Raw genomic sequence first — 70,456 nt, forward strand, 5'->3', positions numbered from 1 at the left:
ACACCCAGGAAAGCCTGGACGTGAGCTCTGCCTCCCTTTCTGGGCTGGACCACAGGGAGCAGACAGAATCCAGTATTCCCAAATGTCACGAGTCCCGATGTCTCCGATGTTTCCGAGGCCCCGCAGGCCTGCTGAAGGCCAGCACTGCCTGCCATCGCCACCGCACGGTGGTTGGCTTTCACGGGTTGTTTTTCTCTCATCTCTCATTCTGCTGGAAAAACAGCCCAAGCCTTGGGTCAGACCACCCAGCCCTAGCAGCACCTGCAGCCAGAAAGCCGGAAGTCAGCCAGATCAGAGGAGGAACCAGCCTGTGCTTAGACCAGGGTCCCCAGGGGCCCAGCTGGATTCCCCCAGTGGGCCGTGGGGCATGTGCTCACCATGGGGCCTCAGCTGTATTCTGGGGACAGGGAGGCCGGGAGCTGGGCTCCTGCAAAAATGACCGGGGTCGGGGGCACCCTCTGGACGGTTTGTGGAGGCCTGTCCAGCCCTGTTAACAAGAGGTGGGGCCTGCAGGGCTCTGGACTTTGTGATGAACAGGAACTACAGACCTCTCCAATGCACAGAGCTTTGGAGACAGCCAGGGTGGTCCCAGGATTCCCTGCCCCTTAGTCCTCTACCTGTCTTTCAAGGGAGACGATAGACAGTGGGGGAAATGCCGAAGTTGGAGTCAGAGGTCTGTGTGTGACTCCTGGACAGTTCTGGTAATTTCTCTGGGTTTGATTTTTTTGTTTGTAAGGTAGGGATAAGGCTACCCCAAGCCAGAGTTATGCTGGGGCTTAAGCAAGGCAATGTAAATGAGTATAGGGTCCTCAGTAAAATTTTATGGGGATTTAAGAGGTGTTCAGTATGCATTTGTTGGGCTGGGCATGGTGGTGCACTCTTGTAATCCCAGCATTTGGGAAGCTGAGACCGGAGGATCACAGTTCACAGACAGCCTCAGCTACTTAGTGAGGCCCTTCACAACTCAGTGAGACCCTGTTTCAAAAAATATTAAAGACTAATAAATAGGGCTGGGGGATGTAGCTTGGAGGTACAATGCCCCTGGGTTCCATCCCCAGTACCACACACACACACACACACACACACACACACACACACACACATGCATTTGTCATAAGCTACAAATGCATTTGTAGCTTAGCGGTAGAGCGCCAGCCTCACATGTGTGATGCTCTAGGTTCAATCCCCATTATTACAAAAAAGGCTAATATGTATTTGTTGGGTTCAATAACAGATATATATATATATATATATATATATATATATATATATATATATTGCGGTACTGGGGATGGAACCCAGGGGCATTCTACCTCCGAGCTACACCCCCAGCCCTATTTTTTTTAATCTTTATTTTGAAACAGGGTCTCACTGAGTTGCAGAGAGCCTCACTAAGTAGCTGAGGCTGTCTGTGAACCGCGATCCTCCTGTCTCAGCCTCCCGAATGCGTATGACAATCATACGCCAACATGCCTGGCTTGGTTCATATTTTGTATCCTGGTTGTGAAGGTAGTTATACAAATCTATACATGTTCTAGAATTCATACTTCAAAAAAACAAACATGATTTTATTAAATAATATTTATTTATTTATCTATTTATTATATTTGTGGCACTGGGCATGGAACCCGGGGGCCCTCTACCTCTGGGCTACACCCTCTAGCTCTATTTTATCTTTCATTTTGAAACAGGGTCCCAGCAAGTTGCTGAGGGTCTTGCTAAGTTGCTGAGGCTGGTCATGAACCTCTGCTCTTCCTGTCTCAGCCTCCCAAGTACTAGGATTGCAGGCATGTGCCACCATGCCCAGATTTATATGATAATTTAAAAACAAGAAAGAAAAAACATGCTGGGCATGATGATTCACCCCTGTAATCCCAGTTCCTGGGAGGCTGAGACAGGAGAATCGCAGGTTCCAGGCCAGCCTCATCAACCTTGTGAGGCCCTCTTCAATTTAGTGAGACTGTTTCAAAAAAAAAAAAAAAAAAAAAAAAGGGCTGGTGGTACAGTTGGAGGTAGAATGCCTCTGGTTCAATCCATAGGATTAAAAATGAAAATCAAAACAAAACCCAAAACAAAACACGAACATCTGGTTTAATTCCTTGTGGTCTGGTAGTTTTGTTTGTTTTGTGGTACTGGGGATTGGACCCATGGGCAATCTCTCTGAGCTACAACTCCAGCCTTATTTGATTTTTCAGTTTGAAACAATCTCACTAAGTTGCTGGCTAGCCTCAAACTTGAGATCTCCTGTCTCAGCCTCCCAAGAACTGGGATTGCAGGCGTGGGCCACCATGCCTGGTTTTGTTTTGTTTTTGAGACAGTGTCGCACTATGTTCTCCAGGCTGGTCTTGAACTCATGGACTCAGGCAATTCTCCTTCCTCAACCTCCCAAGCAGCTGGGATCATAGGTGAGCACCACCATGCCTGGCAAATGTGAACTTTTTTTTTTTTTTTTTTGCGGTACTGGGAATGGAACCCAGGGACATTTTACCTCCAAACTACACCCCTAGCCCTATTTTTTATTCTTTATTTCTTAACAGAGTCTCACTGAATAGCTGAGGCTGTCCTTGAACTGTGATCCTCCTATCTCAGCCTGCCAAATACTAGAATTACAAGCGTGTGCCACCATGAACTCTTAAAACAGAAAAGCAGTCAGAGTCTGTGTCTTTAACCCATGAAGACTAGAGCCGTTTGGGAGGGTGGGGGGTCAACAAGCACTTCAAAGCCTCAGGGAAACACAACGCTTCAAAGATGTGATATAAACCAGGTGTGGAGGCACACACCCTCACTGGGAGGCTGAGACAGAAGGATCACATGTTTGCAACCAGCTACTTAGGCCCTCCATAATTTAGTGAGACCTGTTTCCAAATAAACTATAAAATAGGGATAGGGGTGCAGCTCAGAGGTAGACTGACTCTGGGGTACAATCCCCAGCATTAAAAAAAAAAAAAGTGTGGTACAATCTTTCCGCACAGGCAAGGCCTCCTCCCACCCAGGGCAGCCCCAAGGCAGGGGTGGGGGAGACCCTGCTTGGGGAGAAGTGAAGACTCCTCAGCCCTGATGGCTGCCCAGGTCCCTGGTGGTGGAGGTAGGGGACAAAATTAGTGCCACTATGCAAAACAACAGGAAAGCAAGGGCTCCAGCTCAGTAGAGGCAGATGCCAAAACAAGCCAGCTCCCTGTGGCAGCCCCAGACTTCGGACTGCTGAGGGACGCGCTCACCTGAGGCCCCAGGTGTGCACACTTTACCCCCACCTCTCCCCACCTGGAGCGCTAGGGGAGACTTGCTAAAATTAGTGTTTCTCGAGCAGGGCATGGTGGCGCACGAGCAGGGCATGGTGGCGCACGTCTGTAATCCCAGTTCTTGGGAGGCTGAGACAGGATGGTCACAAGTTTGAGGCCAACCTCAGCAACTTAGCAACATGTTTCAAAACAAAAAATAAAAAGGGCTGGGGGTGTGGCTCAGAGATAGAATGCCACTGGGTTCAGTCCCTGGTATCACAAAGGAAAAAAAGTTATGGGTCTCTCTCTTCTTTCACACACCCGCTGTGGTTCTCCAGGTAAATCCCTAGCTCCCTTGGGTAGGGATTTGCTACCTGAATCCAGATCACCCAGGGTAGAGAAGTGGTTCTGGAATCCCCCAAGGTCGACAGGAAGTGGACCCGCAGCCTGGCTTGGGAAGGTTCTGCACACACAGCAGGTGAACTGCACTCCACCGCCCAGCGGGGCTGCTCCCGGGCTATTTGCACAGTTGTAGGTTTGACTCTAGTTTGTAGGGCCCTAGGGGCCGTTGTGTGGGGACCCTGAGCTTCAGATGTGGTGGTGGGAGGGTCTGAAGGGGTACCTAAGGCCTCAGATTTCACCCCGCTAAGCTTCCCTCTTTTGGAATCTCTTGGTGGCTCTGGGTCAGTATATTTAGTTCGTTAGTTTGTTATTGTGGTATTGGGGATCAAGCCAAGGGGCATTCTACCTCTGAGATACAGCTCCACCTCGTCTATTTTTTGTTTGGAAAAGAGTCTTATTAGATTGCCAAAAGTCTCACTACATTACTGAGACTGTCCCTGAAGCTGTGATCCTCCTGTCTTAGCCTCCTAAGTACTGGGATTACAGGAGTGTGGCACAACGCCTGGCCGTGTGTGTGTGTGTGTGTGTGTGTGTGTGTGTGTGTGTGTGTGTGTGATTGGGAATTGAACCCAGGGCATTCTCTCTCTGAACTACTCCCCCTCCCCCAGCACTATTTTTTTATTTTGAATCTGGGTCTCACTAAGTTGCTGAGGGCCTTGCTAAATTGCTGAGGCTGGCTTCAAACCTTCAGTTCTGCAGTCTCAGCCTCCCAAGTACAGGGTCTACAGGAGTGTGCCACCATGCCCAGTGACTTTTTCTTTTAAACTTAACCCAGAGTTGTGTGTGGTGGTTACACACCTATAATCCCAGTACTTGGGAGACTGAGATAGGCCAGCCTCAGCAACAGAGGTTCTCAACTACCTAGCAAGACTCTTGTTTCCAAATAAAAAATAACATAGAGCTAGGGGTATAACTCAGAGGCAGAACGTTCCTGGGTTCAATTCCCAGTGCTGCAAAGAGAGAAAGATAGAGAGATAGAGATAGAGATAGAGATAGAGATAGAGATAGAGAGAGAGAGAGAGAGAGAGAGAGAGAGAGAGAGTCTCAGTCTGGCATGGTGGTGCCAGCCTGTAATCTCAGTACTTGAGAGGCGGAGACAGGAGGATCCTAGGTTCCAGGCCAGCATGCTGTAATTTAGTGAGGCTCTGTTTCAAAATAAAAAAATAAAATAGGACTAGAGGTGTAAATCAGAGGTAGAACACTCCTGGGTTCACTCCCTAGTACCTTGAGGGGGAGGGGGAAGAAGGAGGAGGAAGAAGAGGAAGGGCCCCAGGCTTAGTGGGGGTGCCTAGGGGGTATTGAGGCAGGAAACCCCTACCCTCAGGGAACTTCCAGTCTGACGGGACCTGGGGCCACGTGAGCATCCCAGGTAGTAGCTGGACCACAGCGGCACAGGCTCGGGCAGCACCTGGGGCACTTTGGGAGGGCTTCCTGTAAGTGGACGGCCTTGAAGGACTGAAGGGCTGGGATAGGTGGGGGAAGACAATCCTTCAGGGCTGACATCCTGGCCCTGTAGAGCGGCCAGGATGTGGCTGCTGCGGTGGGCTCCGTGAAGCGCAAGCTGAAGGTTTCCCTGCTGTGGAAGGGCCTGCTGGACCCCCTTGCCCCCGCTAGGGACACAGAGTGATGTGACCTCAGGCCCCACCTTCATGGGAAGGGGACCATGGCAACCACCCCCTCCACAGCCTCATCAGCCCACAGGTGCCACGTACAGATGCCACAGATGCCCACGGAGCTGTGCTCAGCCACCCCCATGAGAGGTCACATGCCTGTGTGGGTTGTCACACACACACTCTTTATTCCATGGGAGGGCGGGCTCCAGGCGAGGTGGCCTGGGACGGGAGAGGCTGGGTGAGAGGAGCAACGTTCTCACTGGCCCTTCTGGGGTCCCTGGGGCCACGCTCTTTCCAGCCAAGGCAGGAGGCTGGTCTGTTCTGAGTCCATTGGTAGGTTCTGATAAATCTGTGCACCTCCAAACATGGGGATGGATCCTGCATAGCACCCCCAGAAGGCTGGGTCCAGTCTTTCCCCGAGAACCCCACTCCAAGTCACCGCCTGGCTGTCCTTCAACTCCAGACCCTTTGGCGGGAGCTGGGGACCAGGGCCTGGAGGCAGCAGCTGCTCCCGTGGGCCGGCTCCGGAGGCCAGCTGGGGACCCAGGGAGGAGGGACGGCCACAGGCAGGGCCGTGACCGGGCGGCTCTGGAGCAGTCTAGGCGGAGGCCCGGGAGCCATGCGGGGCGCAGGGCCGGCTCTCACTCCTGGCCTGGGTGCTCCCCCACAGACCACTTCACCTCCCCTGTCCGCAGAGTCACTATGTCCTCGTACGTGGCTGTCTGGTCAACGTTCAGGCCCTGGAGATATAAATGGAGCTCAGGCCTGGGCACATCCTGACCGCACCAGCCCACGGCAGCCATCGACCTTTGGGCTCAGAGCTGATAGGTCACCCGTTCCTTACCTCGTAGGTGTGATCTTCCTCCATTCCAGCCTTGCTGTCATCCTGGGGTGAGGGAGAAGGGTAGGGATCAGAGTGTTAGCGCCCCCCCCCGCCCCGCCCCGGGGGCCATGGCCTGGGGAGGGGAGGGAGGGGAGCGGGGCACTCTCCTCGGAAACTGAGTGAGTGGACGGCTGGGAGCCGGTGGGTGGGCAGGCCCCAGGGCTGGGCTGGGCCCAGAGGACGGCCACAGGGGCTGGGGAGATGGACAGTGTGCCCATGCCCAGCCTGCCCGGTAGTCACCTTCCCTGCTCCCCGAGATTCTCCCAACCCCTGGGGTCACCTTGTCCAGTAGCAGGAAGATGGGCACGACGATGAAAAGAATGATGAGGAGGGTCTGGATCATGATGATGCCGTCTTTCAGGGTGTTCCGCCGCTTAAACTGTGCCATGGTGCTGAACCCTGGGGGAGGCGGCGGGTCTGTGAGGCCGGGGCAGGCTCTTTCTCTCTTTCTCTCTCTTTCTCTCTTTTGGTGGTACTGGAGATGGAACCCCAAGGGTATTCTATCTCTGAACTACACCCCCACCATCACTTTTTACTTAGCTATTTTGAATCAAGGTCTCCTTCAGTTGCTGAGGCTGGGCTCTAGCCTGCAATCTTCCTGTCCTAAGCTTCTGGGATGACGGGTGTTCTCTCCTACACTTGGCTAAAATTAATGTGTGTGTATGTGTGTGTTACTGAGGATTGAACTCGGGCATTTTATCTCTAAGCTACATTCCCAGCTCTATTTTATATTTATTTTTCAATATTTATTTATTTATTTTGCAGTACTGGGGATGGAACCCAGGGGCATTCTACTTCTTAGCTACACCCCCAGCCCTATTTTTTATTCTTTATTTGGAAACAGGGTCTCACTGAGTTGCAAAGGGCCTCACTAAGTAGTAGCTGAGGCTGTCCAGGAACCGCCATCCTCCTGTCTCAGCCTTCCAAATGCTGCGATTACAAGCGTGCGCCACCATGCCCGGCTCGATTTATTTTTTATTTTGAAACAGGGTCTCACTAAGTTACAGAGGGCCTTGCTAAATGGCTAAGGCTGGCCGTGAAGTTGCTATCCTCCTGTCTCAGTTTTCCTAATACTGGGATTACAGGGGTATGTCACTGCACCTGGCTTAAATTATTTTTATTTGTTTGGTGATGCTGGATATTGCATTTCTAAGTTACACCCTCAGCCCTATTTTATTTTATTTTTTTAATTTGGAAACAGGGTCTTCCTAAATTGTTGACAGTCTTGCAAAATTGTGGAGGCTATTTTGAATCTGCAATCCTCCTGTCTCAGGCTCCCAAGTACTGAAATTACAGGTGTTCAAAAATTAATATATATATATATATATATATATATATATATATATATATATATATATATATATAGGTGGTACTGGGGTTCCTGGAAACCCTTCTACCTCCAGGCTACACTCCTAGACCTATTTTATATGTTTTATTTGGAAACAGGGTCTCTTAAACCCCCACGATCCTCCTGTCTCCGCCTCCCAAGCGCAGGGATTACAAGCGTGCGCCACCACACCCGGGCAAAAATTAATTTTTAATTTTTTTTTCAGTACTGGGGTTTGAACTCAGGGCCTTGTGCAGGCTAGGCCAGCATTCTACCACTGAGCTATATGTCCTTAGCCCTTTTAATTTTGAAATGGGGGCTTGGTGAGTTACTCTGTACTGCCCTTAAACCTGGGATCCTTCTCTCTCAGCCTCAAACGTTGGGATTCCAGGTGTGCACCACTGTAACCGGCTCTGGGGTGGAGGGCCGTCCTATGAGCTTTCCATGGTGCTGTCCTGCATGCTACAGGGCCATGGCCACCCTCACAGATAGCAGCTCTCCCCTGGTGGTAGGCTGGGCTAGGGATTACTGTGTGGACACCCCAGCTACCTGACACACACCCATGACTCGCAGCTCCGTGCCACAGCTCCTGGAGACATTTGGGGAGCCTTGGATGGTGCAATTCTGCTGGCAAAAGTAGATGCCGTTGTCCTCAAACTGGATCCCTCGGATGGTAAGGGTGTGGATGGAGCCGTTCTGGCTCTGCAGGACGTGGTGGTCCTGATTTAGGAGCAGCTTCAGGAGCCCCTGCTCTGTCTCTTGCTCCCGGAACCAGATCACGTTGCTAGAGTTGTTCGAGCTTTCCACGTAGCAATGCACTTTCACCACGGAGCCCCGTTTCCTGGCCATGAAACGTGGGTACTGCCAGATCTCGGAGCAAATGCTTCCTGTGGGTACCAAGGCCAAGTTCAAAATCTTCCCGGGCATGTTTCTAACTGCCAGCCTCGCCAGTAGGTCCCCATGCTGGGGACCCTGGCTCAGCTGTCTCGCCTGTCCTTGCGTCTCAGGCTGTGGGGCAGTCAGGAAGCAGAGGTGTAGGGGTGTCCAGCCTTGTGAGGGGCCCCACGCCAAGCCAGCGGACCCCGCCTCTTCCTGACCCACTTGAGTTTCCATTAAAAGGGCTTCGGGACCTTCCAGTTTCTTTCTGTGACTCTTACAACAGCCAGACCCAAGGCCTGGAGGCCCACAGGATCATCTGCTGCCCTGTGCTTCCAGCCCTCTTCCCTACCCCCAGGGGATAAAGGTCAAACCCTCAGCCTGTCAACTAGGGTCCTCCTCCATCACCCATACTCCTAACCCTGCCTGGACCTGCTTCACTTGGATTCCTGAACCCTCAGCTCTGATGCTCTCCCTCCAGCTCCAAGGAGCCCCCTGGGAACCCGAGCCCTCACGCAGCGAACCCTACCCTGGTGGGCTTATCCTGAAGCTGAGCTGGATTCCCCAGCTAGACGGACCCTGGCCTGACGCCTGGATGGACTCTTCCCTGGCTCCACAACCTGGAGTTGCCTGGCTGCTCTGGCCAGCACTGGAACAAGCCACATCGTGATGAGGGTGACGGCTAGATGGGGGTGCGGCCTTAAAGGGAGACCCTAAGAGGGCTGGGATGGGTAGTTCTGGAAGGGGACACCCAGGCAAGGAAGTACAGGGGCATCCCCCCAAGGTAGTGACCAGCATTAAACACCCACATACTTGCCCACAGAAGGGTGTGTGAGGTGACCGACCTTGAGGATTCTGGTGCAGGTCCTTTGTTTTGATGAGTGGTACCAGCTCACCTGTGGGGTGGGAGAATGTGGGTGGGGCCAGGTCAGGCCTCAGTTGGCCGCCCCACCCCTACGCCCTCCGCATTCCCAGAACCACTTCCTCTCTCTGGACAGAGCTTCAAGACCCCTCCCTTCTCCCAGCTCCCATGCTGAGAGCTGCAGCTGGGGAAGGGGTACCACAGCGGAGAGCTGTGTCCCCATGTCCCATCTCCCTTGACCCTTGGGGTGGCCTTGAGCAGGCAACAGGACGAGACAGTAGGAAACTAACAGCAGAAAAGCTTTTCTCATCTTTGGGAGGGAAAATGCATCTCCAAGGTCTGGTTGGGGCCTCTTCCCTACCTTCCACCCTCTGGTGCCCTCAAGGGCTTAGGGGCGACACACCCTGCCCCCTTTCTCCTCCCACGCCCAGCTCCTGCATGGTCATAGCTGCCAGGTTCGCCCCTTCCGCCCAGCCGGACGCCCTCCAGGCAGGAGAGGCCCTGGGGCAGCAGACCCGAGGCCTATCGCGGTGGGTGGCCGAGACCACAGAGCTGAGTCCTGCCCGAGCAGACAGAGGGCGACAGGAGGCAGGAAGTGGAGGTGCAGGAGCTGAGCGGAGCCGGTCCCTTTGGGGCCCACCTGAGAGGAGCAGCAGTAGCAGCAGCAGCCAGGAACCAGGCACGGGGGTCAGCTCCAGCCGGGTCATGGTCGACGCTCCGTGCCCAGGACGACCTCGTCCAACGCTCTTGGGGGGAGAACATGTAACTGTAGCCTGTCCTCTCCCCGCCTCTTCCCCTGCAGGCCCCTTCCTGCCATGCAAATGGGGCCCGGGGGAGGCCTCAGCTCTCCAGGGACCCTGGGGGAGGGTGGGCTCTCTAGTCAGCTGGGTCAGCTGGGCGGCCACCGAGGCTGGGAGGTCCTGACTTGGGCAGCAGCCCTGGGGGCTTCTGAGTCGTCTGGGGACAGCCTGTGCTCCCTGTGTGCCCACCCCACTGGTGGCGCTTTCTCCTGCCCACTTCCCCCTGCAGCCTGGAAGGGCATCCTGTGAGTCCTCGTGCCTGGGGAATTAGCTAAACACACATGAATGAAGGAAGCTCCAGGGTCCTATGATCGGTGCGGCCCCTCTGCCCTAGACCACCTTCACGTTGGTAGAAGAGGAGCGAGAACTGTGTAGGAGCCGGGGGTCGGCATGGAGCCAGGCCAGGCACCCAGTGGGGCAGAGCCTCTGGTCTGCTGTGCAGGTGGCCACGTTGGAAGTTGATGCTGTGGAGGAAGGGAGCCATGGAGGTTCTTGAGCAAGAGCAGCCCAATGTGGCAGCCCCTTGGGGAGGACACTGCCCAGGCCCAGGGGAGGGGCCTCTCTTCCTCATGCTTGCTGTGGTCTGCCAAACGGGGAGGGCTTAGGTAGAGATGGCTTCGAGAAAGCCCACTGCTTAACACTCAGGGGCTTTTCCTGGGGGTTTGGTGGGTCTGTGGGGGCCCTGGAGTGTTGTTGGTGGCTCCAGGAGGATTTGGGCAGATGACAGGGGCCAGTGTAGGGGTGCCCTCAGGCTCTGAAAGCAAAAGGCCAGGACGTGGATGAAGCCACAGTATTCAGGGGTTCCTGTGAGCTCAGCCGGTGTGTCCCTGCCCCAGGGTTCCACCCAGCCCTGCACAGCTGCACATGCAAGCTTGCAAACCGCAGCTGAGGCCGAGCCCTGAGTCCTTCTCCTGGCAGCTCCTCTCTCTCTCTCTCTCTCTCTCTCTCTCTCTCTCTCTCTCTCTCTCTCTCCTCTCTCTCTCTCTCTCTCTCTCTCACTGTCTCATCTCAGATCCTCCATTTCTCAAACAGCCTTTTTGGGAGGGCTTGTCTGCAGGGTTTAGGGAGCTGTGGATCCCCTTCCCCGGGCAGGGTTGGAATGCGGAGGGTCTGGGCACCCCCACCTCTGTCCTGGGCCTGGGCTCCCCTAGCAGGGTGGGGGCCACAGCTAAGGGGCGCAGGCCAGGTCCTGAGCGCTGGAAGCCGGGGCAGGAGGGTTACGTTTGGATGTGAGGGACAGCTCGTTCCAGGCAGTCCCAGATACTCTTGCGTATTTCCAGATGTTCCAAATGAAAAAAAAAAACATTTCTCTGAAAAGGTGTCAGATGTTCAGCTCACAGAACAAACAGCCCAGGAATCAGAACATCCCATGAGGTCAGCGATGGGGACCACATCCCCCCCCCTTCCCCCTCTGTCAGTGAGGAGGAGTGGCAGTAGAAAGGGACCAGCCCAGAGGGTGGTACAAAATCCAGGGGTATTTCTTCAGCCGACTGTCCCCTCCAAGCCTCTGGTAACAGAGGCCTTGCCTGGCTTTGGGGCTAGTGTTCCTCAAAGTTGGGGAACCCAGGGATACACATGAGTATGTGGGTGTGTACTCTCACAAAGGGTGCCCTGGCTATGTGATGTGGGGCACCGGTCTTGGGACCCCATGGCTGGGGAGGTCATGGAGGCTGGTGGGGTGAGCAGCTAGCCAGCATCCTCCAGACGCACAAACACTGACAGCCGTGTGGTGGGGGCAGCTGTGTCCTCTGGACTTCATCCCCATTCATGCCGGGCTGGGATTCACTTTCGGGAGGGGTGGGCCCCCGCCACCTGCATGGTTATTTGTCACAGTTGGGCCCTGCTGTTCTCTCGCTGGCGATAACAGCACTGGCCCTGTCCTCGGCTTGTGCGTGATGCCCTGTCCTTCCCAGGACAGGAGGCCTCGTCAGCTCACCCCGCCTCTGCCCCCGACTGTCCTGGGCTGTACATCTGGCATCAGTCTCCCCCTCTGCCACCTTTCCAGGGAGACAGCATCAAAACAAGAGACGGGGACAGGGGAGGGGCAAGGAGCTCCGGGGCTGGAGGAACAGGAGGGCAGGGACCCCCCCGCCACCCCAGGAAGGGTGGGAGGGAAGAGACGCAGGGAAGGGAGAGCGCAGATGGCGCCTGCCCCACCTCGCCCGGCAGCCTGGGCCTGTGGGTCCCTGGTACCAGGAAGAGGCACGGGTTCAAATCCTGACCCTGAAAGAGCCAGCCAGGGCTCTGATGGTTCTCAACCGTGCTTTACCTGGGAGCACTCAGGGGTACATTGTGATCGCAGGGGGCAGCCCTGGGCCAGGACCATGAAGGCCCCAGATGGGAGGGACCGTGACTCACAAAGCAAAGAGTTTCTCTGGCGACAGCACCCCAGACGGAAACCATCCCTTCTGAACTCTGAGACAAGGGTCCTCACCTGTGTAAAATAGAAATAAGGCTGAGAGTGTATCCTTTGTGGAGGGCTGTGCACACCAAAGACCATCCTGTGCTGGAGCACTTGGCAAAGTAGGAGCACCGTCCCTCAGGAAGGCAGAGCAGCCCCGACAGCGGGGGAGGGGCCCTGAGCAGCAGCCGAGTTGTCCCTCCCCCACCCCTGTGTTTTGAGTCTTCCAGTCAAGGCTCAGGGGTCCGGGAGGCCAGAGCCCTGCAATCTTCCTGTCTTCTGACCCAGGGAGGTGTGGAGAGACTCAAAAGTGAGAAGGAGCCCCCTTCCTAGGGGGCTCAGCCCCTTGTGGGGCTCAGAGAACCTGCAGGGATGCTCAACCCCCACCCAATAGGCGAAGAGAACTGCAAGGCTGGAAGGACACAGGGACAACTGTGGGACGCCTGGGGCAGCAGGAGGGCCCGAGGCCCTGAGTGCCCTCACCCCTATGCAGTGTGAGCTCGGGACCCAGGGAAAAGGGTGCAGAAACAAGTGTTTACTAGCTTGGAGGAACTCAGCTCTGGGAGTCAGAAGTCATTACAGAAAACAAAAGTACATGTAAAATTACGTGTCACCCACCGGGCTTGTGGGCTAAATTGGCAAGGTAAGAATACTCTGGCCGGAGTGGGCGTGGGGCACATGTCTGAAGTCTCAGCGCTGGGGAGGCTGAGACAGGAGGCCTGGCTTCAAGAACAGCTTTAGCAACTTAGTGAGACCCTGTTTCAAAATAAAAAGGGGTTGAGGATGTAACTCAGAGGTAGAATGGCCCTGGGTTCAATCCCTAGGACCAAAAGCAAAACAAAAAACTTCTGCTGAGCTGGGTGTGGTGGTGCACGCTTGTAATCCCAGGATTTGGGAGATGGAGACAGGAGGATCGCGGTGCACGGCCAGCCTCAGCTACTTAGTGAGTCCATTTGCAACTCGGTGAGACCCTGCTTCAAAGTGAAGAATAAGAAATCAGGCTGGGGGTGTAGCTCAGAGCTAGAATGCCCCTGAGTTCCACTCCCAGTACCGCAAAAAACAAAAACAAAACAAAAACAAACCGGGCGTGGTGGCTGCGCTTTTAATCCCTGCGCATTGCGCAGGTTCAAAGCCAGCTGCGCTGGCTTGAGACCCTGTTTCCAAATAAAAATATAAAACTAGGTCTGGGAGTGTAGCCCGGAGGTAGAAGGGTTTCCAGGAACCCCAGTACCATAAAAAAAAAAAAAACTAAAACAAAAACAAAACTGCTGCCCATGTGACTCTGAGCTTTCTGGACCTGGGGTCAGAAACAGTCCTGAGGAGACGGAGGGGCTCCCTGCAAGTCCCACAGGATCCTCGAGGTCTCTGAGAGGGCAGAGAATTGAAGGAGGCTTCTGTAGGGCAGGGGCTGGGCACCTAGAGTCCCCACATGAATCTCCTGGGTGCTGCTGGGGGAGGAGGGGCCTGAGGGTGGGGCCGGGTCCCCAGAGGCTCCTGTGTGTTGTCCCCACTTGGCACCAATGCCCACCAGCCCTCCTTCCGTCTTGCTGCCCTCACCCCTCGTCCACATCAACACACAGAGGCACAGAAGGAAGGAACCCGCACACCAGAGGCGCTGAGGGAGGGTTTATTATAAGAACTGTACAAAGAAGCCTGGCCAGGGGCCAGTTCCCACCTGGACAAAGTGGGAACGATGTCAGTCTGCAGGGGCACCGGCCACAGGCAAGGAGAAGCCAGGCCCCACTCTCTCTTGGCAAATGGTGCACCGTCCACTCATAGCATCCAGTTCATCAGATTCCTGAGGCGCGTGGGGCTGTGCCAGTCTGGGGCCAAGGGAGGGAAGTGCTTGCTGGGCAAGGGAGGCTTGCCCAGGATCACACGGGCAGCAGTTTTCCCTTTGGAGAAACCTCTTTTTTGTGTGTGGTACTGGGGATTGAGCCCAGGGGTATTCTACCTCTGAGTTACAGATCCAGCCCTATTTAATTTTTATTTCAAAATAAGATTTTTCCAGGTTGATGAGAATTTCACTACTGGCTGAGGCTGTCCTCAAACCTGTGATCATCCTGTCTCAGACTCCCAAGTACTGGAATTACAAGTGTGCACCATCACGCCTGGCTTGGAGGAGATGGAGCCACTGCGGGGAGAGATGGAAGGAACTGAGGCCTCCTTCCAGAAGAGACACAGGGCTGAGGACAGGGAGAAACAGAGGCACGGGAACAGCAGAGCTCACAGGCAGGATGGGGAGGGGGAGAGAGCAGGGCAGACATCAAGGAAGACTCTGGCCCACAGGCATGTGCAAATGTGAACACACACATGTGCACACACATACATCTTGTTTTGAAGACTTTGCTGCTTCCTGAGTTTTATGAGAAACAAGAAAAAGAAGAGGAACTTAGACCAGCAAGGGACACACCAACCCTTATCACACGTGTTCATACTCATCCACACCCTCACAGCACAGGCACATTCTCCCACATACAGGCACACTCACATAAACAGGGTCACACAAAAGACACACACACACACACACACACACACACACACACACACCAGCTGTACTCACACTGACCAGACACGTCAGAACACAATGTCACACGCAGATACAAAGATACCCAGACATGCGTGCATCTGGAGGCAGCTCCACACGCCCTGGAAAAGGCGCACAGCTCTCCACTCAGGCCTACGCAGGTACACACTCAAGGGACTGAATCAAGAAGCCCGCTCAGGACTCTCACACCCCTATCCCAGCCCTGCTTCTGTCCTCCGGGGCCAGCAGAGGCTGGTGCAGTAGGTCCAGATCAGCAGTGCCAGAGGGGGTGGCTTTCCAGGCAGCAGGAAGTTGAGAGGTTGAGCCCGGGCCAGCAGAACCCTCTCTGCCACATGCCCCAGGGTTGACGTGAGCTCAGCCCAACATTCTTGGGGTCACATTGAGGGAAGAATGAGGGGAAATGATGGGAAAGATGGGAAGGGAGGGATCTCTGAGGCTGATGGGGTCCAGGGAGCCCTGGTGGTCTAGTGAAGGCATGAGGAACAGAGCCTTGTGACTGAGCTCCAGGGTCCCTGGCCCCACCGGGTTGGGTGCTCAGGCCAGGTGCAGGGATGGAGCCGGCAGGACCCAGCCTGTGCTGCCTTCGTCCCTAGCGGGAGCTTCCTTCTGCTCTCCCCCAGGGGCCAGCCAGGGGAGCTGTAGGCAGGCCTGCACATGGCCTAGGGAGAGGTTTCAGGAGTCACAATCCCAGCCTGAAGCATCAGGATCCAGTGGCCAACTGGGTTTGTGGAGCAATTTTTCTGGACCAGTAACATTTTCCTCTTCCAGGGAATTCCTGAGCTGGCAGGGGCAGTCAGACGGGGAGGGCTGGCTGAGCCGGGGTTTGGGTGTTCACACTCTCTGGGGGGAGCTGGGGGGCCTGAGCCACTCCCTGGGAGCAGGCCAGTAGCCCTTAAGACTCTGGTGACAGGTTAACCAATCCTCCATCATAAGCTGGATCCTCCCCAAGTGGGGGCAGAGATTCTGATATTCTGACCTCCCTCAGGCCAAGAAGAGGGGCGCCAGGGCCCAGGAGGACCTAAGGGCAACTTGAAGATCAAATCACAGGGGTAGGGGCTTCAGCCCAGCCCGGGGGGCCCTGAATACAATTCCCATTTCCCATGGCCTGGGCATCAGTCCCAGTGTGGCCAGATCCTGCCCCCTACAGGGAGCTGGACATAGTCCCGGCTCCATCACTCAACATGAAGCCACCTTGGGCAAACTTGGGGTCTGTGCCAAGGCTCAGCTGGCCACCTCCAAGCTGCCTGCTAGACAAGAGACTCTTTGACCCCTGGGCGCACCGTCTGCCCGGGGGGTGGGGAGGGAAGCGGGGCAGCGTCCGAGGGGCTGGCAGGCGTCAGCTCCGTGGCTGGTCCAGCATCCCCATCCCCGGCAGAGCCCTCTGCCTCTCCCTGGCTCTGCACACAGCTGTCCCCGTTGCCAGGGCCGTACATCTTGCTCATGGTGGTAGCGATCAGGCCCTCCTTCTCAGGGGCCCCATCCCCAATGCCATCCTGGCTGTGGCGGTACATGTAAGATGCCTGCTTCATAGAGCGCTGCAGTAGGTGCCGGCGGTACGCCCTCTGGATCTTGATGGCGCACACCTCCTCCTGCTTCCTCTTGAGGGTGGTGGTGATGGGCTCGTAAGAGACCTTGGAAGGGTTGGCCGCCATGAACTTCTCCTCCATGGTCTGCTTGAGGGCGTCCATCTCCCCAGAGTCGCCCAGAACCTCTTTGGTGAGGGCGAAGAGGATGTCCAGGCAGTGGATCTTGTCCCCCGGCACCATGGGCAGGTCCAGCGTGATGAGTTTGATCTTGTTGGGCTTGGCGATCCTCAGTGGCTCCTGCAGGGTGTCCACGAAGTCGGAGAGGCGGCTGTAGTCGATGAACTGGGTGGCGTCGGGGTCGAACTTCTCCCAGGTCTCGTAGAACATCTCGAAGTCGTCCTCGCAGAGGGGCTCGCTGCTCTCCTCGGTGGCCACGTTGAAGTTCTCCAGGATGATGGCGATGTACATGTTGACCACGATGAGGAAGGAGATGATGATATAGCTGCAGAAGAAGCAGATGCCGATGGACGGGTTGCCGCAGTTGCCCTTGATGCTGGTGCCCGGGTTGTCCAGCGTGGGGTCGCAGTCGGGGGGCCCACTGTTGAGGATGGGGTTCAGGAGCCCGTCCCAGCCCGCCGACGTGGTGATCTCAAAGAGGCAGATGATGCTGTTACCAAAGGTCTCGAAGTTGAACATGTCATCGATGCCCGACTCCTTCTTGACGTAGGCAAAGTTGGACATGCCGAAGATGGAGTAGATGAACATGACCAGGAAGAGGAGGAGGCCGATGTTGAAGAGGGCGGGCAGCGACATCATGAGGGCGAAGAGCAGCGTCCGGATGCCCTTGGCCCCACGGATCAGCCGCAGCACTCGCCCGATCCGCGCCAGGCGGATCACGCGGAACAGCGTGGGTGACACGAAGTACTTCTGGATCAGGTCAGAGAGTGCGAGGCCTGTGGGGAGGAGCAGGGGCTGGGTCAGAGAGTGGGGCATGTAGGGGCCGGGGGAGGGGGCCCAGCCTGTGTGTTCCGCCCCAAAGAGGAGCAGGTGCAGCTCTGAGCAAAGCCCACATGACCCGGCCAATCATCTGGGCTTTCCCAGGGCTCTTGGGGGTCTGGAGGTGGGGCCATGCTGAGGTTAAGGGGGTGAGGGTGAGGCCCATTCTTGAGGCTGTTTGGAGATGTCATAGGTGAGAGAGGGGTGGGGAGAAAACACTGCGTGACTGGGCATGCTGCTTAACTTGTTTGCGACTCAGTTTCCCCATGTGACACAGAGATGATAACAGTCCCTGCCTCGTGGCATTGCTGTGAACAAGTGAGACGATGCCTGTAAAGTGCACGGCACAGGGCCAGGCTCGAACACAGTGCTCAGCCGATGGCGGCTCTCCGCATCGTGGTTAGACACAGGTCCATGTATTTCTCAGTGTGTGCATGTGCTGGAACCGTTCTACATTTTCCATTTAGTGCGCGGGCCCCTGGGTGCACCTCTACTCCTCAGGTCAATGGTTTTCTTGAGGCGTAATTATGTATGAACACGTATCCCTTTGTTCATTAAGAATAAACGGACCATGGGGTGTTGTGGTGCACGCTTGCTATCCCAGTACTTGGGAGACTGAGACAGGAGGATCACAGGTTTGAGCATAGCCTCAGCAAGTAGTGAGACTCTCATCAACCTAGTGAGACCCTATTTCATAATAAAGGTAAAATAGGGCTAGGGGTATAGCTCAGAGGTAGAATGACCCTGGGTTCAATCCTACAGTGCCAAAAAAAAAAAAAAAAAAAAGAATGGTGGAGCCAGGCATGGTGTAAGGTGTAGGTCTGTAATCCTAGTACTTAGGAGGCTGAGACAGGAGAACTTATGTTTGAGGCCAGCCTCAACAACTTAGCATGACCTTGTTTCAAAATAAAAAATAAGCTAGGTGTGGTGGCGCATGCTTGTAATCCCAGTACTTGGGAGGCTGACACAGGAGGATCACAGGCTTAGGCACAACCTCATCAAGTAGTGAGACTTTCATCAATTTAGTGAGACCCTGTTTCAAAACAAAAATAAAATAGGGCTGGAGATGTAGCTCAGAGGTAGATTAAACCCCCCTGGGTTTAATCCCTAGTGTCATAATAAAATAAAATAAAATAAAATAAAATAAAATAGTGCTGCAGATATATCCCAGAGGTAGAATACTCCCTGGGTTTAGCCTCCAGTCCAAAAAAAAAAAAAAAAAAAAAAAGACAAAACTGGGTGTGGTAGCCCAGGTCTGCAGTCTAGGTATCTCAGTACTTGGAAGGTTGAGATAAGAGGATCAGGACCTTAGGTTTGAGCCCAGCCTTAGCTACTTAGTGGAAGCTCTCTGCAACATAGCGAGACTGTTTCAAAATATGAAAATAAAATAGGGCTGGAGATATAGCTCAGAGGCAGAAAGAGGTAGAATGCCCCGGGTTCAATCCCCAGTGCCACAAAACAAATAAAATAAATAAAATAAAATAAAAACAGGACCGAGGTGTAGGTCAGAGGTAGAATGCCCTGGGTTCAATCCTTAGTAGCACCCGCGCACGCGCACACACACACACACACACACACACACACACACACACACTGAATGTCAAGCTAAATTGGTTCACATGCCTGTAATCTCAGTTTTGGGGAAGCTGAGACAGGAGGAGTTCAAATTTGAGGCCAGCCTCAGCAGTTTAGCAAAACCCTGTTTTGAAATAAAATAAATAAAAAGAGCCGGGCATGGTGGCGCAGGCTTGTAATCCCAGCATTTGGGAGGCTGAGACAGGAGGATCGCGGTTCACGGACAGCCTCAGCTACTTAGGGAGGCCCTTCCAACTTAGTGAGACCCTGTTTCAAAATAAAGACTAAAAAATAGGGCTGGGGGTATCGCTCAGAGGTAGACTGCCCCAGGGTTCCATCCCCAGTACCGCAAAAAAAGAATAAATAAATAAATAAATAAAAGGGCTGTGGTGTAGCTCAATGATGGGGCACCCCTGAGATATATCCTCAGTCTCTCCCCCAAAAAGTGAATGGCAGGCACACACGTGTGGTGGGGGTGTCATGAACCTGGTGGGGGTGTCATGAACCAGGGGCACTCTACTGCCGACATACATCCGTAGACTGCCTGCGGGCCTCGGACTTTCGCTCCTCCGAGGATTCCAGGCCAAGTGCGTCCGCGTGGGGGGGTGGGAGGGCGCACGGCGCACCGCAGGCGCATGCGCACGAGGCAGGCCCTCCTGCACGGCTCCGCTCAGCTCACCCGCAATGGACAGGATGACCACCACGAAGTCGAAGATGTTCCAGCCGACGGTGAAGTAGTAGTGGCGCAGGGCGAACATCTTGAGCACGCACTCCCCGGTGAAGATGATGATGAAGACCATGTTGATGTTGTACAGGATGTCCACCTTCAGCTGGCTCTGGTCGTCCGTCTCCACCATCATGGTGACCATGTTGAGGCAGATGAGGATCATGATGGTGATGTCGAACACCTGCTTCGTCACGAAGTCGTACACCATGCCCTGGATCTTGTTCTGGGCGCGGGCGGGAGTGCGGGCGCGCAGGACGCGGAGGACAGAGAGAGGAGGGGTCAGGCCTGGTGCGGGAGTCGTCCACGGAGGGATGGGTCTGGGACCACGTCATCCTGTGGGGGCCGGGGACCCTTCCTCCCCCAAGGCCCCCCAGTCCCCCCTCACCCTTCTCTCAAAGTCCCTGCTCACTGGGCAGGGCGTCTGGACATCCCTTCCCTCCCCCTCGGCGGGGTCCCTGTCCCAGAGGCCACTGAGGGTCCCGGGTGAGGAGGACGATGGACATCGGGGGTCTGGACAGGGCCAGATGCGGGGTCATCCAGAGATGGAACTCCAGGGGCAGCTGCCGCGGGGGCCCACAGCGCCTCTGTGTGGCTCCTACTCTTCACCCTGGACAGAGCTCAGGCTGCTGTGGCCCCCGGGGGCCCCCTGGGTAGAACCTGCACAGGCCTCAGGGGGAGGGGCCCAGAGGGCTGGTACCTGGGGCCGAGGAATTGGCTTCTGGGGCTTCTTGGAACCAAGCTTCTTCATGGCATTATAGTATTTCTTCTGTTCCTCTGTCATGAAGATGTCTTTCCCTCCAAAGTAGAGTGGGATGGGGTCCGTAAGGTTGGGCTGGGACTCCTTCCCCGCCTTCAGGACCCCCCTACCTCAGGACCACCCTTAAGGAAGCTCCCACCCCTGCAGAGGCACCAGATGCCCCGGGGAAGGGGCTTCAGGGGGGCCAGGGGTGGGGGATGGGGAAGGAGGGGAATGAGACCCCAGAGGAATGAAGGGCCCAGAGAAGGAAAGGATGGGGTGACTGACAGAGGGACTGGAGCCATGCTGCTTGGACCAGATGTTCCCCCCCCCCCCAGTACTGGGGATGGAACCCAGGGACATCCTACCCCCAAGGGACACCCCCAGCCCTATTTTTTATTCTTTATTTTTTGAAACAGGGTCTCACTGAGTTGCAGAGGGCCTCACTAAATAGCTGAGGCTGTCTTTGAACCACAATCCTCCTGTCTCAGCCTCCCAAATGCTGGGATTACAGGGGTGTGCCACCACGCCCAGCTGCTTGGACCAGTTTTCATCAGTGTTTTGCAAGGCTCTTAGAATAACCCAGAAAGATAGGTTGTGTCCACCACCTTGGGGTTTTTGTTTTATTTCGTTTTGGGGGTGGAACCCAGGGGCATTCTGTCTCTGAGCTATACTCTAGTCCTTTTTACTTTAATTTTTTATTTATATTTTGATCCTGGGGATTGAATGCAGAGACATTCTACCTTTGAGCTACACCCCTGGATTTATTTTATTTTAAACTTGGAAACAGGGTCTCACTAAGTTGCTGAGGGCTTCACTGAGTTGCTGAGACTGGCCTCCAACCTGTGATCCTCCTGTCTCAGCCTCCTGAATGTTGGGATTACAAGCGTGCGCCACCATGCCCAGATTCCATCTTGTTTTATTTTATTTTATTTTTTTGGGTCTGGAGATGGAATCCAGGGACATTTGACTTCTGAGCTACACCCTCAGCCCTATTTTTTATTCTTTATTTTGAAACAGGGTCTCAGTTGCAGAGGGCCTCACTAAGTAGCTGAGGCTGTCCGTGAACAGTGATTCTCCTGTCTCCGCCTCCCACCACGCCCGGCCCACCACCTTGTTTTATTTATTTATTTATTTACTTACTTATTTTTTTGGTGATACTGGGGTTACTGGAAGCCCTTCTACCTCCGGGATATACTCCCACGGGCTACACTCCCAGACCTATTTTTTAACTTTTTTATGTGGAAACAGGGTCTCTTAAGCCAGCACGGCTGGCTCCGAACCAGCGCGATCCTCCTGTCTCCGCTTCCCAAGCGCGGGGATTACAAGCGTGCGCCACCATGCCCGGCCACTACCTTGTTTTAAAGATCAGGAAACCAAGGTTCAGGGGGCCAGGCCACTGTTCAAGGTCCCTCGGTGGGATCTGAACCGGGGGTTGCTGCCCAGGGATCGCTGTGGGAGCTGGTGACCACAGGAAAGAAGGAGTGGCCGGGCAGGGGAGGCGGGTGGATACTCATCTTCTTCTTCTGCTGGTTGAAGTTGTCGATGATGACGCCGATGAAGAGGTTGAGCGTGAAGAAGGACCCGAAGATGATGAAGATAACAAAGTAGAGGTACATGTAGATGTTCACCTCGTATGCCGGCTGCTCCTCCTTCTGCAGGGGCCACAGGACGGGGATGGGTGGGTGTGTGCCCGGGTCTGCCCCTGCTCCCAGCTGGAGCCACCCGACGCCAGGCGGCCGGGCTCCCGAGGAGACGTCCGGGCGGGGTAGGGATGGCAGAACGCCCCGGCCTCGTGTCAGCGGCCCCACTCACCTCCCGGGAGTCCACGGCAGCATACATGATGTCCATCCAGCCCTTGAAGGTGGCCTGGGAAAGCACCATGGGCGTGAGGGAGGGGGCCGCCCTCTGCTCCCGGCACCCACGAGTTTCCCTCCCCTGTGCCAGCCTGCCCACCTGCTATTGGGCAGGTATTACTCAGAGCCCGGAGACGACTGGACGCCACCTCGGAGTCCAGCGGCATTTGAGGCCCCCTAGCGAGTGATGACTGGGGTTCGGGTGGGGCGGGAGGCAGGGCAGGGGTGGCACTCACCACCTGCAGGAGGGAGAGGTAGCCCAGACCCACGTTGTCGTAGTTGACCTTGACGTTGAGCCAGCGGACCTCGCCCGTGTACATGAGGCTCTCGCACTCGGACTTGTTGTTGACCTCGGAGATTTCGAACCTCTCCGAGGTGGTGGTGTTGATGCAGTAGTAGAACTTTCCAGCAAACAGGTTGACACCCATGATGCTGAAGATGAGCCAGAAGATGAGGCAGACAAGCAGTACGTTCATGATGGAGGGGATGGCTCCCAGGAGGGCGTTCACCACCACCTGGGGGGGGCAGAGGTCACTACTAGAGCCCCTCCCTCCCAGGTCTCCCCAGCACACACAAGGGGGGCTGGCTGCTGGCCTCCTGGGGGATGGCTGATGTGAGCCAGGCCCTGCAGGGTGTGTGGGGGCAGGGCCAGGCACAGGGAGCCAGGGAGCGCTCTGCTTGGCTGGAGCCATCAATCAGAGTGGGGCTGCCTGGCTTCTCTGGAAGCAGCCTGGTCACGGGTCACCAGGCAGGAGACAAACACCCTTTCCTTGGCCCCCAAGGAGACTCAGCCCATGTGACCCGGTCCCAGCTCATGGCTCAGAGTATTACTGATAGAGACATGGGAAAGAGGCCATGGGTGTGGCGGTGCACGCTTGTAATCCCAGCAATTTTTTTTTTTTCCGGTAGTGGAAATGGAATCCAGGGGCATTCTACCTCGGAGCTATACCTCCTGCCTGCCCTATTTTCTTTCTTTCCTTCTTTCTTTCTTTCTCTCTTTCTTTCTTTCTTTCTTTCTTTTTTTCTTTCTTTCTTTCTTTCTTTCTTTCTTTCTTTCTTTCTTTCTTTCTTTCTTTCTTTCTTTCTTTCTTTTTTGGTGGTGGTGGGGTTCCTGGAAGCCCTTCTATTCTACCTCCGGGCTACACTCACGGACCTATTTTTTAAATGTTTTTTTATTTGGAAACAGGGTCTCTTAAGCTAGCAAGGGTGGCTTCGAACCAGTGAGATCCTCCTGTCTCTGCCTCCCAAAAGCAGACAGGCTGCCACCATGTCCGGGCCCTATGCCCTATTTTTTTATTCTTTATTTTGAAACAGTGTCTCACTGAGTTGCAAAGGGCCTCACTAAGTAGTAGCTGAGGCTGTCCAAGCATTTAGGAGGCAGAGACAGGAGGATCTGAGGCTGTTTGCAGACAGCCTCAGCTACTACTTAGTGAGGCCCTTTGCAACTCAGTGAGACCCCGTTTCAAAGTAAAGAATAAAAAATAGAAAAATCCCAGCATTTGGGAGGTGGAGACTGGAGGATTGTGGTTTGCAGATAGCCTCAGCTACTTAGTGAGGCCCTTTGTAACTCAGTGAGACGGTGTTTCAAAATAAAAAGACTAGCCGGGCGTGGTGGCGCACATTCATAATCCCTGGGCTTGGGAGGCGGAGACAGGAGGATCATGCAGGTTCAAAGCCAGCCGTGCTGGTTTAAGAGACTCTGTTTCCAAATAAAAATATAAAATAGGTCTCGGAATGTAGCCCAGAGGTAGAAGAGTTCCATCCCTTGTACCACCAAAAAATAAATAAATAAATAAATAAAATAATAATAAAAAATAAAAAGATCAGAACCGGGCATGATAGCACACCCTTGTAATCCAGCATTAGGGAGGCTGAGACAGGAGGATCATGGCTGGTGGCCAGCCTCAGCTACTTAGTGAGGCCCTCTGCAACTCAGTGAGACCCTGTTTCAAAATAAAGAATAAAAAATAGGGCCTGGGGTTTAGCTTGGAGGTAGAATGCCCCTGGGTTCCATCCCCAGTACCACAAAAAGAAAAAAAAAAAAAAAAAAAAGAAAAAAAAAAAAGAGGCCATTGAACCCTGAGATAGGAGGATCACAGTTTACAGGCCAGTGGCAGGAGTGTCAAGTAGTGAGATTCTCAGCAACCTAGTGAAATCCTGTTTCAAAAAATAAAAATAAAAGGAGGGAGGCTGGGGGTATAGTTCAGAGTACCCCTGGGTTCAGGGACCATTTAGGGGGGGAAAAAAGAGGGCTTGGGGGTCTCCAAGACAGCAGAACCTCAGAGCTGGAGCTCCGTCCCTACCAGCCCTCATCACATGTGCCTGATGACCCTGTTCATCTAGGCTGAATCTGAAAATCATCCCTTTTTAGGGAAGAGCCATGTCGTGACTCCCAGACAGAGCAGATGGCAGAAGCCGGTGGCACCCAGGGGAGCTCTATTTTTGGCTAGGGTAGCACCCAGCTGCATGGCTGTGGGCAGGCCTAGCATCGGGCTGGCTTCTTGTATGAGCCCAGGACAGGCTGATTCCCAGGGGCCCCGTAGAGCAGGTCTGTTTGCAGCCGACCTCTCTCTGCTGGGGAAGTCACACTTGTGTTTCTCTGTCAAGGGCCTGAGGGGACAGACAGACTTCCTTCCCTCCCTCTTTCCTTCCTTTCTTCTCTTCTTCTCTTTTCTTTTCTTTTCTTTTCTTTTTTTTTTTTTTGGAAGTACTGGGGATTGAACCCATGGGCCTTCTATCTCTGAGCTACACCCACAGCCTTAATTCATTATTTATTTTGAAAATAGGGTCTCACAAAGTTGCGAAGGACCTCACTAACTTGCTGAGACTGACCTTGAACCTGTGATCTTTCTGTCTCAGCCTCCCAAGGGACTCCAAGTATGCCCCACCATGCCTGACTCTCAGCCCCTTTTATATATATATATATATAGTATGTGTGTGTGTGTGTGTGTGTGTGTGTGTGTGTGTGTGTGTGTGGTACTGGGGGCTTTTCTACCTCCGGACTATAATCCCAGACCTATTTTTATACTTTATTTGGAAACAGGGTCTCACTAAGTTGCTGAGAGCCTCACTAAGTAGCTGAGGCTGGTTTTGAACCTGCACAATCCTCCTGTCTCAGCCTCCCAAGCGTGGGGATTACAAGCATGTGCCACCACGCCAAGCTTTCAGCCCCCCCCCTTTTAAAATATTTTTAATTTTGGAACAAGGTCTCACTAAGTTGCTGAGGGTCTTGCTAAGTTGCTGAGGGTGGCCTCAAACCTGTAATCCTCTTGTTTCAGCCTCCCATGTACTGGGATTACAGGTGTGCCACCCCACCTGGCTCCATGGTTATTGGCTTGAGACTTACCCTATACTCAAGGGCAGGACTTGGGGCATGACGGGAGCCCTGGAGCACAAGCACCTTCACATTTGCTATGTTTCAGGGCCCTGGTCTGAGGTTGCAAAGGACACCCAAAAACCCACAGGCCAGCTTTCCTCCTCTTCTCCCCACTTTGAGCCCTCTAGTGAGCTGCAGCAGCCTCTGCTGCCCCCCAGTGGTGGCAGACACCCACGGAAAGGGCTGCCAGCCAGAATGGGGCAGGCTGTGGAATGACCACTAAGTCTCCAGGGCCCCAAACCCAGCAGTTGGCGCCTCTGCCTGACCCTGGTCACATCTTCCCACCCTGCTCTGTGGGCGGCGGCTCCCCCGTCCAGAGCCCTCCTTGGGACGGGGTCTCAGTACCCACCCTCATGCCCTCGAATCGGGACAGTGCCCTCAGGGGACGCAGGGCCCGCAGCGTGCGCAGGGATTTGATGGGGCCCAGCTCCGAGTAGCCCAGCCAGTTGGCCACCAGGCTGATGATGGACACCTGCAAAAGGAGGGAGGGTGGTCAGCGAGTGCAGGGCCCTTGGACACCCCGCAGCCTAGGGACACAGCCTGGAGGTACAGATCCTCCATCGTGGGGAGCCTCCCTGAGCACACAGCTCCTGGTTGTCTCCCTTGGCCTCCTTTCCTACGGGGGGGTCCCATCTGGTGGGAAGAGCAGTCTTGGGACCTGTCCTGGCACCTCTAGAGCTCTACCTCCTCCTCAGACATAGAACCAATGAACAAGGGATGACCTCAAATGGGAGGGCGGGCCCTGCCTCCTTCATGGGACTGTGTGGCCATTATAGAGGAATTAAGAATCCTCCTCTACACAACCAGGCATGGTAGTGCACACCTGTAATCCCAGTGCTTGGGAGACTGAGACATGAGGATTTGCGGCCAGCCTCCTCAACTTAGTGAGGCCAGCCTCAGAAATTTAATGAGACCCTGTTTCAAGATAAAAAATAAAATAAAATAAAATAAATAAAATAAATAAAATAAAAAGGAGCCCGGCATGGTGCACACACTTATAATCCCAGCATTTGGGAGGCGGAGACCAGAGGATTGCGGTGCGGGGCCAGCCTCAGCTACTTAGTGAGGCCCTTTGTAACTCAGTGAGACCCTGTTTCAAAATAAAAAATAGGGCAGGGGGTGTAGCTCAGAAGTAGAATGCCCCTGGGTTCCATCCCCAGACCTGCAAAAAAAAAAAAAAAAAAAAAAAAAAAAAAAAAAAAAAGGACTAATAGGGCTGGTGTGTAGCTTGGAGGTAGAATGCCCCTGAGTTCCATCCCCAGTAACGCAACAAAAATAAAAAATAAATAAAATAAAATAAAATACAAAGGACTGGGGAACCACAAACTAACATAAAATCCTCCACCTATGATGGCAGGAACCATATATCCCCCAGTCTATCTCCCTCAGGAAGAAGGTGGTCTCTAATTCCTCTCCCTGGGCAGCTGTGCCTGAGAAGCCAGAGGCCAGTCTTTGTGTGTGTGTGCGTGTGGTGGGGGGCAGTGCCGTCTGGGGTTGGACCATCTGTGAGTCCTCAGCCACCATGGCTCCAGTTCGACTCACGTCCACGATGAGGAAGTCCAGCCAGCACCAGGCATTGGTGAAGTACACCTTGAAGCCGTAGGCCACCCACTTGAGCAGCATCTCCAGGATGAAGATGTAGGTGAAGACCTTGTCGGCGTATTCCAGGATGGTGCGGATCACTTTGCGCTGCTCGATGTAGATGTCCTCGAAGGCCTGGGGGCCCCAGCACGCCCTGTGGGTGGCCAGGGCCCGGAGGCTGGCACAGCGGCCACGTCCCCTGCCCTGCCTCATGCCACTGCTTCCCGGGGGGCCTAGCGTGGGAGCCAGACTGGGGGCAGCTGTGGGCATCTCCCAGCCTTTCCCCATCATGGGGCGGTTCAGGCTTCCCGGTGGGTGGGGAGGAGTCTTGGTTCTCAATCATCTGCCAGGGGGTTTCACAGTGGCACATTTTCCATTTTGCCCCCCCCACCTTAATCCCAAATACCTGGGGCCCACCTGCCTTCCCAATGGCTGGAGGTACACTCAACTCAGAACCCACAGAACAAGGGGGGGGGGATCCTGTCTGTCACTTGAAAGAGCAGGTGCATTCTAGAACATATGCTAGAGGTGCAGGTGAGTTTTGAGTCCCTGGCAGGGAGGAGAGGGAGCCCCAGGAGCCCCTGCTTGGGCCCAGCACCCGCCCCCGCCCCCGCCCTGCCCCTTGGGGTGGCGCCTACCAGGGCCCCGCTGCTGAGCAGAATCATGAAGACAATGAAGGTTTCAAACCAGTTGTGCTCGACTATCTTGAAGCAGGCCCTGCGGAGGGTCCACCACTGCTTCCCGCGGCCCTGGGAGACGTCCACGTAGAGGCAGGGGCAGCGCTGGACACAAGCTAGGGGGCATGGCCGGGCACCATGTCAGTTGCCTCTTGCCGGCCTCCACCTCACAGTGCCTCAGGCCCAGCATCCACATCCTCCCCACACTGGGGATGTCCTCCCCCCACAGCGCACTCCGCTGTGGATCCACTGCTGCCACCGAGAGGCTGGCTGAGGAAAGATGCTCCACAGGCGAGGGATAGCCGGCCACCAGGCGGCCTCACTCTGTCCTGCCAGGCCCTAGAGGGCTGGCTCACCCAGGGGCCACAGGCTCCCCAGTGAGCTCCTCCGCCCTGGCCCAGCCTGCCCCCCCATAGCTGTGCCCTACCCTCCGTGAAGCACTCCTCGGGCTGCTCCCCCTCGGGGTTCTCCTCGGCCTGCTCCTCGGGGTCCTCCTCGGGGGGCTTGTAGTCGGCCGTGCTGCAGACGGAGGAGTTCCCGTCGTAGAGGGGCTGCGGCAGCTTCTGCAGGGGCCACAGACGCAGGTGACCCCCAGGTCCTGGGAGACCCCCTCACCCTCCCGCCAGGGGTGGCAGGATGGGAGGGAAAGGAGAAGGGGTGAAGCTGACTCACTCCTTCATTCTTTCACTCAGACCTGGCTACTGAACTGTCACTGTGCCCTGGGTGGAGGGACAAAGGGACAAAGATGGCCTCGGTCCTTCTCTCTGGGCGTATGAGGCTTGGGAAGAGGTGCTGAGGTGCAAGGAGGTCGGTGAGGGCCTTGGGTAAAGGAGGCACAGGGACTGGGCCTGGGGTGGCTCCATGGGGCTCGGCCTCTGGGGGGCTTGGGGAGTCATAAGAGACCAGCAGAGGGAAAAGAGGCCCAGAGGGGGGCAGGGGTAAGAAGAGGGGCCAGGATGGAACGGGGCTGCCACAGGCCGCAGAGGTCAGGCCTGCGGTGCCCCAGTGTCGGAGCCTCCCCTTCCAGGGTCGGTTTGGCTGAGGGATCGAGAAAGGATGGAAAATTTTTCCCAGCCAAGGCCCAGTTGGTGCCAAGGGAACCTGATCAGAGGGGGGGGGGGGCTGGTGTTCGGCCTGGCCAGGCCTCCTCCGGGTGCGTCCCAGGCCAGCTTCCCAGGCCGGACCTCCACTGCGCAAGGGGACCCGGCATGGGGGTGGTGGCAGAGGGGATTGGGCAGCTTGGTGGGGGACAGCTCTGCACCCAGAGCAGTGACCAGAAAGCTGAGGGATTGGTGGGGGTTCTTGTTTCCAGTTGACAGAAAGGGAAACCGGCACAGAGGATTAGGTCAGACAGGGCATCCACCAAGGTGCTTGCCCCACCTGTGCACCCCGAAGCCCACAATCCTCCAGGAGCCCTGCTTGCCCCCCTATAAAGAGCCCCCAGTCCCCTCCTGCCGGCCTTGGACCCAGCGCTCTCTGGCCCCTCCCCTGCCGAGTTCTTCATACCGAGGTGGAGGTCAGGGCCACATGGCCCGGGGTATTTATAGCTCAGCAGGCACTCAGCCCCCTGGTAAGTCAGCGTCCGCATGTTTGGGGAGAAATAAGCAGTCAAGAACTTTCAGGGCAAAGTTCATTAGGTTCCACTGCCCGGCCAGGCCCAGGCTCTGCTGTGGGGTGGGCAGGGCCTTTGGCTTCATTTATGTGCTAGTGGGTGGGTAGGGGGGCTCAGAGTTGGCTTCCCAGAGACCCCAGCCTCTGGGGTGGCAGCCACCTGAGTTCCAGTCCCCTCTGTACCCTTGAAAGGGAGGGTCAGGAGGAAGGGGACATCTTGGTCCAGCAGCAAGGCCCCTGTGTGGGTTGGAGGAGATTAAGGCTCCCGTCCTGAGGTTATGCTACAGTGCTCTGCTGTCCTTGTCCCCAACTCCGATGGGCCCTCTGGCTCCTCTCCTCAGAGTCTGGCAAGCACTTGGCAGGGGCTTTAACCCCAGAGGACGATTTAAGAGAGGCCTCTTGGCCAGGTGTGGTGGCACATGCCTGTAATCCCAGTACTTGGGAGGCTAAGACAGGAGGATCACAGGTTCAAGCCTGCAATGCCTCAGCAACTTAGTGAGGTTCTCAGCAACTTAGGGACACCCTTAAGAGCTGGCAGTGTAGCTTGGAAGTAGAATGTCAGAGACAGAGAGAGAGAGAGAGAGAGAGAGAGAGAGAGAGAGAATATCTTGCCCTCTTCTATCCTGCAACCAAGGTGCTACAGGTAAATGCAGCCTAAGAGCGCCCCCTGCTGGTATGAGGCCCAGGTGGAGTTTGTCCCGGCCTAAAATGGATATATTACACTCACCCTTCAGAAGGGCTTACCGGACCCTGTGCGCACAGCACGTCATGTAATGTTCTCAACAGTGCCACGAGGTAGGTACCACCCGAGGATCAGACAGGACCTGTGTCTTGCCCAGAGTCACGCACACGCTCAGAGGGACTCACCTTGACGTCCTCAGGCTCGGAGAACGTGTCGGTCTCCTCCTCGGTGGGCATCTCCAGGTCGGACTCCTCGGAGGCGATAGGCACCTGAATGGTCAGGTAGGGGTTGTTGATGAAGTTGAGGTGGTCCAGCTCGATGCCCGAGGGGGTGCCGTCAGCCAGGCCCACGTGGTTCAGGATGTGACTGTCCTTCTTCAGGTCCTGGTCCCCCTCATCGGGCGGCGGCTCCTTCTTCTCGTCCTCGGGGGCACTCTCCCCGGCCTCCTCGGCACCCCTGGGCTCCCCGAGGCTGAGCATGATGTCCTTGGGGCTCAGGATTTTGCCGTGCAGCAGCCCCAGCAGGAAGGCCTTGGCGAAGCCGATGCCCCACTTGATGCGCCCAATGGCGATCTGCAGGTTGTTCATCTCGCCATCCTCGTCCGAGGCCGCCAGGCTGTCGGCGCTGAAGGAGCTCAGCAGGAGCGCCAGGAACAGGTTCAGCACCTAGGAGCCAAGGGCCAGGGAGCCTCAGCCGGCGCGGGGCCTCAGGTCCACAGGCCGGACCTATCACGGTCGGCACGGAGCAGGATGCAGCTCAGGGAAGCTCACGACTGCTCATGGAGGGGCAGTGAGCACCGTCCTCACACTGCAGGTAGGGAAACTGAGGCTGGCTCCGGTGGTAGGACTCTGTTGCCCAAGGCAGTAGCAGGGTTGGAGGTGGTATGCTGGGTGACAGGGACTCTATGGCTCTGTCCTCTACCTCTGCTGTCAGAGGTTGCAGAACCAGGAACAGGACTCGAGTTGCCAAGCTTCTGGACTCACTGGAAATCTTAGTCTTTGATCCTTCTCATCTATAAGTGGGACTGTGTGTGTGTGTGTGTTTGTGTATTATTGGGGACTGAACTCAGGGGCATTCCACCTCTAAGCTACACCCCCAGTCTTGTTTTATTTTGCAAAAGGGCCTTACTGGCCGAGTTGCTGAGGATGGCCTCAAACCTGTGATCCTCCTGTCTCAGCCTCCTGAGTACTAGGACTACAGGCGTGTGCCACCACGCCTGGCTCTAAATGGGACTTTTAACAGACTCTGGGCTCAGCTGCTTGTCCCTGGTGCCCTGGAAAGGACATTTGACCTGGAGTTATTCACTCCTGTCTCTCCTTGGGGTTCCTTACCCCATCTATCCTCCCCCATCTTAGTGACAGGGACTTAGAAGACTTCTCAAGACTACTGCTGTCCTAGCCCCAGACTTTATTTTCCTGTAGATGGACAGTTACTGAGCCCCTGACACTGTTGGTGAGCAAGTGCCCTCAGGGAGCCCACAGCCTGGTAGATCACACAAGCACAATTCCGTGGGCCTAGGTGGCAGTGTAGACTGGAGTCCCTGGGCTTTGAAACCATGTTGTCTGCTCTGAACTGCAGTTTACTAGCTGTGTGTTCTGAGGCAAGTCACTTTGCTGCTCCGTGCCTCTGTGTGCTCATCTGTGAAATGGGGGATGGTTTCTAGTATTCCCCACACTGTCCTGATGATTAAAATATCAATACGAGTAGAGTACACTGTGGGTATTCAAGACACTGTAATGAGAGCAGTCATAGGAAGCTGAGTCCCAGAGAGGTAGAGAGATTTGCCCTAGGACAAACAGCACAGACAGCACAGGAACCCAGGCTTCCAGCCATTGTACAAGCCTAGAGAGCATCATTCATGTCTACTACAATGGCGATGATATCCCCGAGGTCCACAAGGTGATGGCCCTGCCTTCCAGCAGCCTCCCCCTCCTCCCTCCCTGGGCTGTGGAGAAAGGCGACAGGGGGTCCTGGCTTGGGGGGGGGGGGCTGGGCAGCCCGGACATATGAAGCAGAAGGGCCTGTGTGTGAATCTATTACCCCTGACCATCTTCTCAGTGGGTCTTCTTGTTTGGCTTGGCCAGTATCCTCCAAGGTTTTAAAATTAATGTCTTAACTATCATATTAACATAGTATTTTTTAAATCTATATATTAAAGCCAGGCACAAGTGGTGCATGCCTATAATCCCAGTACTTGGGGGATAGGAGGATCACAGGTTCAAGACCAGTCTCAGCAACTTAGTGAGACCCTCAGCAGCGTAGTGAGACCCTATTTAAGATTTAAACTAAAAGGGCTGGGTGCTAGGTGTGTTGGTGCATGCCTGTAATCCTAGTACTTGGGAGGCAGACACTGGAGGATCAAAGATTTGAAGCCAGCTTCAGCAACTTATTGAGGCCCTCTGCAACTTAGCAAGACTCTGTTTCAAAAGAAAAAAATAGGAGCCAGGTGTGGTGGCGCACGCTTGCAATCCCAGTACTTGGGAGGCTGAGATAGGAGAATCACGTAGGTTCAAAGCCAGCCTTAGCTACTTAGCAAGGCCTTTTGCAACTCAGTGAGACCCTGTTTCAAAATAGAGAATAAAAAATAGGGCTGGGGGTATAGCTTGGAGGTAGAAAGCCTCTGGGTTCCATCCCCAGTACCACAAAAATAAACAAACAAACAAACAAATAAAAATAAAAAATAGGACTAGGAATATAGTTCAAAGGTAGAATGTCCCTGGGTTCTATTACCAGTACTACAAAACAAACAAGAAACCTCTTGCAGAGAACGTGCTGGGGGACCCCACCCCAAGCCTCACCCTCCCTCTTCCTGCCAGGCTTTGCCCCCACCCACATTTATTGGTCTTTTCTCTCCCTCTCTCAGGGGGAGGCATCCAGTTGCCAGAAATGCATCTGAGATGGGAATTAGCAGCTCTCTGGGTCAGCAGGGTTTGCACAAGGCTCCTGCCTGGGACAGAAATAGCCTCCCCGGGCAAGGGCGGGCCGAGGAGGGGGGGACGGGGTCGTGTTGCCCTGGGGGGTCTGCGGAGTGGGCTACTCATGACTAGTCACTCCCTCTTCTTCACAGTAAGCCGGAGGAAGTGGCACACCGGAGGAGTGCCATGGGTGCAGGGGCACGGGCCCCACACTCCTGGCAGGGCGCCCTGGTGCCCTCTGGCAGACACCTGCTTCTCTGAGGCCTGGGGGTGTGGTGGACAAGGATGGTGCCCAAGGAGCTGACCTGCCGCCTCCCTGAGCGCTCCACCCCCTCTATGCAAACTGGGAGAGCCAGGGCGCTGGGCCCTGAAGCGTGCTGGTGGGGTGTGTGTGTGTGTGTGTGTGTGTGTGTGTGTGTGTGTGTACGCACTCAGAGGGAGTGCAGGGCAGCGGTTGCAGACTCTGCAGTCCTCTTGGGCTCGAACCCTATAACTTATTTACTTATTTACCTCCCTGGGCCTTTGCTTCCTCATCTGTGAGGCAGATCAACCAGTGCGTCCAGCAGAGATGGTTGTGGGGATGTCTGAACCAATACAAGGGATGTGCTCAGAAAACTGTGTAGATGCTGGAGGAAGCCGGCTGTCACCAGAGCTATCGTTGGTGTCGAGGTTATTATTATTAATTATTATTATTGGTACACCCCCAGCCCTTTTTATTTTGAAACAGGGTCTTACTAATTGCAACAGGTTTTGCTACATTGCTGGGGCTAGCCTCAAACGTGTGATCCTCCTGTCTCAGCCTCCTAAGTTCCACGATTTCAGGCCGGCCCTGCAGCATCTGGCTGAGGTTGGCATTATTATGATCTCTGTTCCGACAAGCCTCCCAGGTACTGAAGGCACAGACCTCAGTTCTCCCAAGCTGTGCGGCTCTGGGCAGCCCCACCTCCATGGTGTGGGAACAGCACTGACTGTTTTATGGAGTCAGAAAGCCCTGTGTACAAGGACCAGAGCGTGGCAGAAGCCTAGTGCTAATGAGGAAGTGTTGTGCCAGTGGCCGTTCCCCCTCCCCGGTGGGAGGGGTCTCAGTCATTGTTAGGAGCTACCAAATTTTTTTTGGGGGGGTCTGGGGATGGAACCCAGGGACATTCGACCTCCGAGCTACACCCCCAGCCCTATTTTCTATTCTTTATTTTGAAACTGGGTCTCACTGAGTTGGGAGGGCCTCACTAAGTGGCTGAGGCTGTCTGTGAACCGCGATCCTCAGGTCTCAGCCTCCCGAATGCTGGGATTACAAGCGTGGCCACCATGCCTAGCTGGTTACATTTCTTGCTCAAGGTTTCCCGGTCAGCAGGTGGCAAAAATGGGGGCTGGAAATTGTTGTGTGTGGTACTGAGGATTGAATCTAGGAGTATTCTACCTCCGAACTACACCCCCAGCTCTATTTTTGATTATTTTGAAACAGAGTCTCACTAAGTTGCAGAGGGCCTCACTAAATAGCCGAGGCTGGGTGGGAACCCAGATCCTCCTATCTCATCTCCCAAATGCTGGCATTACAAGCCTGCACCCCCATGCCCAGCTTGGGAATGTTTTTAAGTGTCCACTCAGAGAGACAGAACCACCCTCCAGACTCTCAACCATCCATAGACCTTTAAACGTATACTCACAATCTACTGAGTGCTGTGACCCCATGAAATCCTGCCCAGAGCTCAGTCCGGCTACCTTGCCCTCTCTTCCCACTCCCTGCAATGCCCCTCTTGGGACAGCAGGCCTGGCTCTCCTCTCCAGTTCTCCCACCATCTCCTTACCCTGAGGTGGCACCCCTTACCCCGCCTGCCCCTGCCCCAGCAGGAGCGCAGCGATATCTGAGAAGCGCTGACCCAGCAGCCCAAGGATTCCAGAGGCCTTTGCGGAACGCGAGGACATGCATGTAGCTCCCACCCCCCTGTGGCCCAGGGCAGCGTGGGGTGCCATGGGATGGCTGAGCACAGCACCGCAGGACTCTGGCAGGCTTGATCCCCAGTCCCACCCCCAGAAGGAGAGGAGCGCCTCCTCCACAGGCCCAGACACACAAGTGCTGTCCAGAGCCTCACCGACACCTCCTGGCACAGCCACAGAAAGGGGCAGGATGGGTGTCGTTTATGTCACCTCTAGATCCTCCCGATGCCATGGCCTAATTCTTTTTTCCAGAGCCTGGGCCCACAGGCCCGGGCACAGAGGAGGGAGGGAGGCAGGAGGGGGAAGGCCGAGCAGCTAGGGGACCGGTCACCCCCCACGCTGGGTCTTTCTGCACACTAGCGAGGCCAGTCATCCCAGCCACCCTGTGAGGTCCCCGTAAGTTTTCTTCTATGGGACAGCTAGAGAACCCCACCGAACCCCGCCGGAGGAGAGCACAGTCATTGGTTCAAGGTCACACAGAGGATGGTCAGAGAGCTGGGATTGTAATGCAGATCTCTCTGACTCATTCTCAAGTTACTTTACTCAAAACACTGGTGTTTTTTTTTTCTTTAATCTTTTAATTTTTGTGGTACCAGGGATGGAACCCAGAGGTAATCTACCTCCGAATTACACCCTCAGGTCTATTTTTTTTAGTCCTTTTTATGTTTGAAACAGGGTCTCACTGAGTTGCAAAGGGCCTCACTAAGTAGCTGAGGCTGTTCCCAACCGTGATCTTCCAATCTCTGCCTCCCAAATGCTGAGATGACAAACGTGTACCACCATGCCCGGCTGTGGGTTTTTTGTTGTTGTTGTTGTTTTGTTTTTTTTGTTTTTAATAGTACAGAGGATTCAACCCAGGGGCATTCTAACTCCAAGTCACACCCCCAGACCTATTTTATTTTTTACTGTGAAATAGGGTCTTACTAAATTGCGGATGGGCTCACTAAATTGCTGAGACTGGCCTCAAACCTGTGACCCTCCTGTTTCAGTCTCCCAGAGTACTGGGATTACAGGTGTGCATCACCACACCCAGCTTCAAAACACTATTTTTTTTTGCTTTGGGGTTTTGTTTGTTTTTTGTTATTGTTATCCTGAGGATTAAACCCAGGGACATTTCATTTCTAAGCTAAACCACCAGCCCCCCCCCCCCGTTTTAATTTTGAAACAGGGTCTCACTAACTTGCTGATGGTCTTGCTAAGTTGCTGCGACTGGCGTCACACCGGCATCCTCCGGTCTCAGCCTCCCAGGTACTGAGATTATAGGCGTGCATCACCATTCCTAGCTCGACTGACTGCTTGACGCTGGAGCATTACTGTGATAAGCCGTATCTAATCGCCATTCCAGGGGCAGGTGGGGCGTGGGAAATAGAAAATGGATAGCCACCAGCAAGTCATAGAGTTTGACTTCCTAGAAACCAGGACCTCGAAGGACAGCCTGATGTACAAGCAAGAGAAGGACCAACACCCTCCACACACACGCACGCACACGCGCGCGCGCACACACATGCACATGCACGCACACGCAGCACACACATGCACACACATACGCACGCACGCACACACGCACATGCATGCGCACGCACACACACACACACACACACACACGCACTGCCCGGCCCGCGCCACTCACCACCAGGTTGCCGATGACCATGACCATGAGGAAGACGGTGAGGCACATGGGCTGGCCGGCCACCTCCATGCAGTCCCACATGGTCTCGATCCACTCCCCGCACAGGATGCGGAAGACGATGAGGAAGGAGTGGAAGAAGTCGTGCATGTGCCAGCGGGGCAGGCTGCAGTCCGAGGCGATCTTGCACACGCACTCCTTGTAGCTCTTGCCAAACAGCTGCATGCCCACCACGGCGAAGATGAACACGATGATGGCCAGCACCAGCGTCAGGTTGCCCAGCGCGCCCACCGAGTTGCCGATGATCTTGATAAGCATGTTCAGCGTCGGCCACGACTTGGCCAGCTTGAAGACCCGCAGCTGCCGGGCAGAGGAGCACGAGGGCGGGTGAGGCTCGGGGGCCGGGGACCGCCGGCCGGCCCAACCCAGAGTGCCCCGGCCTCGGGACGGAGATTGGTTTCAAGCAGCCTGAAGCCTTGCCCGCTCTGAGTGATCTGAGGCCTCAGTGTGCTACTCTGTTATATGGGGACACTCATGTCCAGCTAAGCTCCCGCTTCATGTGTTAAAGAGGGAAATGTGAGCCAGGCGTGGTGGCGCACACCTGTAATCCCAGTGCTTGGGAGGCTGAGACGGGAGGATCGCAGGTTTGAGGACAACCTCAGCAAGGAGTGAGACTCTCATCAACCTAGGGCAACCCTGTTTCAAAATAAAAACAAAATAGGGCTGGGGGTATAGCTCAGAGGTAGAATGCCCCTCGGTTGTAATCCCAGCCCCTGGATTCAATCCCCAGTAACACACACACACACACACGCCTGTAATCCCAGTACTTGGGAGGCTGAGACAGGAGGATCGCAGGTTTAAAGCTAGCTTCAGCAATTTAGTAAAGCCCTAAGCAATTTAGCAAGGCCCTCAACTTAGCAAGACTCTGTTCAAAGTAAAATAGGGCTGGGAGTGTGTTGCTTGGAGGTAGGATTGAAAGGGTTCAATCCCCTTGGGTTCTCCCAAAATGGGGAGAGAGAGAGAGAGAGAGAGAGAGAGAGAGAGAGAGAGAGAGAGACACTTATCTTCAAGGATATAGCCTATGACATTTACAAGTGAAATTATATGTTAGATTCGTTCTATCACACTTCCTCCACCAGTGAAAACTGGGGGTCAGATGAAAGAAGAACTGTGAATGTTGACAGCTATTGGAGCCGGGCAGGGGGAGGGTACTTGGTACTTGGTACTTGGTACTTGGAGGAGCCTTCTCCTTTGTCTGTACTTTTGTGTGTGCATGACATAAAAGGCCTCATAATAAAGATAAACGATACAAATGCCCTCTACGGAATGGTGAAAAGACAGTAGTTCTGAAGTACCAATCCTACAACTCCGAGCGGCTCTTCTTTTTGAGCCAGCAGCATGGGGCTGAAGCCCCGGCTGCTGCCCAGGGCCAGCCAGCGTCAGCCGGGCTCTCTCCTCCCGCGCCCATGTCAGCCCCTGGCCCACAGGCCTCTCGTACCAGACGGAAGGAGCGGAGCACGGACAGCCCCTGCACATTGGCCAGGCCCAGCTCCACCAGGCTGAGGGTGACAATGATACTGTCGAAGATGTTCCAGCCCTGCTGGAAGTACTCGTAGGGGTCCAGGGCGATCAGCTTCAGCACCATCTCTGCGGTGAAGATGCCGGTGAAGACCTGTGGGGCGGGTGGAGTCCCGGTCACACAGCCCCTGGAGCACGGGGCCTTGGTTGTCTCCCAGCCCACTCCCACAGAGGCTCCAGGACGCAGGAGGAAAGGATCAGAGTCCCCAGGGGGGCCAGCACCCATGGCCCACGTGTGTGTGTGAGCAGCGGGTCCAAGGGCGGTGGCCTAGGCCGAGGTGGGCACCACACAGAGCCCTGTTTCCATGTATTTCTAGTCTCACATCTGTGGGCAAGTCATTGAGCCTCATGGGTCCTCAACCCAGGCATAGTGTCAACATTCATGGGGCGCTTTCTGGTCCCCACGGTGCCTTTCTTGGGACCCCTGTGTCTATGAAGCTGGGAGGGACTATCATGCCTATATTACAGGTGGGCAAGCAGGGCTCAGTGAGACCAGCGACCATTTCAGCCACACCCCCAGTTCTCAGGGTGCTGGGTCCCCGTTCTTGATTTTATACTGTAAACCTAGCTACTCGGTCAAGTCCCAGCACTTCCCAAATCCTAGTGGACTCAAGGGACAACCAAAGAGAGGTCAGAGAGCCGGGCGTGGTGGCGCACGCTTGTAATCCCAGCATTGGAGAGGCTGAGACCCGGAGGATGGCAGTTCAAGGACAGTCTCAGCTACTTAGTGAGGCCCTCTGCAACTCTGTGAGACCCTGTTTCAAAATAAAGAACAAAAAATAGGGCAGGGTGTGTAGCTCGGAAGTCGAATGACCCTGGGTTCCATCCTCAGACCCAGAGAGAGAGAGAGAGAGAGAGAGAGGGGGGGGGGAGAGGGAGAGGGAGAGGGAGAGGGAGAGGGAGAGGGAGAGGGAGAGGGAGAGAGAGAGAGAGAGAGAGAGAGAGAGAGAGAGAGAGAGAGAGAGGTGTCAGAGTTGTCTTCCCCATCCTGGAATAGAAGTCTGTGGGCTGCACAGGTCCCCAAAGCTCCCTGGGCCCAGGCATGGTGGTGCACGCCTATTATCCCAGTACTTGGGAGGCTAAGACAGTAGGATTGCAAGTCCGAGGACAGCCTTAGCAAGCAGTGAGCCTGTCAGCAACCTAGTGAGACCCTGTTTCAAAATAAAGAATAAAAAATAGGACCAGGGGCGTAGCTCAGAGGTAGAATGCCCCTAGTTCAATCCCCAGTAATAAAAGAAAAGAAAAGGAAGGAAGGAAGGAAGGAAGGAAGGAAGGAAGGAAGGAAGGAAGGGAGAAAGAGCGAGTGAGCTCCCGTGCCTGGTGCCCCTCCTGCTGGGCACCAGCTGCCCCTGTCTGCAGCCTGCCAGGGCAGATGCTGAGCCACTCCCAGGAGCCAGAGCAGGTGCTCAGACCGCGGCAGTGTGGGCAGGGGCTGGGCAGGTGGGGAGCCCTGCCTGTCACGCATAACCTGGCAGCTGGGCCATGAGCCCAGAGCATGCCCTTGCCCCTCTGGCAGCCGGGCCTTGGCCACCGAGGGCATCTCCATGGGAGAGAGGTGCCTGGCCTGGAGGGCTGGGAAGCGCAGGGCCTGAGTCTTGCCTGGCCCAGGCCCCGCATCTTACTCTCCGAGCTTGCCTTCTTCTTTGGGTGGGAAGAGTATCTCCCATGGGTCCCCATGGAAACACTGTGAAGGGGACTGAGAAGGGCGAGGTGGGGCAGGAGCGGGTTTCCTTTGTCAGGCTCCACTGTGGCTGGCAACGAGGTGCTAATGCTCCTAATGGGCAGGGATAAGCGGGCGGATCAGCGCATGTCAACAATAGTGGAACAGCAAAGGGCCAAGAGGGGGCGGCTGGCCAGGCTGGGGACCTGGTGAGTGGGTGGGGACTAACCCTGGGCCCTCCAGGGTGAGCCGGGGCCTCTGGAGCCTGGATGCCCATGGCCACAGGCCCCCACTCTCGGTCCCTTTCAGGCCCATGACAACTTACGGAAGTGGAGAAACTCCTCACCCACCACTGCCCCCATCTCCACACCCCCCGTTCCCCACTCCAGCTTCTAGGGGGTGGGCTAGATCCTAGATCCCCAGGAGTCCTGATTTCAAGAAGCCTAGCACCTTGCCCACTCTCCCTGCCTCCCCCCAATACTCTGAGCCCCAAATTCCATACCCCATGGATCACCCCATGTACCTCCCTTGTCCAAACCACAGCCATCTGCTGGGAGCCCCCAGCTGCTCCCATATGTCCCCAGCAGTGCCCCAGAATTCCAGACATCCCCACTGGGTCCTGGTGCCCCCGTGATGGCCCCGTCTGTCCCCTCCCTACCAGGTTGCCCACGGAGAGCACGTTGTCGAAGTGCTCAGTCATGGGGTAGTGCTCCATGGCCATGAAGAGGGTGTTGAGCACGATGCAGATAGTGATGCCCAGGTCCACGAAGGGGTCCATGACGATCAGGTGGATGATGTGCTTGAACCTCACCCAGGGCCCGCAGCAGTTCCAGATGAGCACTTTGTGTGCGCACTTGTACCACCACGGCGGGCACTTATGGTGGGCCTCTTCCAGCTCTGGGAGTGGGGTGGTGATGGGCGGCTGATGAGGCTTCTCCTTCCTCCACCTCGCTCTCTGGGTCCCCCGCCCCCACTGCAAGCCCCACATCTCAACCCTCCAGTGGCTTAGCAAGGCCTCCTCAGGGCTCCACGGCCTCCAGGTACATCACCCTCACTGTGGCCTCTGCCGTAACCTCGGCCTCATGGAGCCTCTCCCTCAAAGCGCCAGCCCTTAAAGACCCGCTCCTCCTCTGTGCTCAAGATCCCCAAAGCCCCTAACCTCAGGAAGGTCTTCCCCAAGCTCGGCCTCACAGAGATACTCTCAAGGCTGTCCTAAGCCCCGCCCACACCACGCCCCTCCAAGCCCCACCCCTCAGCCCCACCTCAAGTCTCTACTTCAAGCCCCACCTTCTTGGCTCCGCCCCTCAGTGGGCTTAGGCTGGACTCGCCCCTGCCACAGGATCACCGCAGGGCTGTGATCCTGGCAGCGGAGACACCCAGATCCCTGGCTGGGTCCCAGAGTCATCAGGGAGAAGCAGGAGCCCACTTCAGTGATGTGGGTCCCAGGCACATCAGTGTCTGGGGAACTAAAATCCCCCAAAAGCTCCCCATCACCATTGCCAATAATGCTGGCCCCTCCAAATCGTCCCCACTCAGACTCCAGAGTGGCTCTCTGAAAACACCCCCTGTTCTTGCCACCCCACGGCCATGGGGATGAAGCCACTCCTCCACTCGGTCTCCATGGCTTCTCCACCTAGACATGATCTCACTGACCCATCTCTAGAAGATGGCGAGGCAAACATCTCTAGAAGATGATGAAGAAAAGGGACTGGAGTGGGTGGCAGCCTTATGGTGACCCTGGATGGGACCCCAACACTGTCAGGACTCAGCCTTTTTCCGAGGAGGTGGTGGATTCTAGCCTGACCTCCCCCATCTCCATCCCCATCCCATGCTACTGTTGGTACCCAGGGTTTGCAGACAGACTCCCTGGCAGTCACCTGGATGCAGCATGCAAGGTCAGGTGAGGTGGTACTCTCTAGGGGATGGCGAAGTGCTGTAGGATCCCTGACTCCTCACTTTCAGCACAAGGAGGCTGTCCTGGGGAGGGACCAGATCTCTATTCTAGGTCAGAGTTCCTTTCTTCTGTCCTTCCTCCTTCCTTCCCTCCCAGACACCCATCCTCTTGAATATTTCTGCTCAATTATCTTTCAGCCCGCCCATCCATCCATCCATCCATCCATCATCCACCATCTATACCTCCATCCACCTATCTATCATCCATCCATCCACCATCCCTCCCTCCATCCATCACCCATTCACCATCCACCCATCCATCCATCCATCCATCCATCCATCCATCCATCCACCATCTATCCCTCCCTCCCTCCACTCATCTACCATCTATTCACCATTCATTCATCTGTCTATCTAGCCACCTTCTCTAGCCACCCTTCCCTTGTCACTGCATCCTTATTCTCTTCCTGAAACTTGGGGGTGGCACAGGGATTGAGAGAAGTCTGTGATTCTCCCTGGACAATTTGTCTTTTGACCTTTAACTTTTATACAGAGAACACTGGAAGAGCAGGCTTTCCAGTTTCCGGAACATGGGCCTTCCTGGTTAGTATTATTAGCCTGTCCTTCCCCATTGCCTTGGCAGCCCCCAAGGCCCTTCCGGAAGCCCCCAGTTCCCGCAGCAGCCTGGCCTTGCAGCCAGAACTGGGCCAGGTTAAGACAGGACTATATTTATCACAGCTCATTTCTTCGATGCCAGTATTAAGTTACTGTCCTCCCAGAGCTGGGTCCAGCCAGGCCACACCCTGGCCCTCCGGAGGCTGGTGGGCAGGGCAGGCAGGGTGGGGGGAGGGGTGCAGGGCGCTCACCTTCCATAGCATCTGAGATGGCACTTTCCGCGCTGCAGCTTGGCCTCGGGGCTGGGTCCCCATTGCAGGCCTGGCCATGGGCTGGGTCCCCATCTGCCTCTCCACCTTCCAGAGCCTGGGCCGCCTTGGCCTGTGAACCGGCAAGGGTGAGGGTGTGGAGTCCAGCTCCCAGCCGGGGGATGGACTCATGGACTCTCAGAGCTCCTTGCTGAGTCCTTCCGGATTCTTGGCCTGTGCTGAGCTAGTGCTGGTGGGGAGGGGCCAACCTTGGTGTGTGTGGGTGACAGAACAGGGACCAAGTGATGGAGGACCCCACACTCCATGAGACTGAGAAGGTAAGCAGCTTCTCCCGGTGGCTGCATGGGGCCTCACCCTCCCTCAGCGTGCACCCACAAGGAAGCACAGAGTCTGTGAACTGCAGAAAACATCAGATTCCTAGTTATGGATGGGGAAACAGGCACGGTGCAGAGAATTTTTTTTTTTTTTTTTTTTTTTTTTGCAGCACTGGGGATTGAACCCAGGGACATTCAACCCCCCCCCCCCCCGCCCCGCCAGTTACACCTCACCTCCAGCCCTACAATTTTTTCTTTTTTTTTTTTTTGTTGGTCTGAGGATAGAACCCAGGGGCATTCAACCTCCAAGCTACACCCCCTGCCCTATTTTTTATTCTCTATTTTGAAACCGGGACTCACTGAGTTGCAGAGGGTCTCACTAAGTAGCTGAGGCTATCTGTGAACCGTGATCCTTGGGTCTCAGCCTCCCTAATGCTGGGATTACAAGCGTGCGCCATGCTACCACGCCTGGCTCCAGGCCTATTTTTTATTCTTTATTTTGAAACAGAATTTCACTAAGTTGCAGAGAACCTCCCTAAGTAGCTGAGGCTGGCCACAAACCTGCAATCCTCCTGTCTCAAGTACTGGGATTACTAGTGTGCACCACCACACCCGGCTGAGAAATATTTTTTCTACTGCCTGGTTGAAATCTATTGGTCTACCTGGGGCTTTTAGCTCCTCTTGACCCCCACCAACATCCTCCCACCAGCCAGCCCCTGGAGAAGCCGGGGCCAAGCAGCCCAGGCTGAGGGCAGGGGACCCCAGGTCCTTGGCCTTCTCCTGCGTCCACACCTTTTCCATCTCCTCCTGGTGCTTTTTGTATTTCTCCAGCATCTGCTGAAACTCCTCCTCTTTCTCCTGATCCTCAGCCAGAGTGGCCTCATTCTGCTCAGCGTACGCCATGGCCACTACCGCCAGGATCAGGTTGATGAGGTAGAAGGAGCCCAGGAAGATGATGACCACAAAGAAGATCATGTAGGTCTTGCCGGCTGCTCGAAGGGTCTGGAGTGGGGAGAGAAGGAGAGAATGTATCCTGTGGCACCCACTGCCCCACACCCACCCATTGCCCAGACGGGTGAACAGAGGGGTCCTTCGAGGGCCTTTGAGGCAGGATATGACTATCCTTGGTGGGCTAAGCCACATTCTGGGGAGCTTCACTCCTTGGGGAAGCCAGGAATGGTGGCACACACCTATAATCCCGTACATGAGACGCTGAGACAGGAGGATCACAGGTTCATGGTCAGCCTCAGCAACCTGGAGAGACCCTCACCAACTTAGTGAGACTCTGTTTCAAAATAAAAAAATAAGAGCCAGGTGTGGTGGTGCACGCCTATAATCCCAATACTTGGGAGACTGAGATAGGAGGATTGTAGGTTCAAGGACAACCTGAGCAAGTAGTGAGGCTGTCATCAACCTCATGAGACTCTGCTTCCAAATAAAAAATAAAAATGGGATGGTGGTGTACCTCGAAGGTAGAATGCCTCTGGATTCAATCCCCAGTACCACAAAAAAATAAAAAACAAACAAAACAAAAAATAAAAAGGACTGGGGATATAGCTCAAAGGTAGAATGCCTCTGGGTTCAATCCTCAGTCCATTTATATATATATTTTTTTTTCTATAAATTATATATGATCCTCATGTATGATAAATGATTATAAATCTTAAATTATAATTTTGTAAATTATATACATATGATCTTCATATATGTGTATATATATATATATACACACACACACATATAAACATATATCTATATACATATATATAGGAATCTAGGCATTCCTGGTGTTCTGTCCCAGTGAGCCCTGAGGACTCCAGCCAGGCATCCTGAGATCAGAGAACCAGGGTGACAAATGGTGAACTGGGGCTTTGGGGCCAACTTAAATCCTAGCTTTGACACAGAGCCTAGTACCTAGAAAGGGCTCAAGAAATAATACCTATTATTATCACTGCTATGGTCAACATCAACATTAACAAAACCACCAGGGATGGATCAGCACGCGCCATCCCTCAGACTCAACCGCTGCCCTACAGGCAGGGGGCATTAAGCACAGGGGTCCCTAGGTATCCGCGGGGATTGGGTTGCCAGAGCCCCTGCAATGCCAAGACTTGCAGATGCTCAGGCTCCTCATATAAAATGTTGTAGTATTTGTATCTAACCCAGGCACATCTTCCCTATACTTTAAATAATCTCCAGATTACTGTGTGTGTGTGTGTGGGGGGGTACTGGGAATGGAACCCAGGGTCATTTTACCTCTGAGCCCTATTTTATATTTTATTTTGAAACAGAATCTCACTAAGTTGCAGAGGGTCTCACTAAGTTCCTGAGACTGGTTGTGAACCTACGCTTCTCCTGTCTGAGTCTCCCAAGTACTGGGATTACAAGCGTGCGCCACCATGCTTGGCTCTCCGGATTACTTAGAATATCTAATGGGATACAAATGCCTGGGAGTTCCTGGGCCTGATCCTGTGCCAGGCTCTGGCCCCAGCTTGAAGAGCAAAGGTGGGGAAACAAGGTAGGCTGTTGTGCTAAGCATGGTAATGTACACCTGTAATCCCAGTACTTGGGAGGCTGAGACAGGAGGATCACAGGTTTGCGGCCAGCCTCAGCTACTTATGCCCTCTGCAACTGAGTGAGACCCTGTTTCAAAATAAAAAGTAAAATAGGGCTGAGTATAAAACTTAGAGGTAGACTGCCCCTAGGTTCAATCTCCAGTACCAAAAGAAAAAAAATAAAAGTTGGTCTATTGCTTGGCTCTGGACAGATGCCCAGTACTGGCCAGAGGGTCTCATGGAGAAGAGGGCACTGGGCCTGGGCCCTCCTGGAGTGGCCTGTGAGGCCCCATGGAGGCAGAAGGGACAGAGGGATGGAGGAGTGAGGCTGTGGGGCTGGGAGCAGGGGAGCAGCCATACCAGCTGAAAGAGGTTCTCCCAGTAGTCCTGTGTCATAAGGCGGAAGAGCGCCAGGAAGGCCCAGCTGAAGGTGTCATAGCTGGTGTAGCCATAGTTGGGGTTCCGCCCAGCCTTGATGCACAGGTAGCCCTCGGGGCAGTGCCTAGGCAGGGGACGGGGGCCCGGCTTTAGGAGGAGGAGCACTCCAGCTGGGGAAAGATCGCGGACTCCCATGGCCCTCAATCCTGACTATGTCCCCCAAACAGGAGAGTCTTCTGTCTGCCCACGGCTTTCCTTAAACTCCCATCCACCCCAGCCCCCATGACCCCAGCATCACTCACCCAGCGTCACTACTGTTCCCACAGAGCAGGGCATCGTTGGAGCCCTCCAGGAAGTAGAAGTTCCCTTTGGGAGTCAGAGGCCACAAAAAGCACGTCACCCAATGCGCACCCTGAGCACACGCACCTAGTGCACACTCGTGCGCACCTCACACACCCCGCAGACGTTCCCTGGGAGGCCCCCTCCTTTAAGGAAAGCTGTATTTCCGAGGTCCCCGGCGGATCACATGCAGGGAGCTGGGCTCCAAGCGGTGGCAGCCGGGTGCCTACTGTGGTTGTGAAGTCAGGATTCGGCAGGGGCGCAGAGAGACAGAGGGGACGTGCGGGTGTGTGCATGGGGCCGCCACGTGCCTGCGTGGGACCCCTGGCTGAAGGGTGAATGGGGAGGCTCAAGTCCAGAAGCTGGGGTGAAGAAGCGGCCCCTTTTCCCATTTACAAGAAGACGCTGGGCAGGCTAATAGCAGCCGTGTGTGTGTGATGTGTGCACTGGTGAAGGATGGGTGCATGATGGGAGGTGGGTGTACGGGTGCCTGGTGGTGGCCCCGCTTGGGTGCAGAGCCAGAGTGTGATGAAGAAGAACGGGGTGCACTGTTGAGGGAACAGGAGCCAGAGACTGGCTTTGTAGAGCAAGCGTCAGGGATTTTAGAGCCGTTGGTCATTAGTTGTCGTGTTACCCCTCTGAAGAAGGTGTTGTCCTCTCGATTTTATGGGTGAGGATTCTGAGCGTGGCATGACAGAGGTTACACTGGCTGGTAAGGGATGGGTGTAAGCTCAGGTCTCCGCTCGGCTCTTTGTCTCAGGAGAAGTGGACACGGGCTGCTCCTGCCCACCTCGTCCTTACCCTCGTCGTTGATGTAGGCCTCCCAGTCGAAGGTGTCGTTGCTGGCCCAGCTCTCTTGGCTGTTCCAGGTGTCATTGCCGTACCAGGTGTCGTTGCTGAACCAGGTGTCATTACCGTACCAGGTGTCGTTGCCGTACCAGATGTCGTTGCCGTACCAGGTGTCGTTGCCGTACCACGTGGTATTGGTGTCGTTGAAGGGTGGGGGCCAGCGCACACACTTCTGCCGCAGATTCCCCATGAAGAGCTGCAGCCCCACGAGAGCAAAGACGCTCAGGCAGAAGACGGTGAGGATCATCACGTCCGACAGCTTCTTCACCGACTGGATCAGGGCCCCCACGATCGTCTTCAGCCCTGACCGCGGGGTGGGGGGTGAGAGCATTGGCAGGGGTAGGGCCGGAGCCTTTGTCTACCCTATCTCCAAGGCCTGGCTGACTAGGCACCGCTACTTCCTGGAAAGCCTTTCCGACCTGCCCCTGCCCCTTTCTGAGAGCATCTCAATGGGGAGCCTTGGAATTGCCAGGGATAAACTTTAAGTCTCAAACAGGCCATTGCCTGACCTGTAGAACTACCCCAAAGCATGCAGAGGATAATCAACGTCTCCAGGTCAGCACTCTCACAAAGTGTTCTATAGAATGCTAATCTCCCAATTTGTGCCCTTAAAGGCAGAGCTGGGCGTGGTGGCACACACCTGTAATCCCAAGTACTTGGGAGGCTGAGACAGGAGGATCACGCAGGTTCGAAGCCAGCCTCAGCTACTTAGTAAGGCTCTCAGCAACTTAGTGAGACCCTGTTAACTCATAAAATATAAAACAGGTCTGGGAGGCCGGGTGTGGTGGCGCACACTTGTAATCCCCGTGCTTGGGAGGTGGAGACAGGAGGATTGCACAGGTTCGAAGCCAGCCTTGCTGGCTTAAGAGACCCTGTTTCCAAATTAAAAAATATATATATAAAAAATAGGTCTGGGAGTGTAGCACGGAGGTAGAAGGGTTTCCAGGAATGCCAGTAACACCAATAAATAATAATAATAATAATAATAATAATAATAATAATAAAATAAAAAATAGGTCTGGAAATATAGCCCGGGGGTAGAAGACCCCTGGATTTCATACCAGCAAAACACACACACACACACACACACACACACACACACACACACACACACAAATATATTTATATATGGTATGGCAATACATATATAGTATGGCAAATATATATATATAGTTAAAAAGTAGCTCAGAGGTAGACTGCCCCTGGGCTCAATGTCGAGTATCAACATAAACAAATAAATAGGGCTGGGTATTCTCTAGAGTCAGGATTTAGCAGTTTCCCTCTCCTAGAGCCTGCTCTCCATCCCCTCAGATCACCTTTCCAACTTGAATGAACCTGGTGTCATTTCATTTCTAGTTTTTTTACATTGATTTATTTATTGTTTATCTATTTAGCATGGTGCTGGAGATCAGGCCCAGGGCCTCGCGCATGCTGGACAAGCGTTCTACCAGTGAGCCACACTGCCAGCGTGGTGTATTTCTCCTGGATCTCAGAGCGGGGACTCCCACTCACTGAGTCTCTTTATGTCGCTCTCCCAGGCACAGATTTCTGCTCTGCCCCCTCTACGTACTTACAGACCACGGTTATATAACACACATAGCACAACCCATGGGCCGGGCATTGTTCTAAGCACCTCACAGGTATTAAGGCAGCTGTTTATTGTAACAACCCAACAGGCACTATTTTTATTTTTATGGGCAGGTTAAGCTACTTGCCTATGTTAGGAAGTGATAGAGGGGGGATTCGAACCCAGGCTGCCTGGCACCAGAGTCTATGCTCTCCTGCCTCTCAGATGCCCAGCCTCCCACGGAGAGCCCCATCTGCCTTCTGGCCACATGAGCCCTCTGTGTCACCACACCAGGCTGTGATGTGCGTCCTACACGATCATAAGCCCCAAGTGTGGTAGACTTGGGTCAGGCTCCCAGAGCCCAAGTGTCAGGCTCTGGGCCTGAGCACGGCTGAAGCCTACTGGTTGAGGCTGAGTACAGTACCTGGGATGACTGTGATGGTTTTCAGGGCTCGCAGCACCCGGAAGGTCCTCAGGGCTGAGATGTTGCCCAAGTCCACAAACTCCGTCACATACCTGGGTAGACGAGTTGGGGTTGGGACACTGTCAGAGCTAGAGTGGGGGGCAGGGCAGAAACCAGGGCTTCTGCAGGCCCAGAATGAGCATCCCCAAGGGTGGGGTTACCATGGGGGACCAGAGCGCAAATCAGGCACCCCAAGGTTCCCATTAGAGTCCGAGAGGATAGCTCAGCTCACCCAGTGGGTGAGCACCTTGGGGCTGTGGGTCTGGCTGCCTCCTATGGCTGTTTGTGGAAGGGACATCAGTCAGACCCTGGGAATGGCCGCCCCTGGGGTGTGCCACTCACTGTCTGCGCATGTGACCTGGGGCCCCCGCAGTCCAGCCCTGTGAGAGGGTCAGCTGGCTGGCTGCCATCTCGGAGGCCCCTCCGCCACCCCAGGCCCCTGCTCACGCCATCATGATGACACTGAAGTCCAGCCAGTTCCAGGGGTCCCGGAGGAATGTGAAGTCGTCGATGCAGAAGCCTCGGGCCAGCATCTTGATGAGGGACTCGAAGGTGTAGATCCCTGTGAAGGTGTATCTGGAGGGGAGGGCCAGGGGTGTGTGTGACAACGGGGGGCCTTGAGGGGGGCCACAGAGGTGCATCGTGTCTCCCGGGGGGTGAGGACATGGATCAGAGTGCCAGTGTGCCCTGCCGCCCTCCTGGGTGGAGATTTGGGGATGATGACAACGTGTGTCCCTGGGAAGACAAGCACATCCTCAGATGCCTCAGAGAGGCAGATGCCTGGGGCTCTGGAGGGGAGACTTACTCCACGTTCTTGGACCAGGCGGGAGGGTCGCTCATGGTCATGAACACACAGTTGGTCAGGATGGTGATCATGATGAACATGCTGAACAGCGTGGGGTGCGTCAAGGAAAAGGAGGGCGCAGGCGGCGAGGGGAGGCGGACGGTCTCCGGCCCACCCTCCCGACCCCCCACCTCTCCCATGTGGGCAGGATATGAGTGTATGAGCACCTTGATGGCCACGCGCCGGACCACGCTGAAGGGGTCCAGCAAGTAGAGGGCGGGCGTGGCTGAGAAGCGGAAGATGGCTTTGCCCTTGTTGAGCACAATGAAGGTCTGCGGAAGAGACAGAGAGCCCGTGAGGCCGGTGGACAGACACGTGGAACGGGCCTGCCAGGCCCCGGGAGCCCTCCCAGGCCCCGACCTTCTTGTCACTGTAGTAGGGGTCCAGGTCCTCCAGGGGGATGCCGACGACCTCGGGCGGGGGGTCCCCATAGATGAGGGGCAGGTTCTTGCCGGCCTCCAGATCGCTGCGTGGTTTCCGCTCGGGTTCTTCGATCTGCATCTGCTTGTTGCGCTGCAGCCGGGCCTCCTCTTCCAAAGCCCGCTGCTCTATGGCCGCCAGGGACTCCCGGGTGAAGGGGCGCAGACAGTGCGGGCCCGGGGGCACCAGGCTGGGCAGAGACGAGCTGGCCATCCTTGCATCCTGGGCTCAGGGGCAAGGTGGGTGCTGGGCGGCCACCCTGCCCTGGGCCTGCTGTAGAGTCCTCACCACCTGCCTGCCCAGGGGCTGGGCCGGGATGGCGGGTGTGGGGCAAGGGGTGGGACAGGGAAATGCACCTGCCAGGCCCACGTGCTGCTGCTGCCCGGGTGCTGAGCACAGAGCATCGCCCCCCCCCCCAGCGGGGCCCCACACCGCAGTCTCCCAGCAGATCCTCTTCAGCCTTGGGGACTTGTGGCCAGTGTAGTCAACTGCCTCCTGGGCCTGGGCTCTGGGAACTGTTCAGCCTATGGGGAGAGACAGGACCACAGCTGGTAAGTCCATGTGACTGTGACAGGGGCCTGGCAGATCAGCCTGAAGTGCCACTGGCCAGTAGATTTCATCTTGGAGACCACACTGTTTGGCTGATACTGGAGATGTGGGTGGAGACCACTGAAGTCGCAGCCGGACCGTTCAAAGGGATGGTAGTGATCAGTTAGCGATGTCTGCCGGGGGCAGTATCAGAAACCTGTGGCACCTCTGCCTGGGTTTGCCAGCCCTGGCCTGGAGGGCAGGGAAAAGTTTGGCATACCCTTCCTGATTTGGGGTGCTTAGTATTGAGCTGGGAGAGGGAATAAGAACCCAAATCCCTGGCACACAGTGGGAGCTGGAGCAGGAAGATGCAGGTATGTGTGTGGGGCCGTGCTGGGAGAGCTAACATGGAAGAGGGGAGTGCCCAGCAAAGATGATGGTGACAAGGAGATGGACATCCCAGCGGGGAAGAGCTAGAGCCAGGGGCTTTCTGGCTGGCAATACCCACATCAGATACATGAAGGAGGGACACCCTCCAGGAACCTTTGGGGCCTGGGAGCACTGTGTGGGACTGTCCCCTGGGCCAGTCCCTTTGCCTCTCCTGGCCCCTGGCCCCTTATGCCAAACCCTTCAGAGCCTGTTCCCTCTGGAAGGGCAGTGCTGGATCACTTATTGACAGTGGCAGTGGGGAGCTGGGCATGATGGAGCACGTTTGTAATCCCAGCATTCGGGAGGCTGAGACAGAATCGCGATTCGCCAATAGCCTCAGCTACTTAGTGAGGCCCTCTGTAACTTAGTGAGACCCTGTTTCAAAATAAAGAATATAAAATAGGGTTGGGGGTGTAGCTTGGAGGTAGAATGTCCCTGGGTTCCATCCCCAGTACTGCAAAAAGAAAGAAAGAAAGAAAAAGAAAGAAAGAAAGAAAAGAAAGAAAGAAAAGAAAAGAAAATGGCGCTAGGGCAATAACCACACTGGTAGGTGGGCACAGGGAGACCACCACGGCCCAGCCACACACAGCCACCACAAGGCCCATGGAAGATCCTGGAGCCATCACTGACACAGGAACTCAGAACCCCTAGAGCTCCCCCGCCCGAGTGGCACTGAGAGCCGTGAGATGGCCCTCCCTGGCCAGCAAGCAGACTTCCTAGACTTGGTCAACAGATGGGGAGGGCGACCAGGGGAGCAGAGGCCATTGGGCAGAGTGGCCCCGCCCCACGCCAGCTCCCCAGCTGCCCCTGCCCCGCCAGCCTCCAGGGAGTCGTGTTTCCACAGGACGACTGCGGCTGCTCGTTCCTGCCCACCCCAACCTGCAGCTGCTCGCTGACCCTATCGTGTGTGGGTGTGCGCAGAGACACTCACTTCCATGTGCGTGCCCACTGTGAGCCCCCCCAAGGCCCTCACAGCCCTGCCACACACCTCCACGCCTCCTCCCACCACCCAGGACCCCTGCTGGCTTAGCTCTGCTTGTCACCACAGGAGCACCCTGCCTTCCAGGTGGCCTTGGGGACCCACCCACTGCACAGACCCACTGGGCAACAATCCCCTACTCTGCTTCATCACAGGAGCCCAGGGGACCACAGAAACCCAGAGCCACAGTCTGGCTCCAACCCCACTCTCAAGGAAGCCCCTCTTACCTGAGTCACAGGACCCCAGGAGTCAGACCCAGTATTTCTTCTCAGCTGCCCTCACCCCAGCATTCTCTTCCTCCTCCTCCTCCTTCTCTTCTTCCTCCTTCTCCTCTCCTCTTTCTTTGTACTGGGGATTGAACCCAGGGTCATTCTACTTCTGAGTTTTCCCCAGCCCTTTTTTCTTTTTATTTATTTATTTTGAAACAGGGTCTTGCTAAATTGCCAAAGATCTCACTAAGTTGCTGAAGCTGGCCTTGAACCAGCAATACTCTTGCCTCAGGCTCCCAGCTACTGGGGTTACAGATGTGCCCTACCATGTCCAGCCTGCTTTTCTTCTTGAGAGCTGACCGGGCTCACCCCATTGGCCTCTTCCCATCTCTGATCTGGGAAATGCTTCCTTCTACAGCACACATCGCTCCCTTAAAAAATTTGAACTTCAACTTCTGGGAAGATGGCGACCGAGAAAAGCAGCATTTACGAGCCCTGCTAAAACTCAATCTCTATTGCCACAAAATCAGCGCTTTTTATAGTCAGAAAACGCCATCAGCAGAGAAATAAAAAATGTAAACACAAGGGACAGAGAAAATAAAAGACTAGAAGAACAACCAGAGACCAGAAATCAAGCATACAATGCAGCAGCGAGGCCATGCCGGCACCATCTTCCCTCACAGCACCAGTCTCCAGAGAGGAAAAGTAAACAAGGAGCTGAAGTGAGCAGCTGCGGATCATTCAGGTGTAATTCAGCAGTTCTTTCTGCGCAAAGAACGTCTAAAACTCCCAGTGGCCAAGCTCATCACACCTTCCAGGGACTCAGAACAGAGCTCAAAACCAGAAAAGAAATATGCCAGCCTCACAGCCGAGGGTGTGACAGCAGCGCCATATTGCCAGCAGCTCCAGCTTCATGGCCAAGGGCGTGGCAACGGCGCCATATTGCCAGCAGCTCCAGCCTCACAGCCGAGGGCGTGGCAGCGGCGCCATATTGCCAGCAGCCACAGCAAGTTCACCGTGCCCTCAACAGCTCCTGATCAACATGCACAACAACCGTGAGTGAAATTGCAGCCCTTAAAGGAGAAATCCCTGTACTGCATGCCCAGGGACTTTGATAATCTCCCTGGGTCTGAGATTTTGCAGTCCAACCCAGTGAAGGAGTAGCGGTGGCAGAGATACCACATCTTAGTCGCAGCTCCCCGTGGGAAAATGCCCAGCCCGGCACCCCCACGGTCTCACGGAGCCTCGATTAACTCCCTGGGTCTGAGACTTTGCAATACAACCTAGTAAAGGAGTAGTGGCAGCTGAGATTACCACAGACTCGAGATACAGAGCACCCTAAGTGAAGTCGTAGTGATCCAGGGAAGGCACAAACTTCTGAAATCATGGGAAAGAGGAACAACAATAGAGCAATGAATGCCCACAACCTCATATTATCAGACCCTGATAACACAGAAATTCAGAGATCTCCAGAAGATCAAATCAGGAATATAACTGTAGAAATAATACAGGACCTTTGAAAAGAATTTAGAGAGAGTCTAAAAGACATAAAGGATGCAATAATTGAGGTAAAGGCCTCAATTCAAAGTATAAACAATCAATTAGACCACATGGAGAATAGACTCTCACTCCTAGAAGAGGATCACTCCAAAAACAAACACATAATTTATAACTTAGGAAAAAAATCAGACAGCAGGAATCTGACATTGAAGAAATATGGGCCCATTTTAAGAGAGCTAACCTAAGAATAACCAGAATAGAGGAGGGAAAAGAAAATGAAACCAAAGGGATCAATAATATCTTCAAAGAAATAATAGCAGAAAAATTTCCAAACATAGAGCAAGAGGTTGATACACAGGTGCATGAAACTTATAGAACTCCCTTTAGACAGGATCAGAGAAGAGGTTCCCCATGCCACATAGTTTTTTTTTTTGTTGTTGTTGTTGTTGTTGCACTGGGGGTGAAACCCAGAGGCTTTCTACCTCTGGGCTATATTCCCAGGCCTATTTTCTATTTTCTATTTTATTAGAAACAGGGTCTCACTAAGTTGCTGAGAGCCTCACTAAGTAGCTGAGGCTGGCTTCGAACCTGTGCGATCTTCCTGTCTCAGCCTCCCAAGTGCGGGGATTACAAGTGTGCGCCACCACGCTCGGCTTCCCCACGCCACATAATTGTCAAAATGACCAATGTGGAAGCCAAGCAGAGAATCTTAAAGGCAACAAAAACAAAAGGCCAAGTGACATTCAGAGGCAAATGAATTAGAATCACTCCAGACTTCCCAAACCAAGTCATGAAAGCCAGAAGGGCTTGAAGTAACATATTCCAAACTCTGAAAGAAAACAACTTCCAGCCAAAAATTTTCTACCCAGCACAACTATTTATCAAATTAGATGGGGAAATAAGAAGCTTCCATGACAAACAGAAACTGAAGGAATTTATGTCTTCAAAACCAGCACTAGAGAAAATACTCAAAGAGATTAACTAGAAAGAAGAAATAGGTAATACACACCAGAACCAGAGAAACAAGATTTTCCATCCAGCAGACAACTAAGCAAAGAAGAATATATTCATGTGTTTATTGGTTAAAATCTTTGGAGATTCATTATTTATTTTAGTCTTTTACCTATTTCTAAATTGTATTGTTTGCTTTTATTGTTGCTAATTTTTAGGATTTCTATTTGGAATATTAATATACCTTCAGATATAGCATTTGGAAATATTTTACCCCATTTTATCAGTAACTTTTAACTCTGTTTACATTGTCTTTGGATGTACAATATTTTTTTATTTTCTAGGAAGTTTGTTTGTTCATTCTGTTGTTGCCTGTGTGTTTGAAATCATATCCAAGAAATCACTGCCAATTTCAATGTTGTGAAGTGTTATGACCCAGGTTTTCTTCTAAAAGTTTATAATCTTAAGATTTACATTTAGGTCTTTTATCTATTTTGAGTTAATATTTGTATATGGTGTTAGGTAAGGGTCCAATTTTATTCCTTTTCATGTAATTATTATTTTTCAAGAATATTTAGTGAAAAGATTATTATTTCCTTCACCAAATGTTCTTGGAAACTTTGTCAAAAATAACTTGACCATATATGGAAGAATTTATTTCTAGGCTTTTTATTTTACTTCACTGGTTTATATATCTGCCTTTATGGCAGTACTATGCTGTTTCAATTATTGTAGCTCTATAAAGTTTGAAATCAGAAAATGTACATCTTCTAGCTTTGTTCTTTTTCAAGATTGTTTTGGGTATTTAGAGTTCATATTTCATGTCTACAAAAGTATTATCTTTATGCCATTATGATGTATGAATACAGTGCACCAATAAAAAAATTAAAAAAAAATTTAACCTCATCCAGGGCGTGGTAGTGTATACTTGTAATCCCAATACTTGGGAGGCTGAGACAGGAGGATGGCAGAGTAACGGCCAGCTTCAACTACCTAGTGAGGCCCTCTGCAACTTACTGAGACCGTTTTAAAGTAAAGAATAAAAAAATAGGGCTGGGGTATAGCTCAGAGATAGAATGCCCCTGGCTTCCATCCCCAGGACCCAGGACCACACACACACACACACACACACACACACACACACACACACACACAAATGAACTTTATCCTAACTTCCTTTTCTCCTACCCTTTCACCAGTCCTGAAACCACTTCATGCCTGGATGTTTTGTCATGTGAAAGGAAAAATATCTTCATCAGCCAGGTGCGGTGGCGCACGCTTGTAATCCCCGCGCTTGGGAGGCCGAGACAGGAGGATCACACAGGCTCGAAGCCAGCCTCAGCTACTTAGTGAAGCTCTCAGCAACTTAGTGAGACCCTGTTTTCACATAAAGTATAAAATAGGCCTGAGCCGGGCGTGGTGGCGCACGCTTGTAATCCCCGCGCTTGGGAGGCAGAGACAGGAGGATCGCGCAGGTTCGAAGCCAGCCACACGCGCTGGCTTAGGAGACCCTGTTTCCAAATAAAAATGTAAAAATAGGTCTGGGAGTGTAGCCCGTAGGTAGAAGGGCTTCCAGGAACCCCAGTACCACCAAAAAAATAAATAAATAAAATAAAATAAAATAGGCCTGGAAGTATAGCCCGGAGGTAGAAAAGTCCCTGGGTTCCACCCCCAGTACCACAAAAAAAAAAAAAAAAAAAAAAAAAAATCTTCATCAGCTTGGCCAGTTGGAGCAGAAAAACATGGCGATGTTATATCTGGTCAGTACCCATGGCCTGTGGACGTCCCTCTCCAGTACCACCGATGGCCCTCCCCAGCACCACTGTCCTCTCCATTGTCATGGGCACCTGTCACCTGCTTTTGCTCTCTCTCTCTCTCTCTCTCTCTCTCTCTCTCTCTCTCTCTCTTTCTCTTTGTGGTACTGGGGATGGAACCCAGGGACATTCTACTTCCAAGCTCCAAAATAAAGAATTTTTTATTCTTTATTTTGAAACAAGGTCTCACTGAGTTGCAGAGGGCCTCACTAGCTAGTTGAGGCTGTCTGCCAACCGTGATCCTCCCGTCTCAGCCTCCTGAATGCTGGGATTACAAGCGTGCACCACCACGCCCAACTTCACCTGCTCTTTTCAAATAACTTCCTGCCAGATCTCTGCTTCCTCTCCAACATCATTTGCATTTCGAAAATCACAAATCTAATCTCTCTTCTCTCCTTCTCTCTCTCTCTCTCTCTCTCTCTCTCTCTCTCTCTCTCACACACACACACACACACACACACACACACACACACACATGCACACCCCTCACTTAAACCCTCCAGTGGCTTAACAGCAAGCCCCAAACTCCTCCATGTGGCTCCTCCATGGTCTGACCCTACCTGGGTGCCCAAACCCTTCCCCACACGCTCACCCTCTGGCAATGCTATTTCCATTTCACAAACAGGCCAGGCGTTTCCCACCCGCCTCTGGGTGCCTTTGCTTGTGGTCTGCTGGCCTCCAGGAGCCTGTCCTCTGTCCCAAGTCATCCTTCCAGACTCAAGCTACACAAGAACCGCCTCCCCCAGGCGCCCTTCCTGGGCGCCAGGGCTGGCCAGATCCCTCCTCCTGTCTGTGCCTCAGCATCCCTGGGGCTTAATCAAAGTTCATCAATGAGCGAGTAAGTGAGGGACTGGAGAGGCTCTCCACCTCAGCCCCCGTCTCCTTTCAGGTGCATCTTGAGCCTCAGTGGTAACCGGAAAACCACGTCTCCTCCCACACCACTGCATGAAGTGCTCCCCTCTCCTCGCCTTCTCCCTGCTTGAGCCCTGCGCACGGCCTGGCGGCCGGGTCCTCGGGCTTCCCCATGCTCTGCGCTGTCTCCCCTGCCGCAGGCCCCTCCACACCCAGCCTCAGTTTCCTGACCCCTCTGTATCACCCCACCTTTGTGAACACCCTGAGCCCAGCCTTCTTGCTCATCACACCCACCTGGGGAGGCCCAGCCTGCATCTCCTAGCTGGGCCTTTCAGGGTCACCCTTCAGCAGCCAGATGTTGCCAAAGACACCACTGTGCTGGGTGCACATTCAATTTGTGGTTATGTACTTCAGCCTTGCCCTCAACTCTGCCAGCGTGCCACTTTTTTGAGGACAAATATTTTGTGTTCTCTCCTTCTCTGTCTGTCTGTCTGTCTGTCTGTCTGTCTGTCTCTCTCTCTCTCTCTCTCTCTCTCTCTCTCTCTCGTACTGGGGATTGAACTCAGGGGCATTCTACTTCTGAGCTACACTTTCTTTTTCATTATTATTATTTTTTTATGGTACAGAGATTGAGCCTAGGGGCATTATACCTCTAAGCTACACTCTCCTCTTTCTTTCTTTCTTTCTTTCTTTCTTTCTTTCTTTCTTTCTTTCATTCTTGCACTGGGATGAAATCCAGGGGTATTCTACCTCTGAGCTACACCCCCAGCTCTGTTTTTTATTCTTTATTTTGAAATAAAGAATGAGTTGCAAAGGGCCTCATTAAGTAGCTGAGGCTGTTCATGAACCGTGATCCTCTTGTCTCAGCCTTCCTAATGCTGGGATTACAAGCGTGCACCACCATGCCAGCTTATTCTTTATTTTGAAAGAGGGGCTCATTAAGTTGCAGAGGGGCTCACTAAGTAGCTGAGGCTGGCTATGAACCTGTGATCCTCCTGACTCAGCCTCCCAAGTGCTGGGATTACAAATGTGTGCCACCATGCCTGGCTTATTCTTTATTTTGAAAGAGGGTCTCACTAAGTTGCTGAGGGTCTTACTACATTGTCGAAGCTATCCTTGAACCTGTGACCCTCCTTTCTCAGCCTCCCAAATTCTGAGATTCAAGTGCTGGGATCACAAGTGTGCACCACCGCACCCGTCTTCCTGCCCCAGGTGATGGCCTTGACTCGTCCTTCATTGAGAAAGAAGAGCCGTACACACGCCATCAAGTCTACAGAACTGTGTCCACTGCCCCGCTGTCTCCCTCCATTCTGTCATACGAGAAGGATCATCAAAACCAAGAGCCAGACCCTCCACGGGGGCTCAGGACCCTGACCCCTTTGCTTGCCCAGGACCCTGTCCTTCAGTTACCTTTTCTCGCTTCCATTCACTAATGTCTTTCCACCCATCAGCAAGCATCAGCCAGTGTCTTTCATTTTATTTTATTATTTATTTATTTATTTATTTTTTTGTGGTACAGGGGATGGAACCCAGGGGCATTCTACCTCCAAGCTACACCCCCAGACCTATTTTCTATTCTTTCTTTTGAGACAGGGCCTCATTGAGTTGTGGAGAGCCTCACTAAGTAGTGAGGCTGGCCCTGAATCTGTGATCCTCCTGTCTCAGCCTCCCAAGTACTGGGATTGCAAGCGTGTGCCACCACGCCCGGCTTAGTGTCTTCCATTTTATTTTATTTTATTTTTTAATTTTTAATTTTTTTTTTTGGTGGTATTGGGGTTCCTGGAAGCCCTTCTACCTCCAGGCTACACTCCCAGACCTATTTTTACATTTTTATTTGGAAACAGGGTCTCCTAAGCCATCGCGCGGCTGGCTTCAAACCTGCGTGATCCTCCTGTCTCTGCCTCCCAAGCGCGGGGATTACAAGCGTGCGCCACCACGCCCAGCATGTCTTCCATTTTAAAAAGAACGTCAGCTACAACAAAGTAAGCCTCCCATCCTCGCACCTTGCTTCACTGATTATCCTTCTTTCCTGTCTCTCTTCATGGAAAAAACTTCTTGGAAAGTGTCTACACCAGCTGTCTCTACTCCTTACCTTCCATCCACTCGCCAGCCCTTCCCAACCTGGCTCCCGTTTCCTCCTGCTCAACTGATATGACTTTTGTCAAGTCACTAATACCCTCCCGGCTGCCAAGCCCAGCACGGGTGCTTCTGTCTTGACCCCACTCAGCCTCTTACAAGTATCCAACCAAGTTGGCCACAGCCCCCTTCTGGAACATTCTATCCTCGCAGCCTCCCCGGGGTCACTCTCTCTAGCTGTTCCTCATTTCTTTCCTTTGCTTGTTCTTCTTTCTCTACCTAATCTCTAGAGTTTCTCAAAGCTCAAACTTCTCCAGGGCGGTAGCACTCCTGGGATGGCCGATGACGCCTTAAGAACAAGATAAACTTCTTTGAATTCATGCTGACGTAGTCTGCCTCCTCCCTCTGGAAAGATGCATTTGTGTCCTCCACAGCCTCACCCACTCTCCTCCTCAAGTCAGCAAGTGGCTCCGCTCAGGTGTCTCCCCAGTCGGCCTCTCCACGCACTGTCTACTCCAGCCTGTTCAGAGTTCTACAGTGCGGCTCCCCAGGGCACCTAAACCCCGCCTTTCCCTAGCACCCGCCCAGGCCCCCGGCTCTGTGGCGCCGGTTTTCTGCTGCCTGCTTGGCCCCTCCAAGTCAGTCCGATGAAGTAGCCGCTCGTCTTTTTTGTTGCTGGAGGTGGTGGCACTAGGGATGGAACCTAGGGTGTTCTACCTCTGAGCTACACCCACAACCCCTTTTTATTTTTTTTGAACAGGGTCTCACTAGGCTGATGAGGCTGGACTTGAACCTGCGATCCTCCTGTCTCAGCCTCCCAAATCCTGGGATTACAAGTGTGCACCATGCCCAGAGCCACTGATCTTTTTTGGCAATGGAGATTAAACCTAGGAGCATTCTACTTCTAAGCTACATCCCCCACTCCCAGCCCATTTATTTTTTAATTTTTGAAACACGGTCTTGCTAGATTGCAGAGAGTCTTGCTAAATTGCTGAGGCTGGTCTTGCCCCTGCGATCCTCCTGTCTCAGCCCCTAAGTACTGGGATTACAAGTATGTACCGCCATGCCCAGAGCCACTGATCTTTTAACAACAAAAGAAGCATGTTATTCCTCCTGTTAAATTTCTCTAGGAACTTCCCATTGTGTTCAGACTATAATCTAAACTTCCTGTGCTGGCCTACAGGCCTGGTGGTCTGGCTCCTGCCCACCTCTCCACCTTCATCTCCAGATCTCTCCCCGTCATTCTGCCCCAGTCCCACTGCCTCCTCCAGCTCCCTGACCACTGGGCTTGCTCCTGCCTTGAGGCCTTTACCCAGCTCTCGACCCGTGTGTGTGTGTGTGTGTGTGTGTGTGTGTGTGTGTGTGTGTGTTTTGCTGGGGATTGAACCCAGAGCCACTCTACCTCCAAGCCGGACCCCCAGAACTTTTTCTACTTTTATTTTTCAAACAGAGTCTCTCTGGTTGATGAAAGTCTTACTACTTGCTGAGGCTATAATTGAACCTGTGATCCTCCTGTTGCAGCCTCCCAAGTACTGGAATTACAGGGTGTGCCACCATGTTCAGTTTCCCCCTACTCCCCTTTCTGTGGTACTGGGGGTGGAACCCAGGGGCTTTGTACCTCCAAGCTACACCCCCAGCCCTATTTATTTATTTATTTATTTATTTATTTATTTATTTGAAACAGGGTCTCACTGAGTTATGAAGGGCCTCGCTAAGTAGCTGAGGCCCAGTCTCAGCCTCCCAAATGCTGGGATTACAAGCATGCTCCACCACGTCCGCCCCCCCCTTTTTTTGTGGTGCTGGGGATGGAACCCAGAGGCTATCTACCTTTGGGCTACACTCCCAGACCTATTTTGTATTTTATTTGGAAACAGGGTCTCACTAAGTTGCTGAGAGCCTCACTAAGTAGCTGAGGCTGGCTTCGAACCTGCGCGATCCTTCTGTCTCAGCCTCCCAAGTTCTGGGATCACAGGCGTGCGCCACCACACCCGGCTCCCCCTCCTCCTTTCATGACGGTTCCTCTTCATCCCCTTGGACTAAGCTCAAATGTCCTCCACTCCAAGAGACTTTCTCCCACCTTTACTTTCTACCACCATCTCCTGTATTTTCCTTGATGTCACTTATTATAATCTGCAACTACTTGTTTTCCTAATCTTTTGGTCTGTCTCCCCAACGAGACTGAAAGACCCAGAGCAACAACGACGTCTGTCTAGGACACCATGATCCGTCCTCCTAGCACCAGCCACACAGTGGGCACTCGACAAGTGTTTGTTGATGAAGGATGAAGACGTGGATGGACACCTTCCTGGGGACCCCATGGGTTCTTCTGTTTCATTGGGTCAATCATTCCTCCCAGCAGTTATCCCTTCTATTCACATGGCAGGAGCTGATGGAGCCATGAGTAGGCCCCAAAGACACCCCGTAGGCCTCCTGCCTGCTGCAGCTGGCCCCCCAGGGGAAGGTGGACGTGGGCACCCGTGACTACGAGACAAGACAAAGGCGATGCCCGTCCGCTGACCGTGCCTGATGAGTGGGCACCGCCAAGCGGGAGGAAGGATGCGATTTTCAGCTGGGTCTCAGAGGATGAGTACATTATAAGCACAGGGAGGCGGTGAAGTATGGATGGTGAAGTCCTGGTGGGGACCAAGCACCAATGACGCGGCTCCAACCCTCCTTCTCCTGCCTCCGCCCCAGGCCGGTTCCAGCCTTTGCAAAGACCTGAGAGAGTAAGGAGTCCGGCTCCCTCTCTTCTCGATGGGGAACTAAAGCCCAGGGAGAAACAAACACCAACAGCGACTCCACCCACACCACAGATCTTTTTCACTGGACAAGCACTTTCTGGGCCACTGCTGCATCTGGGACCCGTGTGCGCGTGGTGGACCACAGCCGCGGTGAAGTCCCCGTCCTCAACCCAGCTTGCATTCCAGAGGGAGGAGGCAGGCAGCAAATAGGGAAGTAAATAAGATAATTTTAGAGAGTGATAAATGAGGGGCTGAGCCAAGGCAGAAACCCAGCTCCTCGGAGGAGCCAGACAGCCAGGGCCCAGCCCATTTAGCAAGTGAAAAGTCCCTCCTCTGTAAGATTGGGCGGAAATGGTAGGTAAGGTCAGGCCTTCTGGGGACCGGGAGGTGGAGAGCAGACGGGACAGGGTGGGGGAAGGAAGGGTCAGGAAAGAGTGGCGAGCCAGGCCGGGGCCAGCTGTCCATGGGCAGGGAGCCGAGGGCGAGAACGACGGAGGGCCAGGCATCTCTTCCTGGAGAGGGTCCAGCCCAGCATTGTCTCGCCCTATGAGGCGGCCAAATCGGAACGCCGGATTCCAGATATAGTCTCACCACAGAGGCCTCCTCTCCCTGGCCTGGGCACCTTTGTGTCCATTCATCCTGAGGTGGCTCTGCTTCTCCAGCAGTCCAGTCAAGACATGGGCTTCTAGCTGGACATGGTGGCGCAGATTTGTAATCCCAGCATTTGGGAGGCTGAGACAGGAGGATGGCGGTTTGATGACAGCCTCAGCCCTCTGCAACTTGGTGAGACCTTGTTTCAAAATTAAAAAAAAAAAAAAAAAAAAAAAATATATATATATATATATATATATATATATATATATACAGGTGTGGTAGCACACGCTTGTAATTCCAGCATTCTGGAGGCTGAAACAGGAGGATCCGGATTCACGGCCAGCCTTAGCTACTTAGTGAGGCCCTCGACAACTCAGTGAGACCCTGTTTCAAAATAAAGAATGGAAAATAGGGCTGGGGATGTAGCTTAGAGGTAGAATGCCTCTGGGTTCCATCCCCAGTACCAGAAAAATAAATAAATAAAAAAATAGGGGGTGTGGTTCAGAGGTAGAATGCCCCTGGGGTCCATCCCCAGTACAGAAGTTAAAAAAAAAAAAAAAAAATTGGAGCTGGGCATTGTCTGCATGCCTGTAATCCCAGCATTTGGGAGGCTGAGATAGGAGGATTGTGATTCACGGATGGCCTCAGCTACTTAGAGAGATCCTTTGCAATTCAGTGAGATCCTGTTTCAAAATAAAGAATAAAAATAGGGCTGGGGCTGTAGCTTGGAGGGAGAATGCCCCTGGTTTCCATCCCCAGTACTTCAAAGAAAGAAAGAAAGAAAGAAAGAAAGAAAGAAAGAAAGAAAGAAAGAAAGAAAGAAAGAAAGAAAGAAAGAAAGATTTGGGCTTTGCTGTCACCTGGGTCTTTTTTTTGGTGGTACTGGGGGTGGAACCCAGAGGCTTTCTACCTCCGGGCTATACTCCCAGACCTTTTTTTATATTTTATTTGGAAACAGGGTCTCACTAGGTTGCTGAGAGCCTCACTCAGTAGCTGAAGCTGTCTTCAAACCCGTGCGATCCTCCTGTCTCAGCCACCCAAACGCGGGGATTACAAGCGTGCGCCACCGCGCCCGGCCACCTGGGCCTGGGTCTCTTTAACCAGCTGTGATCTACGTAGATCTTCCCTGGCCTATCAATTGTGCAGTGGAGATTTCCCTTTTCAATCCAAGTGTATAATATGGGGGCAGATTAAATCCAAAGGTATATTAAGAGAATTGTACCTCGCCACCCAGTGGGATTTATCTCAGGTACACAGAACAGGTTCAACATTTGAAAATCAATCAGTGTCCTCCGCCGTGTCAAAAGGATAAAGAAGAAAAACCACATGACCCTAACAGATGCAGAAAAAGCATTTGAAAACAAAAACCAAACATCTAACGCCCATTTATGACAAACACTCTCAGCAAACTATGAATAGGAGAGGGAAACTTCTTCAAGTCGATAATGAAAACTGACCAATCCCGCAGCCAACATTGCTCTCTGCAGTGGGAAACCCGGCGCTTTCCTACTGAGCTCAGGATGAGAGACAAGGGCGCCCCTTGTTACTGCGTTCCTACCACGCTGCATGTTCTGGCTAATGCAATAAAGCAAGAAAAGGCATGCTGATTGGGAAGGAAGAAATAAACCGCTTTGTTTGCCCTGATGTGACGGTCTCTGTACAAAAGCAAGATGGACAGAAAAGCTCTAGAACCAATAATGATTATAGCAAAGCCGTGGGGTGTGAGGCTGACGTAAACCCGGAGTAGGACTTGACACACACTCTACTTGAGTTCTCCTTACGCTTCACATTCCTCCGGCCTTGTGCGGAGCACTGTTGGATCTTGATTTTCCCTCAGCTCAAGATCATCTCCCCCAACGGGGTTTCAGTGATAGTGGTAATCCCAAACTGTCAGCCAGGCAAACTCCTACACACACAGGCTGCCCCATACCACCAGAACCTTCCCCACGCACGCCCGGCAGACCTATGCTTTTAGAGACCTATGTTCCTCAAGCACCCAGAAACTCACTGAGCTGCGCTTCATCAGCCCGAACTCCCCCAGGTGGCCTCAGCTACGCACCTGCCAGCCCGATGGAGAAGTCAGGGCGACGCTCTCCTGGAAGGTGGAATGGATGGACCCGCCCTCACAGCCTTCTGGTACATCCTCAGGCACCTCCCTGGCGGAGAGGAGAGGTGGGCGGCTCGCTGGCCTTGTTGGGGACTCGGCCCCAGGCATGCCTTGGCCTCCAGTCAAGCCAGCAGCCAGTCACTCACCATGACTGGCTGTTTGTTTTCTTTCTTTCTTCCTTTCTCTCTCTCTCTTCCTTCCTTCCTTCCTTCCTTCCTTCCTTCCTTCCTTCTTTCCTTTCTTGCTTTCTTTTTATTTTTCTACAGAACTGGGGATTAAACACAGGTACATTCTACCTCCAAGCTATACCCCTAGACATATTTTTTATTATTTATTTATTGTGGTACTGGGGATGGAACCCAGAGGCATTCTATCTCTGAGAACACCCCCAAGCTCTAGTTTTTATTCTTTTTTTTTTTTTTTTTTGGTGATACTGGGGTTCCTGGAAGCCCTTCTACGTCTGGGCCACACTCCCAGACCTATTTTATATTTTTATTTGGAAACAGGGTCTTTTAAGCTAGTGAGGCTGACTTCGAACCTGCGTGATCCTCCTGTCTCCACCTCCCAAGCGCAGGGATTACAACCGTGCACCACCATGCCTGGCTATTTTTTATTTTAAAACAGGGTCTCACTAAGTTGCGGAGGGCCTAAGTAGCTGAGGCTGGCTTTGAACCTGCAACCTGTATCATGTCTAAGCCTCCCAAGTACTGGGATTACAGGCATGCATCTCCATACCTGGCTCTTCCTTCTTTTATTTTTTTATTTATTTTATTTATTTTTATTTTTATTTTTTTGGTGGTACTGGGGTTCCTGGAAGCCCTTCTACCTCCGGGCTACACTCCCAGACCTATTTTTACATTTTTATTTGGAAACAGGGTCTCCTAAGCCAGCGCGCGGCTGGCTTTGAACCTGCGCGATCCTCCTGTCTCCGCCTCCCAAGCGCGGGGATGACAAGCGTGCGCCACCACGCCCGGCTCTTCCTTCTTTTAGTACTAGGGATTGAACCCTGGGGAATTCTACAGTCTGAGCTACACTCCCTGCCTTTTTTTATTTTTTGTTTTGAAACAGGGTCTTATTAAGTTGCTGAGAGTCTTGCTACATATCTGAGAGTTTTGCAACGTTGCTGAGCCAAGTACTGGGATTACAGGTGTGTATGACTACACCCAGCTGCTCTGTTCTTTAGGAGAAAAGTTATCTTAAGCAAGGTGTGATGGCGCACACCTGTAATCTCAGGACTTGGCAGGCAGAGACAGGAGGATTTCAGGTTTGAATCCAGCCTCAGCAACTTAGTGAGCCTCTTAACAACTTAGAAAGACCCTGATTCTGAATAAAAACTAAAATAGGGCTTGGGGGTATAGCCCAGAGGTAGAAGGTCCCTGGGTTCCATCCCTAATAACACACACACACACACACACACACACACACAACCTCAAGCCATTAGGTAGCCAGTGGAGACCACTCCTCCAGCTCTAACCCCTCAACCCTGCTTTAAGTTTCACCTGCAGTTGGACACAGATTCACAACTCTCTGGGAGATTGAGACAGACCAAACTTTTCTGTCCTGGCCAAAGACAACGCTGGGCATCCAGGCTGATTCCTTTCCAAATGCCTGTATTCCCACTGTGGCCCAACTCCAAGAGTCAAAAATCCACCCCTTGGCCCCTAGCTGTAAGTCTCAAGTCACACCCTTTCTCGGTGGGGCAGGGTGGGGCGGGGCGGGTGGCAGGGCTGTTCTCACAACCCATACTCTGGGCCTGGAGAGGAGGGCAGCAGAGCTGCTGTGGCTTTGGCAGGCCAGGGCCCGCAGGAAGTTACCCCAGGTGGCCCTCCCCCCGGCCGGATACTTTCTGCAGAGGAAATCTGTTCCAAGGGGCCTTGAAGGGCGGCCTGGAGCCGGGCGCCTGCAGCGGAAAGCCCTGGACATCAGGGGCCCTGAGCTGGAAACCAAACCGGGCCCTTTGGACAGGGTGCTCCTGGGCAAAGAGATGGCTAATGCTGACTGCATTTCTCATGTGGGAATCCGTGGGGTGGAACAAGCCTCCTTCAGCCGGGTGTGGTGGCACAGCCCATAAACTCAGTCCTTGGGAGACTGAAACAGGAGGGTCACACCTTCAAGGATAGTTTCAACAGTGCGACTCTTAGTAACCTAGCGAGTTCCTGTTTCAACCAAAAAATAAAAAATAAAAAAGACTGGTGTAGAATGTTCCTGTATTTAATCCCCAGTCACACACACACACACACACACACACACACACACACACACACACACCCAAAACAACAAAAAGAGAACAAGTGCCTTTTTTTTTCAGGCACCTGATTCTACCAGCCTGATCATTTGTTCTACCCAAAGGACAGTGGTAGCCACACTTATCGGGCACTTACTGTATGCCAGGGTTGGCCTCCTGTTTAGGATGTATTGGCAACCCGTCTCTCCAGGCAGTTCCATTCCCTACCAACCTCCAAGGGCTTTCTAAGAACATTGGTTAGTTTTCCCCCAACCTTCTGTCTCTTCTCAGCCCGACCCTTTCCCTCTATCCATAGTATTTCCGGTTGACTCAGGGCCCTATGAAATGAAACCTACTAATGGACTATGTTTGGGGTTTGTGCACCGTGCCCTTTCCTGCTAACCCCCTCCCAGCTCATCTGTGAGCCTTAGAAGCTTTCTCTCCAGGAGCAAGACCCCAGGGCAGGTTGTTCCTCCCAGGTCTGAGCCTTAAGTCAAAGTCATTTATTAATTCCACATCCAAAGTCGGATGTGGAATTCTGGGCTTCCTGGGGCTTGGGAAGGTCTCCTAGGAGCAGAAGGGTTGGTTCCTCTGGCCCCCAAAGCTCAGCACATTCACTCGTGCTTCTGACGTACACAAGCTATGAGGTGGAGGCTTAAAAAATGATTTCTTAGCCAGGCTCAGTGGTGCATGCCTATGATACTAGTATTTGGGAGGCTGAGACAGGAGGATCATAGGTTCTAGGACAGCCTTAGCAACTTAATGGGATCCTGTTTCAAAATTAAAAAAAAAAAAGGTTGAGTGTGTAGCTCAGAGGCAGAATGTTCCTGGGTTCAATTTCCAGTAATATGTATATATACATACACACGCATATATATGTATATATGTACACACACATATACATATACATATATATATGTGTATATATATACATATATATATATATATGTGTGTGTGTGTGTGTGTGTGTGTGTGTGTGTGTATATTTTTTGCAGTACTGGGTTTGAGCCCAAGGGCATTCTTTTTTTTTTTTATGGTACTGGGGTTCCTGGAAGCCCTTCACCTCCGGGGTACATTCCCAGACCTATTTTATATTTTTTTATTTGGAAACAGGGTCTTTTAAGCCAGCGCAGCTGGCTCCGAACCAGCATGATCCTCCTGTCTCCGCCACCCAAGCACAGGGATTACAAGTGTGCGCCACTACACCCAGTGAGCCCAAGGGCATTCTACCTCTAAGTTACTCCCCCGGCCCTATTTTTTATTCTTTATTTGGAAACAGGGTCTCACTAAGTTGCAGAGGGCCTCAAGTAGCTGAGGCTGGCCATGAACCTGAGATCCTCCTGACTCAGCCTCCCAACTACTGGGATTACAAGCTTATGCCACCATGCCCGGCTTTATGTATATATTATACATATAGTATTTCTTCTCCAGACATGGTGGCACACGTCTCTAATCTCAGTACTTGGGAAGCTGAGATGGAAGGATCACAGGTTTGAAGACAGGCTCAACAACTTGGCAAGACCCTTGGCAACTTAGCAAGACCTCGCTTCAAAATAAAATGGGGCTGGGAGTGTAGCTTGAAGGTAGGATGCTCCTGGATTCAATCTCCAGTACCACAAATCATCACCATAATAAACTAAAAGAATTATTTCTTGCCAAAAAGTGCTGAGGGGCTGTTCTCTTGTGCTCACGGTATGCCAAGCCCCATTCCAACTGTATTACTTTTGTCATCTCAGCTAGCAAATGGCAGAGCCAGGATTTGAACACAGGTCTCTCTCACACCGCATGCCAAATACTATAAACATGGCCTCCCTCCAGTCCTTTGGGGAACTTTGCTGGCCATGGTCACCCTCCTCCAGCACAGGTGTTCCCCTTGCTGGTCTGGCCCTTGCCCAGCTGGCCTCTAGAAAGGGCAGGCCAGAGTCCTTAGGCCACACCCTGAAAGGTGTGTACTGTGGTCCAGCCCGGGAGCATCATGTGGGGGCTGTGTGTCGGGGTGGAGGTGGCCCACGGGTTTTGGTAAAGAACCTTCCTCAAGCCGGGCGTGGTGGCACATGCTTGTAATCCCCGCGCTTGGGAGGCAGAGACAGGAGGATCACGCAGGTTCAAAGCCAGCCGCACTGGCTTAAGAGACCCTGTTTCCAAATAAAAATTATAAAATAGGTCTGGGAGTGTAGCCCGGAGGTAGAAGGGTTTCCAGGAACCCCAGTACCACCAAAAAAGAAAGAAAGAAAGATAAAAAGAAAAAAAGAAAGAAAGAAAACCTTCCTCAAGTTTCCTGTGTTTTGTTTGTGTGTGTGTGTGTGTGTGTGTGTGTGTGTGTGTGTGTGTGTGTGTATGTGTACTGAGGATTGAACCCAGGGCATTCTACCTCTGAGCTCCATCCCCAGCCCTTTTTATTTATTTATTTTCAAATTTGGAAACAGCCTTGCTAAATTGCTGAAACTGGTGTTGAATCTGCGATCCTCTCGTCTCAGCCTCCCAAGCACTGGAATTACAGGCCGGCATCACCACGCCTTGTAAGGTTTGGTTTTTATTGGCACCAACCATCTTAATGCCCCCCCAACCTCTACTATAGACCACGCATGTGTACATACATAAACACACACACACAGAGTCCGTCTGTCAGTCTGTCAGTCTGTCTGTCTCTCTCTCTCAACTCTGAGTCATTTCCCAGTTGCTAGAAGGGACAAGGAGGCTGATCTGTTCCGCCCAAGCCTGGGGCTTCTCGTCCCCTGTTGGATCAGATCTTTCTAAAACCTTTGGGGTGCCCTCTCCCCAAACTGGTGTGTGCACAATCCCCCTCTGCAGACACTTCTGAGTTCCCTCTCCTGCCCTTCAGCACATCCTCCTGCACACAGAACTCCCCCCACCCCCGCCTACTCCTCGCAGTCTCATCTTGGGAGTCCTGCATCTTCTTTTTTTTTTTTTGGTGGTACTGGGGTTCCTGGAAGCCCT

The 70,456-nt window shown here is 53.3% G+C and overlaps 2 protein-coding genes across 2 annotated transcripts; both read right to left on the reverse strand.

Moving 5' to 3' along the window:
- Nucleotides 1-5,874: 5,874 nt before the first annotated feature.
- CD79B (CD79b molecule) lies at nt 5,875-9,888 on the reverse strand (the record flags this gene model as incomplete). Its single annotated transcript, XM_080714105.1, has 6 exons — nt 5,875-5,973; nt 6,078-6,119; nt 6,397-6,515; nt 8,004-8,330; nt 9,165-9,215; nt 9,822-9,888. 6 exons carry the CDS (start codon nt 9,886-9,888, stop codon nt 5,875-5,877), a joined length of 705 nt encoding a protein of 234 aa, XP_080570231.1.
- A 6,289-nt stretch (nt 9,889-16,177) lies between these two features.
- SCN4A (sodium voltage-gated channel alpha subunit 4) lies at nt 16,178-50,707 on the reverse strand (the record flags this gene model as incomplete). Its single annotated transcript, XM_080712441.1, has 23 exons — nt 16,178-17,409; nt 19,707-19,977; nt 20,452-20,549; nt 22,004-22,145; nt 22,306-22,359; nt 22,583-22,861; nt 26,072-26,194; nt 27,265-27,438; nt 27,942-28,096; nt 28,408-28,543; nt 30,459-30,938; nt 36,754-37,110; nt 38,249-38,422; nt 40,647-40,885; nt 42,748-42,877; nt 43,872-44,081; nt 45,995-46,136; nt 46,315-46,378; nt 47,153-47,503; nt 49,192-49,283; nt 49,678-49,806; nt 50,036-50,346; nt 50,435-50,707. The coding sequence occupies 23 exons, from the start codon at nt 50,705-50,707 to the stop codon at nt 16,178-16,180; spliced, it is 5,616 nt and encodes a 1,871-aa protein (XP_080568567.1).
- Between the last annotated feature and the right edge of the window lie 19,749 nt (nt 50,708-70,456).

This window comes from Muscardinus avellanarius (genome assembly GCF_963383645.1).
Source record: "Muscardinus avellanarius genome assembly, chromosome: 16".
NCBI classification, from domain to species: domain Eukaryota; kingdom Metazoa; phylum Chordata; class Mammalia; order Rodentia; family Gliridae; genus Muscardinus; species Muscardinus avellanarius.